This window comes from Neoarius graeffei, chromosome 3 (assembly GCF_027579695.1).
Source record: "Neoarius graeffei isolate fNeoGra1 chromosome 3, fNeoGra1.pri, whole genome shotgun sequence".
Classification (NCBI taxonomy): domain Eukaryota; kingdom Metazoa; phylum Chordata; class Actinopteri; order Siluriformes; family Ariidae; genus Neoarius; species Neoarius graeffei.
In genome coordinates this window covers 49,816,078-49,888,166 of record NC_083571.1, presented here as the reverse complement: position 1 = coordinate 49,888,166, position 72,089 = coordinate 49,816,078, and the positions used below count along the sequence as shown (strand labels likewise).

The 72,089-nt window shown below is 42.1% G+C and overlaps 1 protein-coding gene across 4 annotated transcripts; it reads left to right on the top strand.

Annotated features, from left to right (window-relative positions):
• The first annotated feature begins 45,248 nt into the window (after positions 1 to 45,248).
• Positions 45,249 to 69,278, top strand: sb:cb1081 (sterile alpha motif domain-containing protein 9). Of its 4 annotated transcripts, none has more exons than XM_060915933.1 (4): positions 45,249 to 45,273; positions 46,343 to 46,447; positions 51,351 to 51,456; positions 65,034 to 69,278. In XM_060915933.1, the coding sequence occupies exon 4, from the start codon at positions 65,086 to 65,088 to the stop codon at positions 67,771 to 67,773; it is 2,688 nt and encodes an 895-aa protein (XP_060771916.1). In that variant the 5' UTR covers positions 45,249 to 45,273; positions 46,343 to 46,447; positions 51,351 to 51,456; positions 65,034 to 65,085; the 3' UTR covers positions 67,774 to 69,278. The 4 variants fall into 4 exon arrangements, with proteins under 4 accessions (XP_060771916.1, XP_060771917.1, XP_060771919.1 ...); XM_060915934.1 differs by having other exon boundaries at positions 46,343 to 46,456; XM_060915936.1 differs by lacking the exon at positions 51,351 to 51,456.
• Positions 69,279 to 72,089: the final 2,811 nt, after the last annotated feature.

Here is a 72,089-nt window from a genome sequence, read left to right as displayed (position 1 = left end):
AGTGAGGTCGGTTAGCGGGCTGGTGACGTCCGAATAGTTAGGTATAAACCTACGATAATAGCCAGCCAGCCCCAAGAACCGCCTCACCTCCTTTTTGGTCTTGGGCCTCGGGCAGGCCGCAATCACTGCAGTCTTGTTAATTTGGGGACGCACCTGCCCATGACCCAAGTGGAACCCCAGATACCGTCCTTCCACCTGCCCAATTGCACACTTTTTCGGGTTGGCTGTGAGGCCCGCTCGCCCCAGCGACTTTAGAACAGCCCTCAGGTGTTCCAAGTGCCGCGGCCAATCATGACTGTAGATTATTATGTCATCTAGATAGGTGGCCGCGTAGGCAGCATGAGGGCAGAGGACCCTGTCCATAAGCTTAGCGGGTGCCCCAAATAACCCAAAGGGGAGCATGACAAATTGGTGTAAACCAAACGGTGTGGAAAAGGCCATTTTCTCTCTGGATAGAGGAGTCAAGGGGATCTGCCAATGTCCCTTGGTTAGATCCAGTGTCGAATAAAAGCAAGCAGCGCCTAACCGATCAAGCAACTCATCAATGCGAGGCATTGGGTACGCGTCAAATTTAGACACCGCGTTGACCTTTCTATAGTCCACACAGAACCGGACCGACCCATCAGTCTTGGGAACCAGGACCACTGGGCTGCTCCAGTCACTGTGGGACTCCTCGATTATGCCCATTTTGAGCATGGTCTTGAGTTCATCCCGAACCACCTTTTTCTTGTGTTCGGGCAAGCGGTAAGGGCGGCTACGCACTACTAGTCTGGTTAACACCAGACCATATCACAAGTGAAATATGGTCTGGAATCCGCCTATTGAATTTCTCGTAGGGGAGATGTGGTTTACGATTGTCAACGGCCGTTTATTGGACATTGCGAATGTCTATCATTTGGCGTATACGTAGCCCATGGCCAATCATGGCAGTTGTACCTGGTGACGTAGTTAGAGCGATGAAGAAGACGAAGAGGCAACTCTTGATAGCATTTTCCTGCTCTGGACCAAGCTGTGCCGCAGAAATCCCGAGATCGCCTGCCTCCTTTACCTGGTCTTCCACCAAGGCAGTCAGTGGCGAGACTACCGCAACGACCGGGGTTTGGCTAAACCCCATCTGCTTAGCCACTAAGGGGGCTAGTTGGTAAATGAGACTTTTACCAAACCCTGTCGGGAGCAAGGCAAAGGCATCTGTCTTCGTGTCAATGAAAGACTGTAACGCCAAATGCTGTTCTTTTTTTAAAACAAACTTTCGCTCTAAACTATTCAGAACAGTGTCTAAAGCTTGATCAAAAGTTTGGTTCGTATCGCTTGCCGCCATGTTAAATGTGATCCGTAAACAGTCCCAAATAAACTACAAGCTTCCGTTTGTCGAGTAGTATGCGTCACAATCTTTCCACCCCTCCCCACTCTCTGATTGGCTCCCTAACTCAGGCGAGCCTTTAGACCATAGTTTCCATGCTGTCTTTTCAGATCGGAACGATTGTGCAAAGCAGCATGGGATTTCCCAGGCTAATGCGCTACCACCCCCGGGGGCGTTTCGATGTGGTGTTCTATGAGGTGGGTACGACCCGGAAGGGGCGAGAACACGTCAGAAAATTCCTTCTGCAACTTGGCTACCTCCGTGAGCTGGGTCGGCGAGAGGTGGTCTCCACAAGGGACCAGAGTGGTCTGAGATGTTATCTTTTTTACCTCTGGCCCCAGCTCCGCCTTCTCTGGGACTACCGACGCCAATGCCACGGGGACCCCCTCATTCCAGCATTTTAAAAGGTTGAGGTGGTAGACTTGCAGTGCCCCGCCCCTATCCATTCGCTTTACCTCATAGTCAACGTCCCCTACTTGCCGTGTGACCTCGAAGGACCCTTGCCACTTGGTGACTAATTTAGAACTCGATGTGGGCAATAATACGAGTACTTTTTCTCCCAGCGTGAATTCTCTAAGGCATGTACCCCGTCATACAGCCGGCTTTGACGTTCTTGTGCCTGCCGTAAATTCTCCTGGGTTAATTGTGTGAGGGTGTGGAGTTTTGCACACAGGTCAAGAACGTACTGGATTTCATTTTTACTCGGTGAAGGTCCCTCCTCCCAATTTTCCCACAGCACATCCAGAATGCCACATGGCTTACGCCCATATAATAATTCAAAGGGAGAAAACCCTGTGGAGGCTTGCGGGACCTCTCGTACTGCGAACAACAGGGGTTCGAGCCACTTATCCCAATTACGCGCATCTTCACTAACGAATTTCCGGATTATGTTTTTGAGTGTCTGGTTGAATCGCTCTACTAATCCATCCGTTTGTGGGTGATATACACTGGTGCGGATGGACTTAATCCCCAGTAACCCATACAGCTCGCGCAGTGTGCATGACATAAACGAGGTGCCTTGGTCTGTCAGGATTTCTTTCGGAATCCCGACCCGGGAGATAACGCTGAAGAGCGCTTCCGCAATACTGCGTGCTGAGATATTGCGGAGAGGCACTGCCTCCGGATATCGCGTTGCATAGTCCACTAGAACTAAAATAAAGCAATATCCCCGTGCTGACCGATCTAATGGCCCGATGAGATCCATCCCAATTCGCTCAAACGGGGTCTCGATTAGAGGAAGAGGGCGCAACGGCGCTTTTGGAGAGGCCGCGGGATTTACTAATTGGCATTCACGGCATGCCGCACACTACCGACGGACATCCCCGTGAATCCCTGGCCAATAGAACCGGGCCATTATTTGGGCTAGTGTTTTGTCTTGCCCCAAGTGTCCAGCCATGGGATTAAAGTGAGCCACATGGAATACGAGTTCCCTGCGGCTCTTTGGGATTAACAACTGGGTGACTCGTTCCTTAGTTTGAGTGTCCTGCGTCACTCGGTACAATCTATCTTTAATAATGGCAAAATAGGGGAAGGTTAGTGCCATGCTTGGCTGAAGAGTTTGACCATCGATTACTCGCACTTGGACAAACGCATGCTGCAGTCTCGTCTTGCAACTGCTCTAACGGGAAATCCCCAAGGGACTCCCTGAGAGATGGAGGAGGAGTGGGGTGCTCCTCACTCTGATGCGGTGTTGACGCAGACGGCTCTGTGACAGCTTCTCCAGCCAATGCCACACCAGGATCTTCCCGTGACCTACTAGGGCAGGACCCACTACGTGTTAAATACTCCATTAATTCTTTAAATCCCAGCCAATCAGTACCCAAGATCAATGAGTGAGTAACCGCCGCCTTCATTTTATGCGTTTGTAGAATATGGACCGACACTAGAGGGTAATGGTGAACATCCCCGTGCACACACAACACCTTCACTGCTTGTGCTCCCCCCAATGCCTCACCTTGCACCAGGCATTGGTGAATTGAGGTCTGATTGCAACCGGAATCCACCAAAGCGTGATATGTATCCCCTTGAATACTCACCGGTACGCAATATGTTCCGGCCCGATCGGGGGCAGTTTCTGGTGTCTCGGGGATCCAGATGACAGCCCCACCTCCCTTGCGTGGCTCTGACTCTGGAGACGCTCCGATTCCCCGCCGCGCCAGCACACCGGCCCAGGCTTTCCCTCTGCACTGGTGTTATGGGTGTCACTCACCTGCGGGGGAGACAACACAGACACAGAAGAGGGAGATGGGAGGACACCACGGGTGCAACTGGCTGGCTGGGAAGGAGCCAGCCGCCGCCTCCGTGGCAGGGGAACAGGGTGGGGAGGGGGGACAAGAGACGGGGGGGAGAGAGAGAAGAGAATCGAGGGGAGACGCCTCGTCTGCCTGCCATTGGAGCCGCCTCCAGATGGTCCTACGCCAGCTCGATGACTCATTCCAGCGATGCCGGGTGGTGACACTGGACCCATTCTGCCGTTCCTTCCGGAAGTTGTGAGATAAACTGCTCCAGTGCCACCAGATCGATGATCTCCTCGGCGTCGTGGTCTTCTGCCCTCAGCCATCACCGGCAGGCGTCCCGGAGTTGCTGGCTGAATGCAAACGGCCGGCTGACTTCCTCCAGTGTCAGCGTCCGGAAGCGCTGACGGTGTTGCTCCGGGGAGCGGCCGAGCCGCTGCAGGATGGCTTTCCTCAGGTTCGCATAGACCAGCCGGCTGTCAGCAGGGAGCTGCTGCACTGCGAGCTGCGCCTTGCCAGTCAGGAACGGGAGGAGGCGCGCCGCGCGCTGCTCCAGCGGCCACCCCCACGCCTCGGCTATTTGCTCAAAGAGAGCAAGGAATGCTTCTGGACTGTCCTGGGGTCCCATCTTCGTGAGGGTGGCGGCAGCGGTGGCCAGCGGCCCTGCTGATGTGAGCTGGTGCCGGAACGCCTGGCGATCTTCCTGCTGGGCCAGCATCAAGGCTTCGAAGTGCTGCTGCTGCTGCTTCCGGAGGGTGATCAGCTCTTGATGCTGGTTCTGCTGGGTGGTAGCGAGGGCAAGGATGAGCTCTTTGAATGGGGAGGACTCCATGGGGCGGTTCCCTTCTGTGCGTCCCGGGTTTCAGCACCACTGTAATAATCCCCGATGTGGGTGGAGCACAGAAGCACGGCAGACGAGAGTTCGTGTTCACACACATGCACTTTATTGAGCTTTTCAGCTTTCTTTCTTTCTTTCACTCACTCACGCACGCACACATGTGTTGTGGTCGGGGAGCGAAATCCCTCTTCTCTCCTCTCCCCCTTCCTTTATACTCCATCCCTGCAACAAACACACACACACAAATTGACATCAGGTGTAATGACCTAGCCACTTACCTTCCCCGACCCCGCCCTCCATTCACAGACTGCTGCTTGGCCATGCCCCCGCTGCCACAGAATGTTAACCCATTCTTGTCTAATTTCGGATTCTAGTTGCTCGACTGTCTTAGGTCTTTTTTGTCGTATCTTCCGTTTTATGATGCGCCAAATGTTTTCTATGGGTGAAAGATCTAGACTGCAGGCTGGCCAGTTCAGTACCCAGACCCTTCTTCTACACCGCCATGATGCTGTAATTGATGCAGTATATGGTTTGGCATTGTCATGTTGGAAAATGCAAGGTCTTCCCTGAAAGAGACGTCGTCTGGATGGGAGCATATCTTGCTCTAGAACCTGGATATATCTTTCAGTATTGATGGTGTCTTTCCAGATGTGTAAGCTGCCCATGCCACATGCACGAATGCAACCCCATACCATCAGAGATGCAGGCTTCTGAACTGAGTGCTGATAACAACTTGGGTCGTCCTTCTCCTCTTTAGTCCGAATAACATGGCGTCCCTGATTTCCATAAAGAACTTCAAATTTTGATTCATCTGACCACAGAACAGTTTTCCACTTTGACACAGTCCATTTTAAATGAGCCTTGGCCCAGAGAAGATGTCTGCGCTTCTGGATCATGTTTAGATATGGCTTCTTCTTTGAACTATAGAGTTTTAGGTGGCAACGGCGGATGGCACGGTGAATTGTGTTCACAGATAATGTTCTCTGGAAATATTCCTGAGCCCATTTTGTGATTTCCAATACAGAAGCATGCCTGTATGTGATGCAGTGCCTTCTAAGGGCCCAAAGATCACGGGCACCCAGTATGGTTTTCCAGCCTTGACCCTTATGCACAGAGATTCTTCCAGATTCTCTGAATCTTTTGATGATATTATGCACTGTAGATGATATGTTCAAACTCTTTGCAATTTTACACTGTCGAACTCCTTTCTGATATTGCTCCACTATTTGTCAGCGCAGAATTAGGGGGATTGGTGAGCCTCTTCCCATCTTTACTTCTGAGAGCCGCTGCCACTCCAAGATGCTCTTTTTATACCCAGTCATGTTAATGACCTATTGCCAATTGACCTAATGAGTTGCAATTTGGTCCTCCAACTTTTCCTTTTTTGTACCTTTAACTTTTCCAGCCTCTTATTGCCCCTGTCCCAACTTTTTTCAGATGTGTTGCTGTCATGAAATTTCAAATGAGCCAATATTTGGCATAAAATTTCAAAATGTCTCACTTTCGACATTTGATATGTTGTCTATGTTCTATTGTGAATACAATATCAGTTTTTGAGATTTGTAAATTATTGCATTCCGCTTTTATTTACAATTTGTACTTTGTCCCAACTTTTTTGGAATCAGGGTTGTACAGGATCCCTCAGGATTATTGACTTGTCAATTGCAAGCAAAAGTAAAAATGTTTACTTCCAATCTTCTCCTTTTTGCTTGAGTGTTGCTGCTCCGTTTCTTCTTTGACTGCTTGATTTTGTTTCACGCGCACAATCCACTCGCTCCGCCTCATCTCCTCTTCCGGAAAAAGCTAACCCTCTGGCTTCATGCGCACAATCCACTCTCTCCGCCTCTTCTCCTCTTCCGGAAAAAAACAACCTTCTGGCTTCACGCACACAATCCACTCTCTCTGCCTCTTCTCCTTTTTCAGAAAAAGCCAACCCTCTCGCTCCACCTCTTCTCCTTTTTCGGAAAAAGCCAACCCACTAACTCCGCCTCTTCTCCTCTTTTGGAAAAAGCCAACCCTCTCGCTCCGCCTCTTCTCCTTTTTCAGAAAAAGCCAACTCACTCACTCCACCTCTTCTCCTTTTTTGGAAAAAGCCAACCCTCTCGCCCCGCCTCTTCTTTTTCGGAAAAAGCCAACCCACTCACTCTGCCTCTTCTCCTTTTTCAGAAAAAGCCAACCCACTCGCTCCGCCTCTTCTCCTTTTTCAGAAAAAGTCAACCCACTCGCTCCACCTCTTCTCCTTTTTCAGAAAAAGCCAACCCTCTCGCTCCGACTCTTCTCTTCTCTCGGTAAAAGGTAAAAACTTCTTCCTGAACCGGTCCCGTTGTTACAGTTCACTGCACAACAATAAGGCATGATTTTTCTTTGGAAATTCCCGAATGCACGTCTGCACTCAAGCCGAACGGCAATGTAAGTAAACGGAAGTGGACTCAACTCAAGCGGTTTGTTTGTCTTAAATGACGTCACGCGCCGAGTGGTCACGAAAATAGCCGAATAGAAATTCGCCGCGATCCGCACTAACTTATTTTAATTATTACTTATTAACAATACTTATTGGGACCAGAAGAAAATTACAGAGGGTTTTTTAACATATAAAGTTTCAAATGTGCATAAAATTAAAACCGTTGCCTATGACCTTTATGGATTTAGGAGTTTAAACATGATGCTACTACAGGAAAATGATCCGCATGTGGGTGGTTTATTATTTTCTCCTGACAGCACATTTTTTTATTCCTCTTATAACACAGCATTTCCCCCCATTTATAACATTTTTTGTCCATTAATTAAAGAAAAAATCATCAGTCCTTTTGTGCATTTATCATGAATACTCCATGACATGCATTACTTTGAGAACTCGGATTCAAAAAGGGAAGACCTGAACACCAAAATGATCTGCCTGACCATTTTCCTCATCACTGGGCTGTGTGTGTGTGTGTGTGTGTCTGTGTCTTTGTGTTTTTTCCAGCTCTATTTCGGGCTCTCAGTAGGGGTGGAAAGAGTGCTGAAAATCTGTATTCAAGTAGAAGTCTTGTTACATTACTGAAACATTACTCAATTACAAGTAAAAGTATTGGTGTTAAAAAATGCTTAATTTAACGTTTAAAGTATTATTCTTAAAAACTACCCAGAGTATTCATTACTTTTTTAACTGATGATATTTAATACATTAGCAATAGCAGGCATTCTACTTTCAATAAAGCACTTTTCTCTGATAAATGATAAATGTTATGAACGGATCAAATCAAGACAATTTGTTGACAAAACAAATATACAGATCAAAGGATTTCTGTCTTAAAATCATCCTAAAACTGATTTTGAACCTGCGTAGAACACATGTAATATGTATAATCTCCAAATCCACTGCAAACAAACAGCCAGACAAAAGCCTAATGGAAGTGTTAAAACTCTTGGACATGTTCGCATACAACAATCAGCTATAACATTATGACCACTGACAGGTGAAGTGAATAACAGTGATTATCTGATTACAGTGGCACTTGTCAAGGGGTGGGATATATGAGGCAGCAAGAGAACAGTTGGAAGCAGGAAAAATGAGCAAGTGTAAGGATCTGAGTGACTTTGACAAGGGCCAAATTGCGATGGCTAGATGGCTGGGTCTGAGCATCTCCAAAATGGCACATGTTGTGGGGTGTTCCCGGTATGCAGTGGTCAGTAGAAGAAGAAGCCTTTATTTGCCACATGCACACTCAAGCAGAGTGAAATTCATCCTCTGCATTTAACCCATCTGAAGCAGTGAACACACACAAGTGAGCAATGAGCGCACACACACACCCAGAGCAGTGGGTAGCTATGCTACACCACCCAGGGAGCAGTTGGGGGTTAGGTGCCTTGCTCAAGGGTGCTTCAGCCCAAGGCCACCCCATGTTAATCTAATCACATGTCTTTGGACTATGGGGGAAAACAGAGCACACCCTCGCAGACAAGAGGAGAACATGCAAACTCCATACAGAAAGCCTCCTGTCAGCCACTGGGCTCAAACCCAGAACCTTCTTGCTGTGAGGCAACAGTGCTAACCACTAAACCACTGTGCCGCCCTACCCTAGTGCCTACCAAAAGTGGTCCAAGGAAGGACAACCTGTCAACCGGCAACAGGGTTATGGGTGTCAAAGGCTCACTGAGTAGCATGGGGCATGAAGGCTAGCCCATATGGTCCAATCCCACAGAAGAGCTACTGTAGCAAAAACGGCTGAAAAAGTACCTGTCCCCTCTGTCTCCAGTACAGAATATGTGGTGAATTTTGAAATGAAAAACATGACAACGAGGACCCTGTACTGTTGCGCACCTGAAGACCTGTTTGCAGGAAGAATGGGACAAAATAACACCTGAAACACTTAATTATTTGGTGTCTTCATTCCCTAAACAGCTTTTAAGTGTTGTGAGAAGGAATGGCAATGTTCTAAAGTGGTAAGTGCTTTGTTGTCCCATTTTTTTTAATGTGTTGCAAGAATCAAAATTGTGTTTATTAAAAAAAAATCAAATTCATGAGGTAAAACATCAAATAATGTGCTGTATTGTTCTGAGTGCAATACAGGTCAAAGATTTACAAATTATTGTTTTCAGATTTAATTTCAATTTCAACACACCAATCCAACTTTTTCTGATTTGGGCTTGTACATATCAACTGAAGCCAACACCTGAAAACATCATACCTAACAGACAATCACAAAATAAAACAAAACTGGCTGCAGAAAATAAGCTGATAAACTATTTATCCTGCTGTATTTTAGTATAAGTGCTTTTGATATTTTCGTAAACCAACGATAATTTTATTTCCTACAGGTGACAATAATAGCCATCTAATAACATCTTACCAGAAGTACTTTAGTTTTTAGGTTTGTTACATTCCAGAAAAGTCATTTTACAGGTAATATCATTAATATAAACCTGTTATTCCAATTACAGCTGCTGCCACTGTCAGAGCTGCTGTTAAAGAAATTAATCAACACTTTCTGACCAATCAGATTAGAGATTTCAGCAGTGCTGTGGTATGAGACACATCATACCCTCGTTCACCTTCTTCCTCTTTGTTTTCACCTCATGCTTCTACAGGTTTTCATTTGCAGATAAAACCTTCTGTTGGAGTAAATATCATGTTCTACTGAGAATTTATTCAAGTCCAATCCAGCATACTAGAATTCTGCACAAAGCTGTGAGTTATTTCAGAAATTAAGCAACTTTGAATTAATATATATTTGGATGCAGTTTATGAAATCCGGATTCATTATTTTATGAAATATGTTGTAATGAGTAAATTGCACTATGTTGCTCATTTTAATTCAGTTTATTTTGAAACATTTTTAAAACAACAATTGTGAAAAAATAACTTAAATTTAAAACATTTGTTTTGTTCACAAACCACACTGTTAATTTGCTTTATGAAAACTTGATGAAAGTGTCATTGCTATCCTTGTACAGTGCTGTCTGAACATACTGAGCTATAGTATATTATATTGAGTGTATGTGATGAAAGTAAATCTGACAGTTTATTTTGATTTGAAAACAAAATACAATTTATTTTGAAATAAATATTTAGATTTAAATTTATTACGAAAGACTAGACTGAGAATTTATTCATGTTTTTATGCAGGTATTTGTTTTATGTGACTACACTGGTTTGTGTTCAGTTTCCTCTGAGTTTTCTGTGGTTTTGGTTTTGGTGGCTATTGCTAAAATGTTTCACTTGCAAAATGTAAGGAAAAAATTAATTCCCAGTTTTCCTTAATCAAGCTTTTTGCATAATAACTGTGAAGAAATCTAAAAGTAATAAAAGAGACATACCATTCTGCCTACACCTGTGATACACTACACTTCATCTTATATTAATGAACAGTTATTCGCTGAAGGCAAAGTGAACATCGGTGAATAATAACTGAGATGAAGTCTGTTAGAACCTGTGTCTGTCTCAGTTCAGATGCGTTGACGTAAGAGCGCTCTGGAGCAGGGTTGAAACAAACCACACGAGTTAAATCAATCTGGTTTATTCAGGCACTGCTCAGCGATACACACAGAGAGCAGGGTTTATATACATCAGAAGCTTGCGTGACAAGATAAGTAAGGGGCTCGGGGGCACAAGGTCAACTCGCCAGATAAGGAGTCGTTTTTATTATACATGAAAGAGCAGACCATACACCCCCTAGAACAGGAGGAACCAGGAATGTGGTTTCAGCGAAACTAGAAGGTACAGAGAAAATAAAAGAGTATGTTCTCGCGATTATGCACGTTTACCAGGGTGTGAAAGGGTCATAAGTTCAGTACAGCTATGCACGAGAACACACATACAATCTTACAATCCCCTCTTTTATACTTTGTTTACAGAGTATAACTACAGTTTAGACTCTAACGTATTGACAGACATAACAAGACTGATTAGTATGTTGTTTAGCAGTCCAATTGGCAAATTGCCAAAAAACGTTGTCCTCGTGGCTGGCTTGAGCGGGATTCCCTGCTCCAAGCACTAAGACCAATACCAGAAGGAAAGTCATACTGGTCACTGACTTTGTTCTTTCTGTGTCCACAGGATGTAGATAGTTGAAGGTAGCCCAGGCTCACGTGTCTTCCAGATTCCTCAGTTCAGAAGTCTGCGGGACGCACCGACCATCCCCTCTTTGTAGATCAGCCGAAACCGGATCACTCCGGATGCTGGAAAGGGGATCCCTGAAAAGGCCGTCAGCTATTGTCACAGCAACTTTCTGAAACACAAAAACCTGTTAAGCATCAACAATATAGATTTCTATTACATTGGAGCCTTCTTTATTCGACTGGCATGAATCCACTGTGGAAAAAGGTCAGTTAGTACAGCCGTTCGAGTTACAGCGAGCACATCCGTGGGTTCACTGTAGGGCGGTTCCTCCAAAGGAGCGCCTAATTTCGCAAATTTCTTTACCAACACTTTATCCCCTACCTCAAAGGGGTGAGTGGGTGCCTCAGGAATGGGAGGCTTTTTGGAATTTAGTCTCGTCCAGTACTCATCCAACACCCGCATGAGACCCACGGCGTACTCACTGAGATGTACATCAAGATCACTCGTTCCTATAGCCTGCATACCTCTGCGCCAGGGTGTAGGAAAAGGCCGGCCCATCACGAGCTCATACGGAGACAGGTTGTCGAGGGCCACTTGAGCGGTCATTCGCATGTCAGCGAGGACTAAGGGTAAAATTTGTACCCAGTTTTTAGTGCCGGTTTCTTGCATTGCCTTGCGCAGCTTACCCTTGATTGTTCTATTTGCGCGCTCCACAATGCCGGAGGATTGTGGATGGTACGGGATGTGGAATCGCCAAAGGATTTTTAAGTCTTTACACAGTTCTTGTGTCACCTTAGAGGTGAACGGCGTACCTTTGTCAGAGTCTATCCCTACCGGGAGGCCATAACGCGGAATGATTTCTTGCGTCAATTTGTTTACCGCCGTGCGAGCGTCTTCTTTCCCGCAAGGGAAAGCCTCCACCCATCGTGAAAATTTGTCGACCATGACCAAAAGATACTTAAAGGGGCCCTGCTTTGGCATGTGAGTGAAGTCAATCTGCCATTCCTGGAACGGCGTGTCAGGTATGGGAAGGTGCTGATGTACCGCGCCTGGTTTAGATGGATTATTCTGGGCGCACGTTAAACATCTGTCTAGAATGTGATGTACATCGGTGTGTATTTTGTCGATGCAAAATATTTTGGATAAATCCTCCACTACCCCCCTTCGTCCGCGGTGAGTGGGACCATGAAACTCGCGGACGAGAAATGGAGTGCAATGTCTAGGCAAACAAAGGCGGCCCTGAGCATCGATCCGAACGCCGTCAGACGGCTGCGCGCCGCATGAGTCCCAGAAATGGTTGTCTGAGGCCGAAGCGGAGGCCTGGAGGGAGATCAAGTCAATGTCCGGAAGAACGGCACTAATCATGCGACTGGATGAGACCAGGGAGAGAGTAAGCGAAGGCGGAAAAACACCGGAGGCAGCCGCGGCTTTGGCAATGCGATCGGCGAGAGAGTTTCCCCTGATCTCAAAAGAGTCCCCAATACAATGAGCACGAGTCTTAACAATGGCTAAAGAGCGCGGGAGAAGACACGCTGTAATAAGATCAGTAACAAGCGAAGAATGAGAAATGGGCTTACCGTCTGCAGTGGTGAACCCACGCGAAGCCCAAATCCGACCAAAGTCGTGAGCAACGCCGAAAGCGTAACGTGAATCAGTGTAGATAGTGACGTCTGTGTCCTGGGCAATAACACATGCACGAGTTAGAGCGTATAGTTCGGCAGCCTGAGCCGAGGAGAAAGGAAGAGAAAAAGCTTCAACAGTTTCATCAGGAAGGCGGCACACAGAATAACCACACACGAAAACGCCGTCAGAGGGGCGTGAGCACGAGCCGTCCACAAACAGCGAATCACCTGAAAGTAACGGGGTGGAGCGTAAGTCGGGGCGGATACTTGTCTCGAAAAGAATGCTAGAAATGCAGTCGTGTGTTTCAGAAGGAAGAAAATCATCCTGTGAATTGAGGAGGCGCTGAAGCGCGTGCGCGAGAGAATCAAAGGAGGAGGAGGGTTTGACAGTAAGATTCTCGGTGGCCAAAAGAATAGACTCGTATCCAGAGCGACGCTGCGCAGATAAATGCTGGGTACTGAGGTTCTTTAAAACGTGCACTACATCATGTGAGGTGTGGAGAACGAGCGGGTGAGACAAAACCAGCCGTTCAGCGTCCGTGACCATGACAGCACATGCAGCCACCGCCCTGAGGCAAGCAGGGAGGCCCTGTGCCACAGAATCAAGAGTTTTAGAGAGGAACGCACAAGGCCGCATACCCCCCCCGTGCTCCTGCGCCAAAACCCCAGACGCAGTTCCCTGCTGGTTGCACACATATAAATGAAACGGCAAACGGTAATTCGGAAGTCCGAGAGCAGGGGCCGAGCATAAAGCCTGTTTCAAGGCCCTGAAGGCCGTCAGCATCTCGTCAGACCATACCAAGGGCTGAGTCAAAGGGTCCGAGTGCAGAATTGCAGAGCGCAGACACTTGTCATAGGTGGAACAGTCAGGAATCCACTGGCGGCAGTAATTGATAAGTCCCAGAAAAGCCATGAGGGCGTGTTTGGTGGCAGGCACCTGAGTGTCTAGGATGACCTGCACACGCTCGGGGCTGAGCCTGCGGGAGCCCTGGGAGAGATCGTGACCCAGATATCGAACAGTGGGGAGGCAGAACTGAAGCTTAGTTCGTGAGACCTTGAAACCTTCTTGCGCCAGAAGAGAGAGGAGAGCGAGTGTGGCTTTAGCGCAAAGGTCCTCGTCCTCCGCCGTTACCAGAAGATCATCCGCGTATTGGAGCACGGAGGAGCCCGAGGGGAGGCACAAATCGGCCAAGGCGTCCCTCACTACGGCTGTAAAAACCGCGGGGGAATCGACATATCCTTGGGGTAACCTGGTCCATGTGTACTGCTTTCCCCTGTGCGTAAAAGCGAACAGGGGCTGCGTGTCGTGGCCCACAGGGACGCTGAAAAAGGCAGAACAGAGATCAATTACAGAGAAAAACGCATGTTCACACGGAATCGAGGCCATAAGAGAGGGAACGTCTGGAACTAATGGGGCGACTGGGATAATTAACTCATTAATCTTACGCAAATCCTGGGTGAAACGCCACGTGCCGTTGGGCTTCTGCACCGGGTTCACTGGAGTGTTATAAGGGCTGACACAGGGAACAACCACACCTTGCTCTAGGAGAGAACACAGAACATCATCAATGCCAGACAGTTTAGCTGGGGAAAGGGGGTACTGTTTTACATATACTGGCGAAGAGTGTTTAATGACCGCCTCGTAAGGGGTACAGTTAACAAAGCCCACCTCGTCCTTATGTTCCGCCCAAAGAGAAGCTGGGAGATCAGAAAGAGAGGGTGTGAGGCAGGTAACGGCACAAGCAGCATTGAGAAGGTTATGGGGGAGAGAAAGAGAGGTGAGGGCAAGAGCAGCCGACGAGGTTTCGTCTGGTATGTCAACAACCATGTGTGAGCCACTAAAGGAGATCGAGAGTCCGAGAAGACTCATGAGGTCGCGACCTAAAAGATTAAAAGGGCAATCAGGCATGCAAACAAAGGAGTGAGAAAACTTCAGTAAAGGATCAAGGGCACAAGTAACAGAAAGGGGGGGCGTGCAACTGGAATGGAAAGGAACCCCTTCTATTCCCACAGAGCTTACAGACCGTGTAGATAAAGGACCCGCATATTTCCTCCCCACTGAGGACATGGTAGCCCCGGTGTCGAGTAAAAAAGGATATTCAGTCCCTGCCAGGCATAAAACAATAGTGGGAAGATCTTCGTTAAGAGGGGAGCTGAATAAAAGATTTAACATAGCAACGGTCGGGGTTTCATCGCTCTGAGGGCAGCCCTATGGGCGGGCAGGATCTCTCTGCCCAGAAGGGCTCGGGGCAGCGTGAATGACAGGTTTTTTCACGTTCCCGTTCATCACGCTGTCTCGCATGGCACTCTCTTATCCAATGTCCCTCTTTTCCACAATAGTGGCACTTTCCATTTCTCCTCCCTCCCCCGCCGCGCGGCCCCGTTCGGCGACCCCTCTCCTGTCGGCCATCCACCCGTCCGCCCGGCACGACGGATAAACATGCTTTATTCGTTTTACAGTCTAAAAGACCATCGCTCTCCAGCGTGCGCACCCGCTCCCCGGCCTGACGGAGGACCAGATTATTCCGGTCACTCCAGTGATGTTTTAAAACGCTCTGTATTTCGGGGCGACAATTAGACAGAAAGGTGGACAAGAACATTGGGTTCGGGTTTGCCAAATCAAGTTCAAGACCTCCCAAATGTTGCCAAACTTCCCCAAAGCGTTTCCAAAAGGCCGACGTCAGCTCAGAACGCTCCTGTTTGCAGTTAGTGACCTGTGACAGGTCTCTATTTGCTTGTTTTAAGGCGAGCAGGTATCGCGTCAACTGCTCACGAAGCTGCTGCAGCGCGTCCGGCGTGTCTTTCCAAAAGAAGGTAGACACGGTGCGCCGACGCGGGCGACCGTCATCCCCTTCATACTCTTCCTTAATATTTTCAGCTTGATCATTGACGGGGGCGAGAACCTGAACGTTTTCTAACAGGGCTGTCTCATCATATGCGCCTCCTAATTTATTTTGCAGAATAAACCGGTAATCAGCTCCCGTTAGCTGACAGTTACGAGAAACATTAATTAACTGATCAACAAAAAGCAGAGGCTTGTCGGGTGACGGAAGAAGTGAGATGATGTCCTTAAGAGCCGACGGGGACGGAGGAGTTATATCAATACCACTGCGCTTTGCAACCCATACACAAGCAGCGTTTTGTGGCGGATAAGGACGCGAGCCGGCGTCTGGTCCCACATCGTCGGGATTATCCCAATCGTCATCATCAGTGTCATCATCGGTATCGTCACTACTTTCTTCGTCTTTGCCGTTCTTGGCTGATGCAGGCGCACCCTTTATCCCTCCGGGACGCTGCCCTCTGTCAACCGTGGGGGGGGGGGCACGCAGACACAGCAGCCAGGGACGGATAAATTTTAGGAATCGTTTTTACAGATGACGACGATTTACCAGTAATTTTTCCAGCCTTACTATAAGGTGGAGGTTTACTGTCTAACGAGGCTGGAGGAGCAGAATGAGATTTGGATTTTCCTAGCGCCGCCTCCTCCGTTTCCTTGGTGACGGGTGCAGCCCGAGGCTTCGGGATGGATTTCAGGACTGAACGGGGAGTATAAGCCTGTTTAAAATTATCCCAAATCTTCTTCATATCATACCATTTGGCATATCCTTCCCGCATATACGGGCGATCCCATCCGGGGTCCCCTAATCCCTCATAAATCATGCGATAGGCTGATGCAAGATAACCAGGATCGAAAGTACCTCGGCGAGGATATGAAGGAATTTGAGGGTTGGCCTCGGTCCAACCTGCCAAATTATCGAGCCAAGGAGAAACATAATAAGCGAAACCGCACCTAGTCATCCATTCGGCCGGGGTTTCCCCTGGCGCAGGCTTAGGGAACGAGCTTCCCATCGTACAATGACAACAAACGGATCTGAAGAGGAACAGACAACAAATATAGTACAAATTTGTATAGCGCGCTCTTCCTGGACTCGAACCAGGGAAAACTGTCCTCCGTAGGACACTACGAAACTACTGCCAACCAGGTAGTCAATCAAACATGTCTTACCTGATTGAGAGTATCACGTCGGGGTCACCAAATTGTTAGAACCTGTGTCTGTCTCAGTTCAGATGCGTTGACGTAAGAGCGCTCTGGAGCAGGGTTGAAACAAACCACACGAGTTAAATCAATCTGGTTTATTCAGGCACTGCTCAGCGATACACACAGAGAGCAGGGTTTATATACATCAGAAGCTTGCGTGACAAGATAAGTAAGGGGCTCGGGGGCACAAGGTCAACTCGCCAGATAAGGAGTCGTTTTTATTATACATGAAAGAGCAGACCATACACCCCCTAGAACAGGAGGAACCAGGAATGTGGTTTCAGCGAAACTAGAAGGTACAGAGAAAATAAAAGAGTATGTTCTCGCGATTATGCACGTTTACCAGGGTGTGAAAGGGTCATAAGTTCAGTACAGCTATGCACGAGAACACACATACAATCTTACAAAGTCGATGTTATTATTCACCCATGTTCAGTGAGACTGAGTTGGATCATTGTTTCAGTATAAATATACAGGTGATTATTTAAAAAAAATCAAATAAAAATAATTTATTTCAAGCTTCAAAAGCAGCATGCAAATGTACGGTAATGCACGCAGGCTAGTGTCACTTATCTACTGTATATGAGTCACATAAAATACATTGTTTTGAAATAGATCAAATAAATCACAATTCCACCTTACCTTTGAATAGTTTTAGACCAAACTTCACAGCATGTTTTGTTTTTAGGAAAAGCATTTTCGTTCTTATTTTGTAATTCTTCCTCAGTTACAGTGACAAAGTGATTGGCCGCCATTTTGCCGAGTCATTCGAGGTGATTATCGAGAAATGGTCCAAATCTCTCGACCAATCAGCACATGCACAATTTTCTATAATTACCTCTGTATTTTATACTAGTATATATTATTATTATTTGAAGGTATGTGGCGAGTGTTAATAAATTCTAGTACACTACCGTTCAAAAATTTGGGGTCACTTTGAAATTTCCTTATTTTTGAAAGAAAAGCACTGTTCTTTTCAATGAAGATCACTTTAAACTAATCAGAAATACACTCTATACATTGCTAAGGTAGTAAATGACTATTCTAGCTGCAAATGTCTGGTTTTTGGTGCAATATCTACATAGGTGTATAGAGGCCCATTTCCAGCAACTCTCACTCCAGTGTTCTAATGGTACAATGTGTTCGGTCATTGCCTCAGAAGGCTAATGGATGATTAGAAAACCCTTGTACAATCATGTTAGCACAGCTGAAAACAGTTTAGCTCTTTAGAGAAGCTATAAAACTAACCTTCCTTTGAGCAGATTGAGTTTCTGGAGCATCACATTTGTGGGGTCGATTAAATGCTCAAAATGGCCAGAAAAATGTCTTGACTATATTTTCTATTCATTTTACAACTTACAGTGGTAAATAAAAGTGTGACTTTTCATGGAAAACACAAAATTGTCTGGGTGACCCCAAACTTTTGAACGGTAGTGTACATGACTGATCCACTCAGGCAATGTACACTATAGATTATAGGCAATGGAAATACATAGGTCCTGTTTGATTATAAAATGAATGCACCATATTTTATGACAGCACATCTGAAGAAGCTGAAGAAAGAACAAGCCATGTCACTTCCCCACTGCTTCAAGTTTGACCTTCTGGTCTGGGTCGATGCAGACACCAACATCATCCGCCTGTCCATTTTCCTCATCACTGGTGTGTGTGCAGGATTTCTAGCTCTGCTTTGGGCTCTCAGGCTTCTGTGCTATCATCATAAGTGTGGAGGGCAAATCTCAGGCTTTACCATAGGCCTCCTCTATAGTGATGTACTGGAGTTGATTCTGAGTCTTGTCATTTTGGTATACATAATCAAAGAAAACTCAGGACCTTGTATAATTTTTAGACTTTTATTTGGAATCAGGCTCTGTGGGCATCAGTTGCACCAACTGGTGGTAGTAGAGAGCATTCTTACTCAAAAATATCCATCACTTGCTTTTCTGTTCTCTCCAGCCTGCTCTTTTTTCCTCTATTTTGTTATATGGCTGATAACAATTTTGTGCCAGCTCATCCCAAATAACTTTATTCATGAGATAAATATGTGTTTGTGTGTGTTACCTGTAATTCTGTGTGCCATCACATATTTAGTGACTTGCAAAGCTTCTTCTGACACCAACCAGACCACAGACAGAAAACCAGGCATGTTGGTGCGAAGTGTTTCCTTGTTTACACTATTCATTTTACATGTGCCATATTTAATGACTGTTTTTATTAAATTTCCTTTAATATTGGACCCTCTAGCGAGCATGAGGTTGATTTCAGAGCCCCTCCTGTGTGTTCTCATCTGGAGGGAGAATTACATGGTTGAAACAGCATACACAAACAGATCACACACAATAAATTAGCAGCTTTGTTTAGCTATTTTTGCTCAATGACAGTGCATATACTGCTTTGTCATTATTGCAGTCAAAATGTTTAGATATGTATCATTGTGAAGTCTTACGTGACCAAGGCTGTCCTCATTCCTATGTTTCTAGGTCTTGTTTCCTTGACAGTCTATTTTGGGTTCATATTAATTCAATTTATTTTTATTATTATGGACTGATGTTTGTCTTCCTGTTCACTGAGATATGTATGTTGTGAACCTTTGTTATATTCTGGCTCCTTGTGATTTTCTTTTAACTGCTTATTGGCTTACTGTATTATCCAAAATATTTATTTCCATTAAAATGAAATAATTGTAATTATAGTTATATTTTTCTCACTGTTCATGGAATAGATTATAAATAATAATATTAAAACGTATAACCTTATTGCCATTAAATGAAATGTTGCATTTTTAAGGGGTTGTGGTTTGTTGGTTCCAAATTAAACTATTCTTTCCCCAAAACAATATGGAATATGTATTCTGACATTCAGCTGTCTGTCTCATATTATCACAATAAACTTAATAACCTGTGTGTTATTCTCAGTGCCAGTTGGTTGTGATATAAGATTTAGACAGGAGACAGATCCACAAAGGCACATACAGAGTTGAAATCTTGATTTCTCTTTTTAAATTCTTTTTTAAAGTGTTTAAAGTCTAAAATGACCTACATGCTGTGTTAAATGCATGGTGGCCATTTTAGACTTTAACATTAACATGCTGTGTTAAATTTTAATACCAAAAATGTGCAATAGAAATGTAGCCCTTTCCTTTCATCAGTACTCCATGTGCAGGATATTTTAACTCAAAAATTTGAGTGGTTCGTTCACAAGATGTGCTTTGAAAAGACAGTGTGTTCTTAGTTTATCGACATTTAGTTTCTTCTTCAGATATTATGCAGACATATCATTGATTTGCCTTCCAGTTGTACAGCCGACAATGGTACCTTTACAATTTCCTTTGCTGCTTGCGGGCTGAGCATTTTGTTTATGATGGCTGTGCATGCTGGCAGTATGACTGTCTCAGCAATCGTGTGTGGTTTCTTAGACTTAGCTACTATCTCGGCCACTATAGGTAGCTTTCAGTGCTTTTTCTGACACTTTTGCACACTTCATCATCACTTGCTCTTGTTGGCTGTGTTGATTTTTCAAACGAACGAAATACTCTGCACTACTGCTGGCCTGTGACAAATAATTTGTTGTCAGGTGTCTTTTTAATTTGCTTGGAACTATTGCTTGGTTGGACAATTTCATACCACATACCAGACACATAGGGAAAGGGCATGATGGATCCCCAGTAAAGATGAACCTATATGACAAGTAGCTGTCATCATACTGTCTTTTCTTTGTCTTGCTGGTGGTCTCTACCTCCCTCGCTGCTGAACTACCACAAGATGATGATGTTGATGGCTTAAGGCCAATTTATGCTGACAACGCAGTCCTCGCAGATGGTGTCTGCGTAGCCCCCCCCCTTTGCAGACGCTCTGCGCGCACCTCCCAAAAATTGTGACCACAGCAGAAGCCTCGCAGGCAGTGTCGCAGACAAGAGGGCTCTGATTGGTCCACTCTAAATCCGCTGTACACGCACTTCCACTTCCCTACTTTCCCGGTTTGGTTTGTTTTCACTACCGCTATTTTTATAAACACGAGCGAAGATGGAACAGCACGAAGAGCGGTTGATTGAGGAAGTGAGGAAGTACGTACATCGATACGACTCCAGTTCTAGTCATTATAAGTAACCGGAGGATAAACACTCCACTAACCACACCCACCAACTACTCCTAGCGATTTCGCGACTTTGCGCCCCCTTGTGTTGTGGCAGTGAATAACATCGCACACGCCTATTACTCCCCGCTCAACGATAAATTACTACTGTCTGCGAAAAGCTATCTGCGAAAGCCTTGTTGCAAGAGCATGCAGAGGCCCTTAGGCTACATCCACACGACAATGGCAACTAGATTTTATTAAAAAAAATATCGCGTCCACATGGGCAACGGATCAGTAAAATATCAGGTGCATATGGCAACGCAATGCTTGCTGAAAATGATGCAATATACATGCCACACCTCTAGGGGCGCTGTAAGACGGTCCCATCGGAGACACCAGAACAATAGAAGAAGTAGACGCATGCGCATAAACCCCTTCTTCTACCTGGTGTGAAGCACTCTCAGGAACAAACACACAACAAGAAGAAGATGGCTGCGACTACGCGAGGAAATCGTGCCTTCTGTGTGTACAAATTAGTTTTATTAGTGTGCATAGTTTTATATAACCTAATTTTCTTATTGTGTGTGAACATTTTGAAAAGCATTTTTATATAATTTATATAACTTTTTATATTGTGTGTGAACATTTTGAAAAGCAGTCTTATCCAATAAAAAAAGAAATTCAAGAAATGGTTGTTACTTGTTTATTTAAAAGAAAAGCTGTATACAAAAGTGAATGCAATGCAGTAGTTCATACAAAACAGCGAGAGTGCTGCTTGTTCTAATCATGTGGTTGTGACGTCATCGTAAACAAATCCGTTCTACTCATCCAGACGACTTCGCAACGGCGCCGTTGCCAGATTTTTCCACTCTGGAACCCGTTCTCAAAAAATATCGTTGTGGGGCACCCAAAACGCCGGTGCCGCGTGGACGCCAGGCCAAAACGATAAACAATTTTATCAGATTCACCTGAATCCGTTGCCGTGTGGACAGGGCCTTAGATTCAGAGTTATCTGAGTCTGGAACCTTTCTTTTTAAAAACCATTCCATACTGCTAACATTATGCACCTTCACACAGTAACACTCTGGCAATGTATCACGTGGTAAATAAAACTATTTTCATGAGATGTTCATACTGACCCTGGGGTTGACATGGGGAAGGAATGTGAACCATTTTCTATTATACAGTGGTGCTTGAAAGTTTGTTAACCCTTTAGAATTTTCTATATTTCTGCATAAATATGACCTAAAACATCATCAGATTTTCACACAAGTCCTAAAAGTAGATAAAGAGAACCCAGTTAAACAAATGAGACAAAAATATTATACTTGGTCATTTATTTATTGAGGAAAATGATCCAATATTACGTACAGTATTTGTGAGTGGCTAAAGTATGTGAACCTCTAGGATTAGCAGTTAATTTGAAGGTGAAATTAGAGTCAGGTGTTTTCAATCAATGGGATGACAATCAGGTGTGAGTGGGCACCCTGCTTTATTTAAAGAACAGGGATCTATCAAAGTCTGATCTTAACACATGTTTGTGGAAGTGTATCAGGACACGAACAAAGGAGATTTCTGAGGACCTCAGAAAAAGCGTTGTTGATGCTCATCAGGATGGAAAAGGTTACAAAACCATCTCTAAAGAGTTTGGACTCCACCAATCCACAGTCAGACAGATTGTGTACAAATGGAGGAAATGCAAGACCATTGTTATCCTCCCCAGGAGTGCTTGACCAACAAAGATCACTCCAAGAGAAAGGTGCATAATAGTCGGCGAGGTCACAAAGGACCCCAGGGTAACTTCTAAGCAACTGAAGGCCTCGCTCACATTGGCCAATGTTAATGTTCATGAATCCACCATCAGAAGAACACTGAACAACAATGGTGTGCATGGCAGGGTTGCAAGGAGAAAGACACTGCTCTCCAAAAAGAACATTGCTGCTCATCTGCAGTTTGCTAAAGATCATGTGGACAAGCCAGAAGGCTATTGGAAAAATGTTTTGTGGTCAGATGAGACCAAAGTAGAACTTTTTGGTTTAAATGAGAAGCGTTATGTTTGGAGAAAGGAAAACACTGCATTCCAACATAAGAACCTTATCCCATCTGTGAAACATGGTGGTGGTAGTATCATGGTTTGGGCCTGTTTTGCTGCATCTGGGTCAGGACGGCTTGCCATCATTGATGGAACAATGAATTCTGAATTATACCAGCAAATTCTAAAGGAAAATGTCAGGACATCTGTCCATGAACTGAATCTCTAGAGAAGGTGGGTCATGCAGCAAGACAATGACCCTAAGCACACAAGTCGTTCTCCCAAAGAATGGTTAAAGAAGAACAAAGTTAATGTTTTGGAATGGCCAAGTCAAAGTCCTGACCTTAATCCACAGGAAATATTGCGGAAGGACCTGAAGCGAGCAGCTCATGTGAGGAAACCCACCAACATCCGAGAGTTGAAGCTGTTCTGTACAGAGGAATGGGCTAAAATTCCTCCAAGCCGGTGTGCAGGACTGATCAACAGTTACCGGAAACATTTAGTTGCAGTGATTGCTGCACAAGGGGGTCACACCAGATACTGAAAGCAAAGGTTCACATACTTTTGCCACTCACAAATATGTAATATTGGATCATTTTCCTCAATAAATAAATTACCAAATATAATATTTTTGCCTCATTTGTTTAACTGGGTTCTCTATCTATTTTTAGGACTTGTGTGAAAATCTGATGATGTTTTAGGTCATATTTATGCAGAAATATTGAAAATTCTAAAGGGTTCACAAACTTTCAAGCACCACTGTATATGACCTCAATTTACTTTCTGTGGATGATGCAGCTAATAAATTGCATATCTATATTATTGTTGTTGTTGTTTTATGTCAGCAACATCAGAATATTTTGATGGCATCCCTGATGCTGCCAGACGGTACCCCGGTTGAGAAACACTGGGTTATGGGACTACTTCATAACTAGTGTAACATTTCTGGATAAAATCATATGTAAGCATATGTAATCTAAAAGCTTTGTTTTTGTCAGACCAGAACAAGAGGCTATTTTTTGTTTTGTTTTTTTATTTAATCAAAGATACAATTTTTTTATGTTGCTCACATATCTCAATTGTAATCCTTACATGGTGCATAATACATCATCAGATAATCCACTACCTTTTTTCTCTATGATGTCTAACTGCGGCGGCACGGTGGTGTAGTGGTTAGCGCTGTCGCCTCACAGCAAGAAGGTCCTGGGTTCGAGCCCCGGGGCCGGCGAGGGCCTTTCTGTGTGGAGTTTGCATGTTCTCCCCGTGTCCGCGTGGGTTTCCTCTGGGTGCTCCGGTTTCCCCCACAGTCCAAAGACATGCAGGTTAGGTTAACTGGTGACTTTAAATTGACCGTAGGTGTGAATGTGAGTGTGAATGGTTGTCTGTGTCTATGTGTCAGCCCTGTGATGACCTGGCGACTTGTCCAGGGTGTACCCCGCCTTTTGCCCGTAGTCAGCTGGGATAGGCTCCAGCTTGCCTGCGACCCTGTAGAAGGATAAAGCGGCTAGAGATGATGAGATGAGATGTCTAACTGCATCTGGGCAATCTGTAATGTAAAAAAAAAGCAATACAGCTTCCATCTTCCATCATTGCTAGTGTAAAACCAACAATCTCACCTAGAAATCATCAAATAGGTGTACTTATTCTTGTAAACAGGAAATTAATCACTGTTATAATTAAGTTACAAGATGATTTATCATCAGGCTGTGACATACAGTGGTGCTTGAAAGTTTGTGAACCCTTTAGAATTTTCTATATTTCTGCATAAATATGACCTAAAACATCATCAGATTTTAACACAAGTCCTAAAAGTAGATAAAGAGAACCCAGTTAAACAAATGAGACAAAAATATTATACTTGGTCATTTATTTATTGAGGAAAATGATCCAATATTACATATCTGTGAGTGGCAAAAGTATGTGAACCTCTAGGATTAGCAGTTAATTTGAAGGTGAAATTAGAGTCAGGTGTTTTCAATCAATGGGATGACAATCAGGTGTGAGTGGGCACCCTGTTTTATTTAAAGAACAGGGATCTATCAAAGTCTGATCTTCACAACACATGTTTCTGGAAGTGTATCATGGCACAAACAAAGGAGATTTCTGAAGACCTCAGAAAAAGCGTTGTTGATGCTCATCAGGCTGGAAAAGGTTACAAAACCATCTCTAAAGAGTTTGGACTCCACCAATCCACAGTCAGACAGATTGTGTACAAATGGAGGAAATTCAAGACCATTGTTACCCTCCCCAGGAGTGGCCGACCAACAAAGATCACTCCAAGAGCAAGGTGTGTAATAGTCGGTGAGGTCACAAAGGACCCCAGGGTAACTTTTAAGCAACTGAAGGTCTCTCTCACATTGGCTAATGTTAATGTTCACGAGTCCACCATCAGGAGAACACTGAACAACAATGGTGTGCATGGCAGGGTTGCAAGGAGAAAGCCACTGCTCTCCAAAAAGAACATTGCTGCTCATTTGCAGTTTTCTAAAGATCACGTGGACAAGCCAGAAGGCTATTGGAAAAATGTTTTGTGGACGGATGAGACCAAAATAGAACTTTTTGGTTTAAATGAGAAGCATTATGTTTGGAGAAAAGAAAACACTGCATTCCAGCATAAGAACCTTATCCCATCTGTGAAACATGGTGGTGGTAGTATCATGGTTTGGGCCTGTTTTGCTGCATCTAAGCCAGGACGGCTTGCCATCACTGATGGAACAATGAATTCTGAATTATACCAGTGAATTCTAAAGGAAAATGTCAGGACATCTGTCCATGAACTGAATCTCAAGAGAAGGTGGGTCATGCAGCAAGACAACGACCCTAAGCACACAAGTTGTTCTATCAAAGAATAGTTAAAGAAGAATAAAGTTAATGTTTTGGAATGGCCAAGCCAAAGTCCTGACCTTAATCCAATGGAAATGTTGTGGAAGGACCTGAAGCGAGCAGTTCATGTGAGGAAACTCACCAACATCCCAGAGTTGAAGCTGTTATGTACAGAGGAATGGGCTAAAATTCCTCCAAGCCGATGTGCAGGACTGATTAACAGTTACCGGAAACATTTAGTTGCAGTGATTGCTGCACAAGGGGGTCACACCAGATACTGAAAGCAAAGGTTCACATACTTTTGCCACTCACAGATATGTAATATTGGATCATTTTCCTCAATAAATAAATGACCAAGTATAATATTTTTGTCTCATTTGTTTAACTGGGTTCTCTTTACTTTTCGGACTTGGGTGAAAATCTGATGATGTTTTAGGTCATATTTATGCAGAAATATAGAAAATTCTAAAGGGTTCACAAACTTTCAAGCACCACTGTAAAAGGGAAATGAGAACACAATTAAATGGACAGGATAAATAACCAAAACAAATATGTCTCATCAGCCTGTGATATCACACCTTCTAGTCAGCAGAGGTCACTCTCACCTTAGTATGAAGTGAGATTAGTATGAATGATGGCCTGCACTCATCCCTCCACCTGTCCTGCAGCTACAGGGTTCTTCTTTGTGGGGGGAAAAAAAAGGACAGAGACTGCAGTACCAGTGAAGTACAGGTATCGATGGCCAATGGTGCCATCAGCTCCCAAACAAATGAGAAGTGCTATCTTTGCAAAGTTACACATGGGAGTTGCATATAACACATCACAGAGAGGAATGAGTAGCTTTCATTACTACTTTCAGGCACTATGAATGTTGAGCAATGTCTCATGTTTTGACCAATGCCCCTTCCGTCATCCAGGCGTTTGTGAATTCCTTAACCACTTTGGCATTGTATATGATTATACGATCATCTTTTGCACTGAGCAGAAATACACAAAATGTATCAAAGTGTGAATTTTTGAGGACTTGGGGAGTGGAGATTGACCAAACAAATGTAGAAGCTGTATTTTCATAGGCACAACCTTAAAAATTTATTTGTTTTGCTCATCACTGTTCATAGAAACCTTGAATGCATAAAATTATGAATCAGAACTTCTTCACAACCTCAGGCTGGGATCCAAGAACACCAAAACTGATGCCTTGTTGAGACTCCATGCTGGGCCTCAAGGATACAGACCTGAATAAACAATTTAGCTCTGTCCAAAAAAAAAAAAAAAAAAAAGTCTTTTGCACGTCAAGAAATGCTGTAGACCAAAAATGGCTAAAAAAATTATGAAATGAAATGTTTCAACATGAAAAAAATACTAGAAACAGCAGTAAGCCATAATAAAGGAAACAAAGTCCATATTTGGTGTGAGACGACCCTTTACTTAAAAAATATTTAATTAAAAAAAACCAGTCTGAGGTACAATGAGTGCAGTTTTATAAGGAAATGAGCTATAGGTTTTAATGAGCATCTTGTAGAATCAGCCACAGTTCTTCTGGACATTTTGACTGTCCTAATTGCTTCTTAATTTGCAGAAAAACCCAGTAACCTTCATTATGTTTTCTTTTTTAATCTGAAACCTGGTCTCTTATGTAATATACTGCTCGGGTACAAACTTTTTTTCTGTAACATTTAATTTTGTGCTGGAAAACGAACGTTTGGAACTCTAAAAAATTTTGTACTGGCTCAATAATGTAGAAGTCATAAAATAGATATCTACAGTATAACAAAGTTTTATGAAAAAATATATATGCAGTGTCTTGCAAAAGTATGCATCCCCCTTGGTGTTTGTCCTGTTTTGCTGCATTACAAGATGGAATTAAAATGGATTTTGGGGGGGTTAGCACCATTTGATTTACACAACATGCCTTCAACTTTAATTGTTGTTTTATTGTGACACAAACATTAATTAAGATGAAAAAAAAACCAGAAATCTGGAGTATGCCTAGGTATTCACCCCCCCCAAGTCAATACTTTGTAGGGCCACCTTTTGCTGAAATTACAGCTGCAAGTCTCTTGGGATATGTCTCTATTAGCTTACTCCATCTAGCCACTGGGATTTTTGACCATTCCTCAAGACAAAACTAGTCCAAACCCTTCAAGTTAGATGGGTTGTGCTGGTGTACAGCAATCTTCAAATTATGCCACAGATTCTCAAATGGATTGAGGTCTGGGCTTTGACTAGGCCATTCCAAGACATTTAAATGTATTCCTTTAAACCACTCGAGTGTAGCTTTAGCAGTATGTTTAGGGTCATTGTCCTCCTGGAACGTGAACCTTCATCCCAGTCTCAAACCTCCAGCTGACTGAAACAGGTTTTCCTCCAGAATTGCCCTGTATTTAGTGGCATCCATCTTTACTTCAGTCCCTTTCCAACTTTCCTGTCCCTGCAGATGAAAAATATCCCCACAGCATGATGCTGTCACCACCATGCTTCACTGTAGGAATGGTGTTCTCAGGGTGTTGGGTTTGCACCACACATGGCATTTCCCATAATGGCCAAAATGATCAAATTTAGTTTCATTTGACCAGAGAATCTTCTTCCATGTGTTTGGGGAGTCTGCCACATGCTGTTGGGCAAACTCCAAATGTGTTTTCTTATTTTTCTTATTTTCCGGCCACTCTTCCATCAAGCACCACTCTGTGAAGTGTACCGCATAAAGTGGTCCTATGGACAGATACTCCCATCTCCGCTGTGGATCTTTGCAGCTCCTTCAGTGTTATCTTTGGTGCCATCCATCTTTACTTCAGTCCTGACCAGCTTTCTTGTCCCTGCAGATGAAAAATATCCCCACAGCATGATGCTGCCACCACCATGCTTCACTCTCGGAATGGTGCTCTCAGGGTGTTGGCTTTGTGCCATGCATGGCGTTTCTCATGATGGCCAAAAAGTTCCATTTTAGTTTCATCTGACCAGAGACTCTTCTTCCATGTGTTTGGGAAGTCTGCCACACACTGCTGGGCAAACTCCAAACATGTTTTTTTTTTTCTTTAAGCAATGGCTTTTTTTCTGGCCACTCTTCCATAAAGCCCCACTCTGTGGAGTGTATGGCTTAAAGTGGTCCTATGGACAGATACTCCCATCTCCGCTGTGGATCTTTGCAGCTCCTTCAGTGTTATCTTTGGTGTCTTTGTTGCATCTCTGATTAATGCCCTCCTTGCCCGGTCTGTGAGTTTTGGTGGACGGCCTTCTCTTGTCAGGTTTGTAGTGGTGCTATATTCTTTCCATTTTGCTATAATGGATTTAATGGTGCTCCCTGGGATATTCAAAGTGTGGGATATTTTTCTAAACCCAACCCTGATCTATACTTCTCCACAACGTTGTCTCTGACCTGTTTGGAGCACTCCTTGGTTTTCATTTTGCTCACATAGTAGTGTTGCAGAGTCAGGGTTCTTCCAGAACAGGTTGATTTATACAAACAGCATGTGACAGATCATGTGACACTTTGATTGCACACAGGTGGATCTTAAATGACGGCAGCATACCTGTGTCTGATACACTCATACCAGCACAACACATACTACCAGTTCACTGTCACGGCTGTGTTAAGAATAGTCCATCACAAGGGTTAAATTGGGAGCTCTGGCAGTTAGTTTATATGAATAGCAAGCAGAATAAGATTATGTGAATAAGGTGTGGCCAACCAATTGTAGTTAACTGAAGTTAATTAAAGAAACAAAAACAGACATATTAAACTTACTTTATTCAAAGTTTCATGACAGCAATGTTGACAACACCATAAAACATACAAACTTGATGCGACTGTACACCCATTCTTGACACAAGTAACTAAACATATCTGAAACATCCCCAAAATCCCAACATCAACTATTGCACCATCCTATGATTAAATACAAAACTTAAAATGTACCGTGGTATTTGATAGTTTGGGAACCCTTTCAAATTTTCTATATTTCTGCATAAATATAACCTAAAACATCATCAGATTTTCACCCAAGTCCTAAAAATAGGCAAAGAAACCCATTTGAACAATTGAGACAAAAATATTATCCTTGGCCATTTATTGATTGAGGAAAATGATCCATTATCACTGTGGATGGCAAAAGTATGTGAGCCTTTGCTCTCAGTATCTGGTGTGATGCCCTATGGGGAATTTCCGAATGTCATCATGATTTCCCAGCATGTAGGAGCTACTATGCAGGGTTTCAGAAGAATGGTTTGTTCAGGTCAGTGTCCTTCGGGACATCATGCAGTTTTGAGAAGGCATTAGTGTTGGTGTTCTTGTACCCTGGCATGAGTGTAAAGGGGCATACACACAGGGAGCGATTCAAGGTAATGTGGCAACCAACAACCATGTATTCTTGCTCTGAGGATAAGAAAATCAGAAAAATCATATACAGTGCCAAAATGATTAAGGAAATCACAAAGGCTTGGAAAAACTAAGGGGCATTGACCAGACTATGGGATATTGCCAGGTATTTGGAATGCCTGAAAGTAGTAATGAAGGCGGTCGCTTATCCTGGAAGTGTATTGCCTGTGAGAGTGAGTGTGTGTATTATATGCATTTCTTATGTCTAAATTTGCAAAGATTTTTGTTTGATAATTGAGTTAATTTAATTATCATATTTTATTTAACCTTTTTCATTATTCTTTCTTTTCTCTCATTCAGTGAAGTTAATCTCATGTAATGAGACTTGATGTAACCCCTGGTTGTAAGAAAGGTATGTCTGACTTTGTAGACTCTCTTATTTTGAGTGGGTGCAGCTGTGTGGAGGGGATTTTACTTCTAGGGACCATGACTTTACGTCTGTTATGTTTGGAAGATACTAAAAGAAGTTGTCATGTAGTTGGGACTGATAGTGATGTTTTCACCTCTAATTGGGCTGAAAATTCATGTGTAATCATATCTCTCAGTGTTAAGACGACATCACTTGTTGACCAACTATAGGTTGCTTCCTGCTTCTCTCTGACAATTTGGTCTCATTTTATGGTAAACCATGTAAATCTAATGTTTATTCTACCAATGTGTATTAAGTTCTTTGTCTCTTTGTAACCAATCACCTGAACATTATTATAAATTTTAACCAATATAATGGAATGTAAAACTAAAGTGATTGCTCTCTGGCTGTTATTGGAAATAAACCTCTTGTATGTTGGAGTAGAACTGTGTAGACGTGAGGTACTCTGATTGTCTACAGAAGGTATTTTCTTCCACATTATCACTTCTTATCTGTTCAAGAGCTGATGGAACCATAGGTCATCAATACCTGTACTTCACTGTTACTGCAATCTCTGTCCTTTTTTTCCCCACAAAGAAGAACCCTGCAGCTGCAGGACAGGTGGAGGGATGAGTGTAGTAGACCATCACCAAGACTAATCTCACTTAATACTAAGGTGAGAGTGACCTCTGCTGACTCGAAGGTGTAATATCCCAGGCTGATAAGACACTTCAATTTGTTTAGGTTGTTTATCCTGTCCATTTAATTTTGTTCTCATTTCACTTTTATGTCACAGCCTGATGATAAATCATCTTGAAACACTGAGTTATGACAGTGATTCATCTCTTGTTCACGTGAATAAGTACAGTAAATAAAAAAATATCCTATAACTTCTAGGTTACATTGCTGTTTTTGTACCTGAGATGGACGTTTTTTTGTTTTTTTTTTAGTTTTTAAGTACAAATTGCACAGGTGAAATTAAACAACTTGGAGAAGAAAGCAGTGGATTATCTAATTATGTATGACACACCATATAATGATTTCTATTGAGTTATCTGAGCAATATTAAAAGTTGCATCTTTGATTAAATTAAAAAAAATAAAAACAGCAAATTGTTCGGGATTATACATATTTACAATAGCTTATTTGCCAGATGCTTTTATCCCAAAATGCTACATTAGCTACAAAGTAGTCCCCTAACCACTTATATATTTATGAAACTTTTTTTTTTACATACAACAGTGCTACAATTTTAAATACACCTTGTTTATCAGCAGGTTCTACTAACATAGCAGTAGAAACATTTTAACAATGTTTGGAAGATGTGGCCACTTGAGTTGTAAAAACAAATCTTACCACTCTGCGTCCCGCTCTGCGCGTCTGCGCCTGGCTGCCTGCGTCACTGCGTGTGGCGCTGTCACGGTTGCCTAGAGACAGACAACACACACCGGCGCTCTATGCCGGCGCTGCTCAAAAACCCCGGGCCTTTTAAAAATGTCTGCTGCACCCGGGACTCCACCACGTCCTCAAAAGCGTAAACGCTTATGTAGCAGGTGGAATTGAGTTTTACTCCGCAATTCCCCTGGGATCTGCCTGGATTGGAGGAACAGGTTCATTTAAATCACGGGGCGGGCTTTTATTTGGTTATAATTAGACTAGATTGAGGCCTTGGTAGCCCTGTTGCTTCCTTCTGCGTCACTTCCGACAGTCCGGGGGTTGAGCTGGTGGCGTGGGGTACGCACTAGCTGGTGCTCCTTGCTACAAACGAGTGTTTATGCTCATGTTGTCTTTCCTGCCGTGATTGCTCGTAGTTTAACTTGTTGCTGTTGTTGGGGCATTTAAGTCATTGCGGGTTGAAGCATTTGCGAGGTAGGTTAATTGATTTTATTATCATGTACCATCAGTATTTTTATATTTGTAGGCTTGGGTTAAACTGTTTATTTTAGTTTTACTACGGAGATTTTCTTGTGCCATCATAAGGGGTGTTCACACGGCAACTTTTACTCCGGTGTAGCACCGGGGCTGCCCCGGTAGAGCGTTCACACGGTACAAAGTTATACCGGTGTAGCCCCTGAAAGCTGCTTAAACCGGTGCAAATCTAACCCTGCTCGGGAGGTGGTTTAAGAAATTTACTCCGGAGTAAATGCTAGTTTGCGGGGCAGCACCGATATAAAATGGGACGTCTGAACGCTACAGGGGTAGACTCGCTACGCGTGAGGAGAGTTGATTACATACGGGCATTGCATAATTTTGCATCCTGGTATTTTGCGCTTCCAAAATGGCGAATATCAACAACAACAGAACTGCGTGTCTTCCAGTGTTGCCAGATTGTCAGTTTTAAGTGCATTTTGGTGGATTTGAACATATTTTGGGATGGAAAAAGTCAGCAATATCTGGCAACACTGGTGTCTTCATCCACGTTGTTTTCCCGGCGCTTGATGATGCCATGACAACCGGGAAAAGGAAGTACATTTTCACGCATGCGCATATTTCATTTCCGCATTATTACTATCGGAAATGATAGTAATAATGATAGGAAATGATGATAATAATAAAAGGAAATTATATCAACTTTATTACTATCAAAGGAAATGATAGTAATAAAGTTTTTGCTACTATAACACGGTCGCAGAAACTGCCGTGTGACCGCAAGTGGGGCTGCACCGGTGCTAACACGCTTCTCTCTAGTAAGCAGGGTTGTGACGTGTGAACGCTCCACAAAATTTACACCGGTGTAAGATATATCGCAACAAAATACATCGGTGCAGCATCGATGCAAATATGTGCCGTGTGAACAGGGCTATTGGTTCAGAGCAAGATCAAATATGCAGCATTTAATCACTCGGTAACATACGGATGTTTGTAACATTCCGTGTCAGTACAGTAGTCTTAGTAATAATTGGTTTGTACTCGGTGGTGTAGTGGGGGTACGCGATTCGTGACGTCATCGATTTGATATCATGTCAGAAGCGGTAGCCTTTGTTTGGTCGCCTATGTTTGGTATGAATGATTTGTATAAATCTTACGTTCTTTTAACAACACAAGAGGGCACAAGAAGACATTTTTTTTTTCCAGACATTTGTGTGCAATTTTCATTCGTGTTTGTCAGTACAGCCCAACTGTTATGGCGAAAAGCCGCGGTTTATTTTGTCTCCAATAAATATGCCGAAATGGCTAAAGAGGAACAAATTCGCCTTCTCCTTCCGAATGCATCGTCGTAGACAGCACCACTCTGCTGCTGGAACTCAACATAAACCTTGCAGAGGTTTAATGGACTATCAGGCGTGAAGCCAAAATATTGGAAGTTATGATACACGAACACCTTTGTTCATGTTCATTTGAGCCGAGCTGCATTCGGAATTCGATATTTTTACTAGCCTACTTACTGCCGTGGCTACAGCTACAGCATGTGTCCAGAAGTTCAAAAAAAGTCACGTCACTCACTCACATCGCATACAAACCAGCAATGGGCTGAAATTTATTATAAAAGGCACCAGTTGAATAAATCAAGCATTTAGTCTGGCGCGATTGAGGCACCTGCGTATACAAAATACATGACATGCAGCCATTGGGTTAAGCCCTACCATGCACTCCTTCTTAAAGACTTTATTTCTTTAAATTTATTGTCATTTCACGTTTTTGGATGTACAACTAAAACAGGAAGGCCACAAAGATTATGAATTTCAAATCATTCATTAAATATTAAAAATGAGAGAATGTGGTGAAATTATCCGCGTAAGGATGACCAGGCAGGCGATTATATCAGTTCTGTTGCCCTCTCGGTGCTGCTACCACGAACGCCCGGAAATCACACACGCGCACACAGAGAGACCCTACTGTTATTATTAGGCTATTCAAAATCATAGGCCTATACTGAGCAAAAATCGCATTAGAACTTCAAAGATCATGAAGCATTAAACCGTCAGATGGCGGAGTCAACCGTTTACATAATTCTAATATCTCGGCTGCGTTTAGAATGCATTCTACTTTACGTCGCTACGTTTTACGTAACGTTCGATTGGGGGGGGGGGCATTAATGATGAGCACAAAGGCACGTGTCACTTACTGGAGAGCGTATAAACTCAGGCCATTGAATGACATTTTTTTTTTTTTTTTAATCTCACCTCGGGAGAAGTGGGTGGACGGCGTACCCCCGCGTACCACGCCCACTATACCCCTGTTTGTACTCAATGTTTATAGGGCGGGCAGTGGCCAGCGTCTAGGGCAATTCCACGCCACCCCAGGCTGCTGTTTTGTTGGGGTTGGATTGTAGCCTCATTTTGTTTGCTGCCGTTCACTGATGTGGATGGGTTGTATTGCCCCTTGAGGTCTACTGATGCCAGAAGACTGTCACTTGCGCATGTTTTGATTTAATGGCTGTATGAGATTGTATGTAATGTGTGTGGGTTTTTTTTTTTTAAATAAGGTCGTCTGCACCCCTACGGCTGGCTGGAGTGTCTTTGCAAGCAGCTTCGCCATAGTTAAGCTAAGTAGTTTGTACTGTGCCAGTTGGTTTTGTATTGACATTGTATGCACTGTGTTTAAATCCTGTGTTTTAAGCTCTCTTCTTTTTTTAAAATATTTTTTGGACAGGTGTGGTTGGGCCTAGGCAACCGGCAGGCAGATCTTGTGGTGGTGGACCCCTTTTCACTTTTCTTGCTGTGCCGCATGATAGGTGTTTATTTTATTTTTGTTTTTCTTTTGCAAGTGGTGTGTATTCTGGGATTCCTTTTTCTTTTGTTCTGATTGCCGTGGTAGACTAAGCCTCAGCCCCGCCCTCAATTACCTTCTAATCTTTGCATAGGCTTTCGATAAGCAGTGTAGCTACAGGTTTTGGATGTATGTGGGTGTTGCAGCCACCCTGAGTAATGTTCTTTTTCTTTTTTTTGTATTGTACTTGGTAAAGGAGTAGAGAACCCTAACTATGTTTGTGTATTACCACAGTCCCAAGATTAAGTGCATGTGTTTGAATTTAAAAACTGATTGAAAAGAATTAATAAATTGGTTTTTGTGGAACTCTCGTCTCTTCCTTGAAGTGTGAACGAACCTGGGTGTCTATAGAAGTAAAAGGGAAAGGGGTTAGTAGTTGGCCTGTGGTGAACCTCCTTCTGGTGGCGTAGTCGACTAATGAGAATGCCCATGGCCTCTGCTACACTTACAAAAATACAGATGTGAGTGGGAAGAGGCACATCCTTGGCTGGACAGCGTGAGTGGAGACGACTACAGAGCAAACTGTAAAGTCTGTCAGCAAGTGTGTTCAGTGGTGGACAGTGGGCTGTTTGTCATTAGACAGCATTCGTCAGGAGAGCAACACTGCAGATATGTACACTACTGTTTGGCCATTTTGAGCATTTAATTGACCCCACAAATGTGATGCTCCAGAAACTCAATCTGCTCAAAGGAAGGTCAGTTTTATAGCTTCTCTAAAGAGCTAAACTGTTTCCAGCTGTGCTAACATGATTGTACAAGGGTTTTCTAATCATCCATTAGCCTTCTGAGGCAATGAGCAAACACATTGTACCATTAGAACACTGGAGTGATAGGTGCTGGAAATGGGCCTCTATACACCGATGTAGATATTGCACCAAAAAACAGACATGTGCAGCTAGAATAGTCATTTACCACATTAGCAATGTATAGTGTGTTTCTGATTAGTTTAAAGTGATCTTCATTGAAAAGAACAGTGCTTTTCTTTCAAAAATAAGGAAATTTCAAAGTGACCCCAAACTTGAATGGTAGTGTAAGAGCACAGAAGACACAAGTGTCAGTGTCGCAGCTCTTTATACCCCAATCATCTCCTGAGAGTGATACAGTATGGGACATTATGATTGTCATTTGTTTGAATTAATGATCATTCATCCGTCTGACCGACTGGACGTGTTAAAAAGGATGACAGAGTTGATCCACAAATCAAGCTCTCACTAAATCTCAGCACTTCACTCACTCACACACAGGACCCCTGTCTTCCACACTCACCCCGCCCCCTCGCTTTCTCATCCAACCACGTACTTGCCCGTACTATACACATTCACTGACGATCAGAAAACACACATTATTCATCTCATTATCTCTAGCCGCTTTATTCTGTTCTACAGGGTCGCAGGCAAGCTGGAGCCTATCCCAGCTGACTATAGGTGAGAGGTGGGGCACACCCTGGACAAGTCACCAGGTCATCACAGGGCTGACAGACACAGACAACCATTCACACTCACACCTACGGTCAATTTAGAATCACCAGTTAACCTAAAATGCATGTCTTTGGACTGTGGGGGAAACCGGAGCACCCGGAGGAAACCCACGGGGAGAACATACAAACTCCACACAGAAAGGCCCTCGCTGGCCACGGGGCTCGAACCTGGACCTTCTTGCTGTGAGGCGACAGCGCTAACCACTTTACCACCGTGCCACCCCATTATTATTATCACACAGCATTCACATTAATAGTAACAAACACATTTCCTAGATTAAAAATTTTATTTTATTAGTGTGGTTTACTTTAACTGTTGTTTTTTGTTCTCTTTTTTCCTCTCTAAGTAAAAATGTCCCCAAGGTTCACAGAGTCCCCACACCAAGAACAGTTATGCACTTACATTTACAGTGATAAGTTCTCAGTATATTTAGATTATATTTTAAAAGTTCATTGTTGCCCACTTGTACAGTATACATTTTTACAGCATTGGCAATAAAGCATTTCAAGCTTTAAGTATGAGTAATTGCTTTCTTGATCACCCCTTTACTAAAAACACCTACAAAATAGAACATACCACTGCTGCGGGCACCCCACCCCATGGGAGTCGTGCCCGTGGTGGGCGTCCCTTGTTTTCATTTCTGAATGGTGGCAACCCTAATTGTGTCCTTCATTGCTAACAGGAAATTTAGCTCCACACAAATGACAAATCTCATTGCTGCTGTCAGGATCTAAAAGATTTTTCTTACAATATAAAAATTTTATGAGATAAACACAAACAATACGAGTGTGTGTGTATATATATATATATAAAATGTATAATTTCTCCCAATGTTGCTTGAAAACACTAACCTAGCAAGCTTGGTTCATGACTTCCTTATGATCAATTGCTATAACTTGTTCAGTTGTCAGTTGAGAGGAGTAGTACGTTTACATCATACTCACATGAACAACTTTTTTTCTCTAGAAGTGTTATACCATGCATTGCTCGATATTAGAATTAAGCTATGGGGGAAAACACTGACATCTTCATATACTTAAAGTTTCTCTGTGTAAAACCTGCACAAACATTGAACCTGATTTACTTACAGGCTTGACTTTTGCATCAAATTTGTTTTCATGAATATGACCTTTCTTCCTCAAATTTCAACGGCCCTTGGCGATACAAAAATAAATTTTGCACCTGCAGTGTGATTTACCACAGCTTGAAATGCACTTTTCTAATAGAAATTAATATATATTAATTAATATGCCAAAAACATAGGTATTACATTTGCATAAACTTGAATCTGCCATTTGAAGGCAAACTAAAATTATTTTATTTTGATTTTTCAAAATGACTCATTAATTCAAAATAATTGAGGTTTTGAGGTAATATTTCCATGGTAACACCCATGTACAGTCATTTCCAAAAGTATTACAACAGCAAGGCCAATTAATTTCATATAACAAATTCATTTTCGCTATTTGCTGAACTCGTTTGGGTTTGAGATCAAAAGGTGCATATGAGATGATAGATTTGAATTTCAGCTTTTATTTCCTGATATTTACTTCTAGCAAACTAAATCTACATCTGCAGAAACATTTTGTCTGTCAATTTACAGCGAAATACATCTTTTTGTAGCACCTGGAAAAGCACGCCAAAAGAAGAATGCAACAGTTTGGTGATTGTTCGGTGGTTGCTGACTCAATGCAATTATTGCAAATGTAACAGTGTTATTTGTTGTTGAAGTTCACCAAAATTAACATTTGAATTCATTTAGAAATGTTTATTTTGTAAACAAGGTATTGTGCTGTTTACATTTCATATTTCTTGAGGAAATATGTCAATATTATATGTTTATCTATGCAAGGCTCCTTTTATTTGTTTTACTTGAGCGCCTTGAGCGCCCTCGCTCGCCCCTTTCCCCGCATGGATCCTCCCTGCTCCAGATCTTAACACAGAATTGCTTACAGCGAAGAAAGATCACTCTAACGAACATAGCTTTGCAATACATTGTAAAACCTATTTGACTTCTACATTCTATGGTTACCTACAGATATTTACAGATGGTTCGAAAGACCCTCAAAATGGTCAGTGTAGTATAGGAATCTATATACCAGAATTCAAGAGGACCTATGGATATCGATTGAATAACTTTTTGTCCATATACTCAGTAGAACTAACTGCTATAATTACTGCTTTGAGATGGATTGAAGAAGTCAAACCTTTAAAATCAGTCATATACACAGACTCACTCTCCGTTTTGCAAAGGTTTATCTCTGGAAAAGCAGTAAGAGATGATCTAATTATTGAAATGAAACAGCTATTGGCTCAACTCAGAAATCTTGGACTCACCGTCCAATTTTGCTGGGTACCAGCTCATACGGGCCTCAAGGGTAACGAAACTGCAGATAAAACTGCCAAGGAAGCTTTAGGTCACCACTGTATCACAATTCATGTACCATTAGGAAAAGGGGAAGCTAAATCTTTTATTAAAGCAGAAATCATGAGTAGATGGCAGGACGAATGGGAGACAGACTCAAAGGGTAGGCAGTACTTTAATGTGCAACATCAGGTTGGTGGGAGAAGAATCACTTCAGTGGGGCTTGGAAGAAGGGAGGAAGTTACATACACAAGGTTGAGATTAGGGCGCACTGGTCTCAACGCCACACTACATGTCTTGGGGAAAACTGATGGGCTTTGTGCTGCGTGTTAGGTTAAGGAAGATGTAGAACACATTATTTTCTACTGCAGGAAGTACAATGATCATAGGACAAAATGGTTAGAACAAGAAGGAGATGAAGGAGATATCCATAACATTTTGAAGGAAGAGGGAATGCAGGGAAATAGGATTAAAGCCCTTATGAGGTATCTAACAGATTCAGAATTAATGGGAAGAATTTAGTTCATTTTATTTTTCTACCTTTTTTTTGCCGTGCCAAAACTTGACCTGACCATCTCACATACTCCTATACAGTAGGTGGCGATATACAATCATATATTGTGAACCGCCAATCGCCAAAAGAAGAAGAAGAAGCTCGCCCCTTTTGCCGCTTTCGACTTCCAGTGTGGTATGTACGGAAAACAGCTCCGTGATTTTCTTTGAAATATTAAAGCTGTAAAACTAATTTAACTCAAATGAAAGCGTGTATCAAGTGACATGAGGTGTCTGGTCACGTTTTGTGACCGTTATTTACCGTCATGTGTTTTGATTCGGTCATGTAAAGTTTATTAGCTTCTGTTAGCTGATGCGCTCTGTACGCTCTTGTTTGAGTGCTGCGCGCTAATGTAAAATGCGGGCCGCTCCGGAGAATTTATTGTCATTGTATTCTAACGTGTAGGGGCAGAAGCTGTGCTGTATTACCACCACCAACCACAATGCTGTGTGTCTCCTGAATAGTGCTGTGACATTAAAAGCCATGAACCTGACTGAAATCTCGGAGTCATCTCTACCAGCCTGCTGAGTATTGCATGAACAAATGCCAGGGGTTACACAAACAAGGGACATTGTATTATTTACTTTAATTTTCTTTCAGGCTATGTGTTCCTTTACTTTTGCTCACCTAAAAATTGGGTAGTCTGACACCAAAGGTGCCGTGTCTTAAGCTGTTAACACATCTAGATGAAAATATCAAGAAATGACTGCTTAAATTCTGATCTGTCATCTCATATTCAACTTTTGTTCTCAAACTCAAATGTCTTCAGTGTATAACAAAAACAAAAGAATTGGTCTTGATGTTCCAATACCTGTATGCATGGCCGTAACTACCATTGAGGACACCGAGGTGATGTCCTCGGTATTTTTTTCAGAAATTTCAAATTGGTCTACGCTGAATTCGGGCAGTGATCAATGTAAAACGCAGCTTTCGCATCCACATGTCATCTGTATTTCCCCCCCAATAAAATTCACATTTGTCTAATGTCATCTGAAATCTCTCAGCCTCTATCTCTTTCGTTGCCGTGTCTAAACTAGTGTCGGCCGGGGAAGTTGGGTTTTGGATAAAACAGGCAGGGTGTAGTCTACGCTCTATCACATATGCTTACCTAACCTAACGTAGGCTAATAGTCACATCGCATTATAGGGCTTTACCTGAGTGCAAAATGAAAAAGTTGCAACAAACTAAATTAAGGTTTGGACAGCCAACAGAAGAGCAGGGAAAGAGAAGGAGGGAAGGTGAGAAAATATTGTCAGTGCAGTGGCAGACCGTTCAGCGGTGTCATGCCAACTTTCCAAGGGGAAACGTTTCATTGTCATTGCCTATTACATTTTAGTTAGCATTCCGAGAAACATTCAAAACTACGTTGTCACAGGCAGCCCTGTGCAGGGCTGAGTAAACGGGCTTGTTTGAGTAACTCTCTAGCGCCACCAACAGCTCAAACTCGCAGGTACATTTCTGCTTGTTACTTTTGAACCGTTCGCCCGCCCTTTTGCGTGTCTTCACAAAACCTGGCTAAGCGCACTGCATCACTCTCACAGTTTTCCCCCCGGGGAACTGTTCTCTCTCTTTCTCTCATAACTCTCTCTCACTCACTCACACACACACACACAAATAATACACACTCACACACTCTGTCTAATGCATAGTCTTCACACACAACTAATAGCTCTACATTCTAATGTAATTTAAGATAATGAAATGTAAATAATGCCAATACTTCAGGTAGCTGAGCAATACACTCCGTTCAGTTTTGACTTTTATGTCAGACAAAACTCCACAGTTCTGATGGCACAGTTTTAGAATTGTTAAAGTAAATGTGTTGTGAGCCAAACTTACATTACAGGCAATGGTGAGAACACTCTGTTTCAGAGAATGCATGCAAATGGATCTCAATTCAAGACAGCCAGATAAACTGATGCCTTTATATTACTGCTCAGAATGTCTCTACACATACAGACACCCACAAATAACACACAAACTCTCTCACGCTCTCTCTCTCTCTCTCTCTCACACACACACACACACACACACACACACACACACACACACACACACACACACACTATTATTATAAGATGTAATACTAAAGCTTACAATTCAGCAGTTCACACCCTTTCTGTCATGTGTATGCTGCAATGTAAATAATGCCAATACTTTAGGTAACTGGTACTTTAGGTACGTATACTCAGTTCAAGAGTTCACTACTTTTCTACTTTTATGTCAGATAAAACACGACAGTTATGGTGCCACAGTTTTAGAATCGTTAAAATAAATGTGTCCTCCACCAAATCTATCCTTATTTATTTATTTATTTAAGTTGTGCCGGGGGGCTTCGGTGCTGTCAGCCATGTTTGACCTCGGTATTTGAAAAATCCTGGGTACGGCCCTGCCTGTATGTAGCCAGTAAACACACACACACACGTTTTTATAAGATTGCACATGCAAATTAGGCTCTTTATCTGGAATCTTTGTAAATCACAGCATCTGTATACAGGTTGTGATTTACTGTGGAGGCAATGACAGTATTTCAAAATTGCACTGTGGGAATTACACTTTTCAACAGTACTTTTCTCTGAAACAATTATTTCATAACTGGATTTCTGGAAAAACCTGACTCACCTGTCTGATTGATCCATCCGGTGATACCAAGATAGTTTCTCTTTTGATTCTAGTTCTTCTCAATATTTACTCGTTGTTGCCTTTGGCTTACTCTTTAGAAAGCAACATCTAGATTTGTGTAAAGCTGCTTTCTCTCTTTGCTGTCCTTCAATCTGGATATATTTCTCATATTTATTTATCAAATTAAAATGTTTATCATAGCATAAATTTGTCTTCAAGATAATATTTACACATGCAAATCCACATGAGTTGGTGGGTGGTTTAATATGAAGTTAATTTCTCTTGTACACAAAATGGACTAGAAAGACCTGAGCAGAGTGTCAGAATGTCTCTACACATACAGACCCTGCTCAGAATGTCTCTACACATACAGACACCCACAAATAACACACAAACTCTCTCACGCTCTCTCTCTCTCTCTCACACACACACACACACACAATTATTATAAGGTGTAACACTAAAGCTTACAATTCAGCAGTTCACACCCTTTCTGTCATGTGTATGCTGCAATGTAAATAATGCCAATACTTTAGGTAACTGGTACTTTAGGTATGTATACTCAGTTCAAGAGTTCACTACTTTTCTACTTTTATGTCAGATAAAACACGACAGTTATGGTGCCACAGTTTTAGAATCGTTAAAATAAATGTGTCCTCCACCAAATCTATCCTTATTTATTTATTTATTTATTTAAGTTGTGCCGGGGGGCTTCGGTGCTGTCAGCCATGTTTGACCTCGGTATTTGAAAAATCCTGGGTACGGCCCTGCCTGTATGTAGCCAGTAAATACACACACACACACGTTTTTATAAGATTGCACATGCAAATTAGGCTCTTTATCTGGAATCTTTGTAAATCACAGCATCTGTATACAGGTTGTGATTTACTGTGGAGGCAATGACAGTATTTCAAAATTGCACTGTGGGAATTACACTTTTCAACAGTACTTTTCTCTGAAACAATTATTTCATAACTGGATTTCTGGAAAAACCTGACTCACCTGTCTGATTGATCCATCCAGTGATACCAAGATAGTTTCTCTTTTGATTCTAGTTCTTCTCAATATTTACTCGTTGTTGCCTTTGGCTTACTCTTTAGAAAGCAACATCTAGATTTGTGTAAAGCTGCTTTCTCTCTTTGCTGTCCTTCAATCTGGATATATTTCTCATATTTATTTATCAAATTAAAATGTTTATCATAGCATAAATTTGTCTTCAAGATAATATTTACACATGCAAATCCACATGAGTTGGTGGGTGGTTTAATATGAAGTTAATTTCTCTTGTACACAAAATGGACTAGAAAGACCTGAGCAGAGATAAACACGCACTCAGACCAGGGTTATTCATCTTCAATAGCAGCCTTCTTGTCAGGGTCGTGGTGGCTCCAGGGCCGATCCCAATAACACTGGGAGCAAAGTGGAATTAACCCTGGATAGGATGCCAGTCCATTGTAGGGCACTACTGCACACTTTCAATCATATGGGCAATTTAGCATAGCCATCCACCGACTTGCATGCTCATGGACAGTGGGAGGAAATTGGAGCACCCAGTGGAACCCCGTGTGAACATGGAGAACATGCAAACCTCCATACAATACCCCTGGAGTCTATAAATTTGGGAAATGTTTCCTTTAAAGAATAGACAGATAAAGGTAAGCAGCCAGGAGAGTGGTTGCAGTAATGATAAGATAGCAATGCTCAATGTTTGAATGACACCCATAACTGTGTCCTGAAGAGATCATTTTTGCTAAGAACATATATAATTGAATATAAATATATCAAATCAAGTTTATTTGTATCGCGCTTTTAACAATAAACATTGTCGTAAAGCAGCTTTACAGAATTTGAACGACTTAAAACATGAGCTAATTTTATCCCTAATCTATCCCCAATGAGCAAGCCTGTGGCGACGGTGGCAAGGAAAAACTCCCTCAGACGACATGAGGAAGAAACCTCGAGAGGAACCAGACTCAAAAGGGAACCCATCCTCATTTGGGCAACAACAGACAGCCTGACTATAATATTAACAGTTTTAACAGGTATAACCCTCAACTGTCCTCATGGGGCCGTCCTTCACAGGAGCGGTGCGATAAAACTCCGACCAGACACAGGGCACCAGGATGGATCAAGCAGGTCCGAGAGGCAGAAGAGGCCAGCATCTCAATCCCAGGATCAACATGCAACTCAGAGGGACAGATTGGGGGGGAGAGAGAGAGAGAAAGAAAACACAGGTTGTTAGGTATGCCCTAAAAATGACAAGTATTAAATCTGTGTGGTAGGCTCGCAGAGACGAGAGTCTTTACATCAGGCATAACACACAACAATGGCATGTTAATATGGTAAAAAATATATCATGACTGCTCTGGCTGGATGCTTGATTGGGTGATGGGAGCACACTCCTCAGCAATGATAAGATGCAGATGGGACCCTTAGGGCTGGCCAAGACAATTCAGTTACATTTCACCGGGTCTGGGGCATGCGACAGAATGTCTGACGGCCGATTCCCTGCAGGCTACGATAGCCAGTCAAGGTCTCCACCCTCTCCACCAAATATAAATTAACATGGACATACACTGTACATTATAAGTGAATGAATACTTCAAGGTGATCATGGAAGGAAAATCTCTACAGTGGCCTTCACTTTTATTTCACAGGAAATGCAGGATATAGAAACAATGAGGGGGTGGCACGGTGGTGTAGTGGTTAGCGCTGTCGCCTCACAGCAAGAAGGTCCGGGTTCGAGCCCCGTGGCTGGCGAGGGCCTTTCTGTGTGGAGTTTGCATGTTCTCCCCGTGTCCGTGTGGGTTTCCTCCGGGTGCTCCGGTTTCCCCCACAGTCCAAAGACATGCAGGTTAGGTTAACTGGTGACTCTAAATTGACCATAGGTGTGAATGTGAGTGTGAATGGTTGTCTGTGTCTATGTGTCAGTCCTGCGATGACCTGGCGACTTGTCCAGGGTGTACCCCGCCTTTCGCCCGTAGTCAGCTGGGATAGGCTCCAGCTTGCCTGCGACCCTGTAGAACAGGATAAAGCGGCTACGGATAATGAGATGAGATGAGAAACAATGAGCCTTGTCTGTGCTAGTCTTAACTTTCATTTCAGTGTAAATGAGAATTCAACTGGGTGGAGCTAAACAAATCTCATACAAATTATTGGATGAAAAAGTGGGACTGTATTCTGCTGTATTATTTAAAAGGCACCTTTGAGCACATTCAAACCATGTTCAGAGGGAGCATGCTACCTCCTAGCACACAGGTAAGAAATATGCATAGATAATTTATCTATTAATAAAAGGTACATTGAATATTTAAGAGTTTTTGCTTCCTGAAGGTATTTTGTTTAAAAAAAACAACAACGGGTAACTGACTTTAAGATTGATAAAATAATTTTGAAGTTCACTAAATTTCTAGGCTTTAACCAGACATGTCATTTTGGCAACATACATGGAAGTAACAAGATACTCCATCTGACAGGTCACACGTATTACCCTTTCAAACCTGTGTAGCCTGTTGTATAAGTGAAAGGTTGTTAGTTGTCAGACTTCAGCCATAATTAGGGACTTAAGAGCTATTCAGAAATTGTGTGCATTAGCATTGACGCGATCATTCCAGTAGGATTATTCATACAGCAATATATTGGCAATATTCTAGACTCCAATTATTTCAATTCTTGCCATGTTATCATTTATATATCATTGGCTTCATTTTTAATTTTAATTAAAAAAATGTAAATTGCTTCTTGTTACATTACTGTAATGTATGATAAGAAGCAAGGTGCAAGATCATAAAATCAGTGTGTTGTTTCTTAAGAACAATCCATGACTCATCATCAAAGTCTGTAGCAGGTGTTACAACAGAGGCAAACAGGCATTATCCATAATCATTCACAAGAACAGAAACACAGGTCAAAACTACAAAATCAAACTAGAAACACTAAAAACAGGAAAAACAGCATAAGTCTCAGATATGCATGAAAATATTGATGAGAGTTGCAAATGAGACAAAAATACAGAAGTATTTAAATAGACTAAATAATTGGCAGAACAGGGTCAACACCAATCAGAAGACAAAGGCAGAGACAAGACAGAAATCCATATAAAATGCACATGATAATGTAAATAAAAGAAGCATATGGAAAATAAAAAAATCATGAACAGCATATAACATTCTGGGTAGTACACAATGCACAGAGAAAAATAATTTGTACCAATTACACTAGACAGAGAAGAAATAAAAAAGCTATTTCATTATTCTGTCTGCATTTTACATCCCTGTGGGTTTGTTTGTTTGTTTGTTTGTTTGTTTGTTTGTTTCCTGGCTTATAGGCAAGTGCTTGTGTTTAAAGGCAGTGGTCTAAAGTTTATTGAAAATCTGTCTCAGACTCTTCTGCTGAAGAAAAATCCAACAACTTTGGAGGCGTGAACTAGCAGGTAAAGCAGGTGATTTGCTTTATGTGACAAAGACAAAGTCTAAATAAACACAAATTTGCCTGTGTAAAGACTGTCATAACATTTGGCTTTCAGTCAGGAACTCTGAGTACCTTCCACTGAGTTTCACTGACTATTCCAAGACATAAATTACTTGTCATTACTGTCACAAATGCAAAAAAAGTAAAGGTATGCAATAGCAGATGCAGTGTTAGTTCTGAAACACAACCCCATTTCCAGAAAAAGTTGGGACGCCGTGTAAAATATAAATAAAAACAATGCAATGGTTTGCAAATCATGGAAACCCTATATTTTATTGAAAATAGTACAAAGACAACATATCAAATGTTTAAACTGAGAAATTCCATTGTTGTTTGAAAAATATATGCTCATTTGGAATTTGATGCCAGCAATGCCTTTCAAAAAAGTAGGGATAAGGGCATCATTGTGTCACATCACTTCTTCTTTAAACAAGATAGTGGGGGCATGGTCAAGCATCAACTGGGGACAGAGAGGAGGCAGGTAGAACCAGCAGTTAACACGTGACTTTAGTCAGGTTACGGCAATTTAGTTTTTTGTGTGCTTGCAGAGAAGCCAGGATCCAGAGAGACAGAAAGCTGAGCATGCTCGCACCATGTGTGTGCACTTAGATTAAAATAAAGATGCTGAAAAGAGTCAGTGCAGCAAAGTAAAATGTACCTTGTGTTGTTGCAAGTCTGTCTCCTGGTTCCATCCATCCATTATCTGCAGCCGTTTATCCTGTCCTACAGGGTCGCAGGCAAGCTGGAGCCTATCCCAGCTATACCCTGGACAAGTCGCCAGGTCATCACAGGGCTGACACAGAGACAAACAACCATTCACACCTACGGTCAATTAGCCTAACCTGCATGTCTTTGGACTGTGGAGGAAACCAGAGCACCCGGTGGAAACCCACGCAGACACGGGGAGAACATGCAAACTCCACGCAGAAAGGCCCTCGTCGGCTGCTGAGCTCGAACCCAAGACCTTCTTGCTGTGAGGCGACAGTGCTAACCACTACACCACTGTGCCGCCCGACTGTATAGTGAAATGAAAAAAAAACCTTTTGGACACTACTCCGCCTGCCGTTATTTACGTCACTACTGTCACACAGTTAAAACGTGCCAGATCAATCGGGTTCCAAAATAATAAATACATGCATGTATTTTTGTGAAAAATAGATATTATACTAGCCCAGCAATGACCTGCCAACTTGTCTAGGGTGTACCCCACCTCTCGCCCATAGTCAACTGGGATAGGCTCCAGCTTGCCTGCGACCCTGTACAGGATAAGCGGCTACAGATAATGGATGGATGGATGGATGGATGGATGGATGGATGGGTAGATATTATACTGAGAGTATTTCCCACATTAATAAATACAAATTACCTTGTGTCTGCTGCATCTTTCAGTTCTTTTAAATCAAGGCTGAATACTTTCTTCTTTGCCGCTGCCATTTATTAACTCAAATTTAAGGCTTTTGATTAATTCCTCACTCTGCACTGTAACTTTTATTCTTGTATTTTATCTGTCTTATTCTATTTTAGCTTTTTTCTATTCTCTTACTATTTTTAATTGTACTTGAATGTCTGTTTATAATGTATTTCTTCCTCTGTCCATTCACCCAAGCAACTTTTTTTTTCTTTCAGCGCGACTGCAGTGCATGATGGTATATATTGCTTGGTTAGTGACCATCAGTTGTACACTACTTTTCACTGTGCATTATGGGATACTATGAGTCCACTATATACGGGGTAATAATTCTCACTACACATTCGGACAGCACTATAAAATGGCAAACTCACTATATAGTCCACTATATAGTGAGTGATTTCAGATACAGGACAAGGTTTTTTAGCCGTTCAACTTTGTTGCCCCATCTCAACTTTTTTGAAATGTATTGCTAGCATTAAATTCAAAATGAGCATCTGTCTTTCAAAAACCAATTAAATTTCCCAATCTCAACATCTGGGCGGCACGGTGGTGTAGTGGTTAGCGCTGTCGCCTCACAGCAAGAAGGTCCTGGGTTCGAGCCCCGGGGCCAGCGAGGGCCTTTCTGTGCGGAGTTTGCATGTTCTCCCCGTGTCCGTGTGGGTTTCCTCCGGGTGCTCCGGTTTCCCCCACAGTCCAAAGACATGCAGGTTAGGTTAACTGGTGACTCTAAATTGACCATAGGTGTGAATGTGAGTGTGAATGGTTGTCTGTGTCTATGTGTCAGCCCTGTGATGACCTGGCGACTTGTCCAGGGTGTACCCCGCCTTTCGCCCGTAGTCAGCTGGGATAGGCTCCAGCTTGCCTGCGACCCTGTAGAAGGATAAAGCGGCTAGAGATAATGAGATGAGATGAGATGAATCTCAACATCTGATATGTTGTCTTTGTACTATTTTCAATGAAATATTGTTTCCATGATTTGCAACTCATCACGTTCTGTTTTTATTGACAGTTTACACAGCATCCCAACCTTTTTGGATACGGGGTTATAAATTAATGGGTAAAATTTGGTATTGTGTTAGTAATGTGTCACCATAAATAAAGTGATAGTAATTTTTTATGGTAAAAAAAAAAATTGGAAGTACCATGTCTGCAAGAAAAAAATGACTGAAATTACTGACAGATTTTACAAATATATTGTGGTCCCAAAAAGTGTTTGGACACTTAAGCTACACTTATAAATGCATTAATTTCAATGCATTAGAAAACATGTCAAACCAAGTCGCTTTTTAAAGAAAAATATCACAAGCACATTTTAAGCAAAGAGTTTTCAAAAAAATATTATTTAAAAAAAATAAAAATAGTACTGTAAATATATGGGTCATAATTAGAACACTCAATCATGGCTTCATTAAAAAAGTATAGTTACAGTGTTTTAGTATTCAATTTGCCTTTCTTTGTTTCTTGACAACTTTTGGGCATGGAAGCAATCTGTTTCTGTAACAGTTGTGGTTGAAGTTTCCTCCAAGTTTCAACCAACAAAACCTTTGTTATCTTGCTGACAAATCCACTTCTGTTGCTTGAATAATTTGTTCACTGATTTCAGAAATTTTGCATCCAAAATGCCTCTGTACCTCCCATCAATGTATACAAGCTTACCAACACTACTGTAGGAAAAATAGCCGCAGCCATATCTATGCTTTACACCAGGGGTTCTCAACCTTTTGCAACCTGGGCCCCACCAAAGCTGGTTCATTGCAGTTGGGGGCCCCTCTTCTCGCCCCGCCCCCATCCCCCCCAACACACTCACCCGCAGTGACGCCACCCGACCTACAGCACCTTATATTGACAGATAGATAGATAGATAGATAGATAGATAGATAGATAGATAGATAGACCTGGGCTAGATTATTATTATTATTATTATTATTATCATTATTTTTATTATTATTATTATTATTATTAGTAGTAGTAGTAGTAGCAGTAGCAGCAGTAGTAGCATTATCCATTCCATAGAAATACATAGGCCTATTATCATTATTAGGCTATTGTTATAATTGGCAGTAGCACCACATTTCTAATCTGCTTTCGGGCATTATTATTATTATTATTATTATTATTATTATTATTGCCTATTATCATTACTAAGCTGTTGGCAGTAGTACAAGACTTATGTTCTTTCAGGCATTATTATTATTATTAGGCCTATTATTATTATTATTATTATTTATTATTATTATTATTATTGCTGTTGTTGGTTGTTGATATTATTATTATTATTATTATTATTATTATTATTATTATTATTATTATTATGATATTATTATTAATAGGCATTATTATTATTATTATTATTATTATTATTAGTGTTTTTATTAGGTATTTTATTAGGCTTATCATTAGCTGGCTATTGATATCATTGGGAATTGGGACCAGGCGTGAATTTAGGTTTTACTTTTTACTGTGCCTTTGTGATCTGCATTTGCGTTAATGCGAGACCTGAGCCTGCTTTGCCTTACAAAGATCCTCGATTCTTGGCGAAATGTTTGACAAGCACAGTCTCAAGTCATCCTCAATTTGCGCACGATTGCGATATTTCGTTTTGAGCGCAGTCATTTTTGAAAATCCTGCCTCACACAAGTAGGTCGATGCGAATGGGATGAGCAGTTTCAAGGCTACGTCACACAGTTGCGGGTACTCCTGCATCAATGCTGCCCAGAATGTCGAAAGAGGGCATGAGGTGAACACTGCCTTAAGTCTACTGTCACTCTTCAGCTCAATAAGCTGTTCCTGCATGTCAACTGGAAGTTCGTCAGCAGTACACACAAATGGATCTCGAACCCACGCAAAAGAGCGATAATCCTCTGTGAAGTATGCCGCAAACTGTTTTCTCATTACCGACAGGTGCTCTGACGCTGCTTGAAAGACAGATGAGAAATCGTGGGAAGTGCCTGCATTACTGATAAAGTCTGCAAGGCTTGGGAACATATCACAGTTCCCCCGACTGATGCGGCCACACACACAAGATTTTATGATAGATTGTTGATCGATTTTATAATAGTATTGATTTGTATGTAATAGTCCAATGTCCTGCATTTTGACATGGGTAAATGTGTTGCATCTGCTTAGCTACTATAGCCTGTTAGCCCCAGATTTTTTTTTTCCTCCATACATGAAGCCTACTCGCGACCCCCCTGGAGTACCTCCGCGCCCCACCAGGGGGGCGCGCCCCCCCGGTTGAGAACCACTGCTTTACACAATCGTAGTACCCTTAGTGCACTTTGGTTGGAATTCTTCTCCTGGCTTTCTCCACACAAATGCTATATCCTCAGATCCATCCAAGTTCAATCTGGATTCATCTGAAAATAAGACTGCAGCCCTTGTTTTCTTATACTTGAGTCTGATGAATGGTTTCCACCACATTACTCTCACTCTAGTGATTGTTTTAATATTACAGTGTGCATGCAGATCTTGGCTGTGGAGGTGAGCTCAGTGCAGTGTGGAGGACCAGAGAGCCTCTGTGCCGTGTTGCAATCAGTCTGGGGTGCTGTGTGTCCGTGGAGGTGAGTGAATTCCATCTGATATGGAGTCTGCTAGCAGAGATATGGAGCAAGTCAGAATCAGCAATTTACTTGGTGGCAGACACAACACCCTTTTATACTCTTTTAGCTCCTCATGGAAAGTAGATGAGCATGCCCCTTAGTGCACTGCAGCTGTGCCGAATTGTGTCTGTCTGCCCCCTAGCCCCGTGGGTGCTGTGGGTGCACAAATAACAGAGTGAAGAGGGCACTGTTCATTCAGCACCACTGAGGCAGCCAGGCAAGGAGTCCCTGCTGGCTTGTGTGTTAGGTCTGTTGGCCCACCATAACCACAACTACACAGAAGGGTGGCTTCCCCTTGAATTTCATTAAAATGTGGCAGTGAAATGTACCTTTCATTGCCCCTTTGGAACAATACTAGCAGGGCTAGTACTAAAGATTTACACTCAGTGGATGCCCTACACGAATGCACAGGATTTACTGGGCGTGAATTTAGTGTGGGTGGGTGCATTTTGCATAGCAAAAAATCATACTGACGTTTATTTGGCAGTGCCGTCTTTGTTTGTCGTACCTCTGGATACATGACTTTTCCATATGATGATGGTGAGAACTCTTAAAATGGTGGAACCATGTAACCAACAATAAGTGTAGTATTTTCGAATAATAATCAGAGCCATTGACAAACGTGCTTCTCTCAACTTTACTGAGAACTCTCGGCCAGTACAAGTACGGGTGCCCATAAGTGACATCCTACAGGTAGGCAAATGCAATTACTACTACATCTCCCTTTCTGCAAAGAATAAAGAGAAATATAAAACATTCCTAAACAGGAATATAGAACATTTCTATGCAACTTTCTATTGTTGACTGTAAATCATTCCCTCATCTTCAACTAATAACTTGGGTAGTGTGTAACATTTTCATAACATTGCATTTTCATGTGAAAATCAATCTGTAGTCATTTAATTTCACTGAACATAGTCTTTGAGCCATACAGGTGGCCTGCTTGATCGTCTTGTTACCTCGCGCTGTTGAGGCACCTGGTTGTTGTCTGCCTGACGTGCGGTGCTTGCAGGCAGTCCTTCACCCGAGGTGCTAGCCTCAGGGGATGCCGGAGTCTCCAGTATTGGTGTTTGTGGCTCAGGAAGAGGTTGAAGGTGGGCCCGGTTTCTCCTCATTTCCTCTGCCGTTTCTGTTTGTACAGTGTAGGATCATGGCGTGTCTGCTCTGCCGAGTACAGTAGCTGGTCGATTTGTCTTGGCAACCCACACTTTTTGTCCTGCAGTTAGCCCCACTTTGTCAGTAGTTCGGTGTCTCCTATTAAAGTTCTGTGTTTGGGCAGACTTCAACCTCTCATCCTTTTGCTTGAAAGCTTCCCTGTTGGGCCAGCGTGGAAGGAGCTGGGTTGCCGCCTGAGGGAGTGGGGAGCGTAGCTTTCGCCCCATTAACAGTTCAGCTGGTGAGGGACCATGAAGAAGTGGTGTGACCCTGTATGCCAAGAGGGCTCTGTAGGGGTCCTCATTTTTCTTCAATAAGGCCTTGGCTGTCTGAACAGCCCTCTCCGCCTCTCCATTACTTTGGCTGAAGTACGGGCTACTAGTCACGTGAGAAAAATTGTACTCTGCAGCAAATGATGCAAATTCAGTTGATGCAAATTGAGGTCCATTGTCACTAATCAGTAGCTCTGGCATTCCATTTCTGGAGAATATGGTTTTCAATGCCAGTATGACTCCTTTGGCTGTAGTAACAGGAATCTTCTCAACCTCAATCCATCTGGAATAGTAATCAACGGCGACTAGATAAGTGATGCTTTCCTTAAAGAAAAGGTCTGTACCTACTTTCTGCCAGGGACGTTCTGGTAAGATAGATGGCATCATTGGCTCTGCCCGTTGTGGCTGATTTCTCAGACAGATTTCACATTGTGAGATTACCTCTGCAATCTGGCTACTCAGGCCTAGCCACCATACTGCCTGCTGGGCTCTGGCCCTGCACTTTGATATACCCATGTGTCCTTCGTGTATACGAGCCAGCATTTCTCTTTGTAAACTTTCTGGGATTACAATCCTCTGTCCCTTCATTAAAAGCCCCTTTGCCATGTAGAGTTCCCCCTGATGAACCCAATAGGGCTTGAGCTTCTGAGGAAGTTCTTCCTGTCTGGGCCACCCCTTCTTGCATCTGTCTATCAGCTGTGCACAGCTGTTGTCTTTTTTTTGTTCTTCTGCAATCTGCCCTAATTTTGATTTTGATGCTGGCAATATGTCGTGTACTGTGTCCACGAATACTTGTGCTTCAATTTCAAACTCCTTCTCCTCTTTGGAAAGGCTGCGCATAATTGGAGCTCTTGATAGCGCATCAGCTGTGATTAATGCCTTTCCAGGAACATGTATAATGTGGTAGCTGAACCTCAACATCTTGAGACGGAACCTTTGGATCCTCGGTGGCAGATCGTCTAAGCCTTTATTACCTAGCAGAGCCAACAACTGCTTGTGGTCTGTCTCTAATGTAAAATGGAGACCAATGAGGTATGAGCTGAGATGCTCGCAGGCCCACGTTAGTGCTAAAGCCTCTTTCTCCACTTGAGCATATCTTTGCTCTGTATCTGATAAAGAGCGTGAGATAAAGGCTATTGGACGCCACTCCTTGTTCTCTTGAAGCTGGCATAGTACTCCACCTATACCAAAAGCACTAGCATCTGCAGACACCTTAGTCTTTGCATTTGGTTTGTATTGTGCCAGTACTCTCTCTGAAGTTAAGTCCACCTTTAGCTTTTCAAAAGCTGCTTGCTGTACAGTTCCCCACATCCATTCTGACTCTTTAGCCAGTAAGTCACGCAGAGGTTTTGTTGTGTCAGTGAAATGTGGCAGGAATCTGCCCATGTAAGTGGCCATCCCAACGAAACGTCTTACATCAGCCACATTCTGAGGTATTGGCATCTCTCTGACAGCCCTTATCTTTTCTGGATCCAGTGCTATTCCCGCAGCGCTCACTTTATGGCCCACAAATATCAACTCTGACTGTGCGAATGAACACTTCTCATCTAGAGTCAGGCCAGCTTTCTGGAAACAGGACAAAACTTTTGTAAGTTGCTCGTCATGTTGGGCTTTGTCTGTGCCACATATGAGCACGTCATCAGCATGACAAATCACTCCTTCGATGCCATCTAGAAGCTGAGACATACGCCTCTGAAAATGTTCGGGCCCGGAATTTACTCCAAATGGTAATATATTAAAGCAGAACCGGCCCAGAGGTGTGATAAAAGTGGTGAGCTCTCTACATTTTGGTGCGAGTGGGATCTGCCAAAATCCTGAGCGGGCATCTAATTTTGTGAAGACAGTGGCCCCATTCAGTTGTGCGAGTGACTGTTCTACCGATGGCAATATATGTTGCTCCCTCTGTACTGCTTCATTAAGCCTAGTGAGGTCCACACAAATCCTTATTTTCCCATTGGGCTTGACAACAGGCACCATCCCCGCACACCATTCTGTAGGACGCTCTACTCTCGAGATAACCCCGATCTCTTCCATTCGCTGTAATTCTTCTTTCACTTTCTCTACCAAGGGAATGGGAATTCTCCGGGGTGTTGTGAGAGCATAGGGCAGGGGTGTCAAACCTGATCCATAAAGGGCCTTGTGGCTGCAGGTTTTCATTCCAGCCATGCAGCAGCACACTTGACTTGGCTCATTCAATCAACTGAACTGTCTTCACACAGTCAAATACTTGCAGCCACACCCACCCTTGATTAAAGGGTGGGTGTGTCAGTTGATTGAATAAGCCAAATCAGGGTGCTGCTGCATGGCTGGAATGAAAACCTGCAGCCACACGGCCCTTTATGGATCAGGTTTGACACCCCTGGCATAGGGTGTGGCATCTTCTCTGATACGTATTTTGTAGTCTCCCTCCAGCCTACCTAACCCTGTGAACACCTTCGGGAATTTTTCTTTGAAATTCATCTCTTCCACTACATTTAAACGCTCCACAAGGTGCAATGCCTCAATAGCTGGCAGGCCTAGTAGTGGTCTAACGAGTGAGTCTACCACATAGACAGGTTGTGTGGTTGTGCTCTTTTCACTTTTTAGCTGACAGCTAAACTCTCCTGCTACCTGTAGCAATGTATTACTAGGGCCATAAAGTTTTTTGTTGTTGTTATCAAAGGCCCATCCCTACTGTATCTGTACATTTTGGTTGGGATGGCAGTGACGGCAGCCCCAGTGTCAATTTTGAAGGAGATAGTGTCTCCATTTAGCAAAATATCTGTACACCATTCTGCTTTGTGCCCCTTTACCTCCCCCAGATAAAGGGTGTCTTGTCCATAATCCTCCTCCCCCATGAGTTCATGCACGGGCCTCCTGCTCCGGCATACTGCTGCATAATGTCCACGTTTATGGCAATTCCTGCACTCTGCGTCTTTTGCTGGGCATTCTCTCCAGTTGTGTGGGGATGTCCTCCCACACTTATGGCATGCTTTGACGTTTGCAACTGGCTCTGTCCGATTTGACGTTTTCCCTGTGTGTTTGAATCCCTGAGCGCCACGTCTTTCAGTTTGACTTGAAACAGCATCTAACTCGGGTTTGCTGATCTGTGGTGATGTTCCACGCATCAGGCCTTGTTGTTGTTTTACTGTCTCTTTCTGTTTTACTTGTTGTATGGCTGTGGCGAGTGTTAAATTGGGGTCAAGTTGCAGCTTTTCTGATAGAGTCAAATCCTGTATCCCCACAACTATACGGTCCCGTATTAGTTCCTCTCTTAATGTTCCAAATTCATAGTGCTCCGCTAGTTTGTGAACAGCGGTTATAAAACTGTCTGCGTTTTCCCCTGGCTCTTGCTTGCGAGAATTAAATCTGGCCCTCTCAAAAATCACATTATGTCTTCCTACGAAATGCCCATCGAAGCACTTTTTTACCTTGTTATATTTCAGTTTGTCCGCTTCTCCGAGGCTCGATGCGTTTAGAATGTCCTCCGCATCATCTCCCATAAAGTAGATCAGACTGTTCACTTGGAAATCTTCGCCTTTTTGGTTTAGACCTGACGCTATACGGTATCTCTCGAAGTGTCTACTCCATTTCGGCCAACTTTTGCTGTCTGTGCAGTCAAATTTCTCAGGGGCGCTGATGTGAAAATGTTCACTGGGCGCGCGATCTGGCGCTGCAGCACCTCCAGGCATGCTAACGTTATTCTTCTCGAATCGACTTGTCTACTGTGGCCTATAATCACTCCAAGGTTTTGGGTCTACTCACTCCACGAATTCACGTCTCTCTTTATTAGATCCCACTTCTGACACCATGTAGTATTTTCGAATAATAATCAGAGCCATTGACAACCGTGCTTCTCTCAACTTTACTGAGAACTCTCTGCCAGTACAAGTACGGGTGCCCATAAGTGACATCCTACAGGTAGGCGAATGCAATTACGACTACATCTCCCTTTGACATCCTACAGGTAGGCGAATGCAATTACTACTACAAAAAGCTAATCTGCTTTTTTGCACAAAATGGCAAAAACTGCTCATGTTGACCAAATGTTATAAAAGTATTTTGATACTCATACATATAAGGATAGACTAAAAAATAAACAAAAAGGCAGACCAATGCCCAAGATTTTAATACAAAATGAGAGAGCAAAAAAGGTCCTTTTAGATGTCTTGCAGTGGCGGCTGGTGGGCTTTGAAATAGGGGAAGCTCAGTTTTAGGTCTACGTAATACAATTTTTCAATTATTTGTTATTTGTCATGAGTCAATTTGTTGTTATGTGGGTCTGTCTCAAAAACTGGTCTCTCATTTGGGATATTATGGTCAAAAAATAAATTTTCTAATTTTACTTTTTTTTTTTTTTGCATTTACCTAACACTCAATGTTTCTTTTATCATGTTTAATAAGAATAAAGATAGCGTCTTGCTTTATCTGGCCCCTGCTGTGGATTTTTTTTTTTATTACAATTCAAATGTTTTTGTAAAATTTTTTGAAAATATTGAAAAAATTTCCTCTTTTTGATTGCTTGGGTTAAAAATGCCAAGTTATGATGACTGAATTGATTTTTCACTTAAATATGAATAATATGATACCATTTTGGGTCTTGATATGGCAAAATAGGATGCAATGGAAAAATCAAGAACGCACCGGAAAGATGAGAATAACGGCGGTGGTAAAAGAACAGCGACTGTACCGGCTGAAGGTCGCGCGGGTCTCTGCTGTGGCGCGCGAGCAACGGGACATCACTACCGCACTGGACGGAGCGCGAGGCGGGGGCGGGGCAAAATGACTGGCCGTATTTTGCCATTATAGCACATAGATACCAGCTGTTAGCAGCTAGCACTGCAGATCCCAATAAGGCTCAAGCTAGCCTACAACCACGTTGATTGAACTACAAATGAAATAAACGAGTGAATTCACGAATGATCAAACTGATAGAATGGATGAAAGTTAACGGAGCACAACGAGTAATATTTACATTTATTTACAGAGTAATGTACAGAGACATCAATGAGAAGAAACGTTTATAATAGAAATTCAGACAGCACTTTGGCACACGACTACACTTTCTCGACATCCGCTAGGGACTGACTGATCATGCACTTACCGTGTTCCTCGCCGAAGTACAGCAACCGCCCTCCTCATGTCTTTCAAACACCACCTCCAATAATCCTTTATCAGCCTGGCTTCTTGGCCCGCCCATGTCTCGTTTATCCCCAGAGATACCCGGCTTCCCTGGAAGTGACGATTTTGTCAATTTTAACCAATAACAACTAGCCAAAATTGGCTGTTCAGAGCCGTCTCGTAGACTGCAACGGATACCCGCCTGCAGTGGCGATCCTAGAGTGATTTACTCCCCGGGCGAAACCCCCTGCCGGCGTTTTTTTTTTTCGGGGTTTTTTTTGGGGGGACCTTTTTTTTGGGGGGGGACCGTTTTTTGTTTTTTCGCGCCCACGCTCGTTCCTGCAGCATAGGTCATAGTCTCAGAACAGGCCTAGTTAATTTCTGACAATCCAGAGCCAAGGTCAGGGAGCAGACGAACAGGCTAAACTGACTGTCTGCTAGCTGCACAGAGTCGTCACTCAGGGTCCACTACATCGAGACTGTGTCTGTTCCCTGAGCTAAACAAAAAAGTAGAAATACTCAGAGAGTTTGTTCCAGTAACCTAATCAATATAAAATTAGATCATACTGACTGTACAGCTGCTGCCAGCACCTTTGATCTAAAGGTGGGGCTATTAAATATTAGATCTCTTACATCTAAAGTGCTAATGGTTAATGAACTCATTACTGATCAGGAGTTTACTGTACTTTGTTTAACTGAAACATGGATTAAGCCAAATGAATATATAGCATTAAATGAAGCTAGTCCTCCTGGATACAATTATATACACCAGCCTCGTCTAACTGGTAGAGGAGGAGGTGTTGCAGTTATTTATAACGATTATCTAGGTGTAACACAAAAACCTGGTTATAAATTTAATACATTTGAAGTTCTTCATACTAATATAATGTATGTAGCCTTGAAAAATAGGTCTACCCAGTTAATTCCGTTACTTATTATTTACAGGCCCACGGGGCCATATTCCAAGTTTCTTTCTGAATTTGCTGATTTTATCTCAGATCTGGTTATTTCCTTAGACAAAGCTTTAGTTGTCTGATATTTTAATATTCACTTTGATAACCCAGAAGACCCTTTGAAAACAGTGTTTGTGTCCATTTTAGATTCAGTAGGGATTAATCAGAATGTCATAGGACCAACCCATAATGGTGGTCACACCCTCGATCTAATACTAACATTCGGGTTAAACATAGAAAATATAGTCGTACTTCTACAGTCTGAAATGATTTCAGATCATTATCTCATCTCATTCAAAATATGTCTGAGTAATAATATATGCACCTCATCATGCTACTGTATTAAACATACATTCATGTCAACTACTGCACAGAGCTTTATTAATGATCTCCCATGAGATAAATGAGGTCTTGTACTGATCGCTATCAGTATGTTGATGTAAATGGTCATTTTTCTAGACATACCGAGGTAAAGTTTGGTGTTCCACAAGGTTCTGTCTTGGGTCCACTGCTTTTTTCTTTATATATGTTACCTCTGAGTGATATTATTCATAAACATTGTATTAGTTTCCACTGTTATGCTGATGACACACAGTTGTATGTTTCTGCAAAACCTGATGAGAGACACCAGCTTAATAGAATTGAGGAATGTGTAAAGGACATTAGACACTGGATGCTTATTAACTTCCTTCTGCTTAACTCTGACAAGACTGAAGTACTTGTACTAGGACCACATGCAGCTAGAAGTAAGTTTTCTGATTACACAGTAACTCTGGATGGCCATTCTGTTTCTTCACGTGCAGCAGTAAAAGACCTTAGAGTGATGATTGACCCCAGTCTTTCATTCGAAATTCACATTGATAACATCACCCGGATAGCTTTCTTTCATCTCAGAAATATTGCTAAGATAAGAAATTTAATGTCACTACATGACGTGGAAAAACTAGTTCATGCTTTTGTTACCTCCAGGTTGGATTATTGTAATGCCTTACTGTCTGGATGTTCCAATAAGTGCATAAACAAGCTCCAGTTAGTTCAAAATGCAGCAGCAAGAGTCCTTACTAGAACTAGAAAATATGACCACATCACCCCTGTCTTATCCACACTGCATTGGCTCTCAGTCAAATTTCGTGTTGATTATAAAATACGACTATTGACCTTTAAAGCACTGAATGGTCTTGCACCACAGTACCTGAGTGAACTTCTGGTCCTCTATGACCCGCCACGCCTACTTAGATCAAAATCTGTCCCTCTGAGTTACATGTCGGTCCTGGGATCGAGATGCTGACCTCTTCTGCTCCTCAGACCTGCCTGATCCATCCTGGTGCCCTGTGTCTGGTTGGAGTCTTATCGCATTGCTCCTGTGGAGGACGGCCTCATGTGGATAGTTGAAAGTCACACCTGGAGGATGCTCTGGACTCTTACAGTAACGCTTTTATGGCTGAGGACTACAGTTGACTTGCTAACCTTAGGACTGCAGTTGTCATGAACAGTTTTGCACTCAAGTTTCCATCAATGAAGAGTTTATAACATCAACAAAACTGACTTCATGTTAAAACTGTTAATGTTATAGTCATGTTGTCTGTTGTTGCCCAAATGAGGATGGGTTCCCTTTTGAGTCTGGCTCCTCTCGAGGTTTCTTCCTCATGTCATCTGAGGGAGTTTCTCCTTGCCACCATCACCACAGGCTTGCTCATTGGGGATAGATGAGGGATAAAATTAGCTCATGTTTTAAGTCGTTCAAATTCTGTAAAGCTGCTTTGCGACAATGCTTGTTAAAAGCGCTATACAAATAAACTTGACTTGACATCGTGTTGGTGAGCATGTTTAATTTTCCATCTTGCTCAACCAGATGTTGGTGTTCTCCTACCTGCTTTTCATGGTGCTATGTCAATTTGATTCTCCTACTGGGTAATCTGTCATGTGACTGAGTTGGAGACAGACACAAGTGCAGTTTAGAATTTATTAAAATGAAAACCGGCTAAAAACTGGCAAACAAATTCAAACCATGAAGCCAAATCATAAACAGGCAAGAGGTCAGGCGATCAGAATACCAGACATAGTCAGAAGGTTTGGTAAGCTCAGGTAAATATACACTGAGCATTACTTTGCAATGAGGCAGCCTTCAGAGTCTGTTTCAATAGGCAGTGCATGTAATTGGAAACAGGTGTACATGATTAGTACAGATGAGTGTGAACGTGCTGGTGGAATGAGGTGCTGGGGTTTGAAGTCCATAACAGCCATGTTTGTAGGCCATGATGCATTCTGGGAAGTGAAGTTTCTGGGGGATTCTGGAAACATTGCACTGGCATGAGAATAACCACCAGTCACCACTGCTCTGTAGCCATGCTTGTTGATCCTGTTTTTAATAGCTTGTACCCTAGTTATTTCTAGTCATTTTTATTGATTCCTGAATCAATCCTTTCTGATGTTTCTTGCCTGTTTTTCTTAGTTTTATTCATAATTATCCTGCCCAGTCTGTCAGTGATCTTTTGGGAGTTGACTGTACATTGTCTGTTTTTATTCTCTCTTTAAACCTTTTTACAAGTTGTGCTGATCTGTTAAATAGGGCAGCCTTCTTTGTGCAAACAGTTGAACATTTCTCAAAATTTACTTCCCTCTTATTAGACATTTTTGCAAATACTTTTAATTAGCTGGTCACAAGGTAATTTATAGTGGATGTACATGTAGTACCAGTCAAAAGTTTGAACGCACGTGTTTATTCATAGGTTTTTCTGTATTTTGACTATTTTCTACATTGTATAACAATACTGAAGACATGAAAACTATAAAATAACACATGGAACATGTATGGAATTATGTGGTAAACAAAAAGGTGTTGAAAAAAACCCCAAAATGTTTTATATTTCAGATTCTTCAAAATAGCTCCCATTTACTTTGATGACGCTTTGCACACTAAACTAAGTGTGCACATTCTCTTAACCAGCTTCATGAGGTAGTCACCTGGAATGTTCTTCAATTAACAGGTGTGCCTTGTTAAAAGTTAATTAGTGGAATGTCTTGCCTTTTTAATGTGCTTGAGATGAAACTGTAAACAGTAAATAATAAAAATACAGTAAATAGCTCTATTCGACAACTGTGGTAATCCATATTATGTCAAGAACCGCTCAACTAAGTAAAGAGAAACAACATCCATCATTACTTTAAGATGAAGTGTCTTTTAATTCATAAAAATAAAGAAAAAACATCAAATTAGAAGGTGTGTCCAAAATTCTAAATGGTACTGTAGTCAATTACCTCTATCATACAGGTACCCCATAACATTAATTATAGATTAACTGTGACAACCAGAATAATCTTAAGTGTCCAAATACTTTTTTATTGCCTAATTAATACACATGTAGACATGGGGAAAATAAACTACACCCTCCTTCATTTCTTAAACTTCAATTTTTATTGATCAGTGCCTAAATAACAATTGTGTGGTTCTACCAACTTCAACAAACAAATTAAAAAAAAAAAAAATCCCACAACAGGTTTCAATCTGTAGATTTTTTTCCACCAAAAAAGAAAATACTCAGAAACGAAGTGGGAAAATAAATGTGTAATTCAGTAACAGGTAAAACCCCTTCTAGCAATATTGCTTCAGTTCATTGATGTTTGAGGGCCTTTGTTTATGCATAACTCTTGTAAGATCCCACCACAACATTTCAATGGGGTTGAGGTCTGACAATTCCAACACCTTGATTATCTTCTGCTTTTGCCATTCATATGTAGACTTGTTGGTATGCTCGTGATCATTGTCCTGGTGCATCACCCAATATTGGCCCAGCTTAAACTGCTGGACAGATGGCCTCATGTTTGTCTTTTTGTGCATTTCATTAGTAATAACTGACTGCTAATTACTCTTGTAATGACTGCGGAAGTAGGCAGGGTGTACTCCCCCATGGAGAAAAATGACTACATGTTGAAATGTTGTGTTCGGTCTGATGTGTTATATATATATATATATATATATATATATATATATATATATATATATATATATATATATATATATATATTTTTTTTTTTTTCTGCAGTCACCTGCAGTTGTTTGTTTATAGAAGTTTGTGAGGACCACTCAATTGTTATTTAGGCCCTGTGTGGAGTCTATGGAGAGTGTGGCGAGGATAATTATAGTCTCTGGCATAGTCTGTGATGAGATGCAATTGTACCTGATCAGTAAGGAGGAGAGTTGAAGCTGTGAGGGTTTGCAACGCATGCTGGGAGCTGGAGTTTGTGTCGACTTTGATTGTACACTTTGAGTGTTCTTAGGAAATGGAGTCTGTGATGGACTCTGGAGCAGACGTGACAATATGTATGTAGCAGTTCGTAGGAGGGGGAGGAGCACAGAAAGATGGCAGGCCCGAATAAAGTTCCAAAACTGTTTTATTTTTGCTCTTTTCAGACGCAAAAATCCACTCTCCCAGCCATGCACGCGCGCGCGCACACACACACACACACAAGTCGTCTGGTTGGGGAGAGAGTTCACTTCCTCTGCTCTCTCTCTCCTTATATAGGGCGTGATCGCTGGGAAGACACACAAACACAGGTTAATTGACATCAGGTGTAGTGATTCTGCCACTTACCTTCCCTGACTCCGCCCTCTGATCACAGACCGCTGCTTGACCACGCCCCCACCGCCCGACTCAGGCCGGGCAGCCGTCCGGTCTGCAGCCGACTCCCCCCTTGACAGGAGAGGAAGTCCGCCACGACCATCTGCGCCCCCGGCCTGTGGACCACCTTGAAATTAAAGGGCTGGAGTGCCAGATACCAACGGGTGATCCGCGCATTGGCATCCTTCATGCGGTGGAGCCACTGGAGGGGCGCGTGGTCCGAACAGAGGGTGAAAGGGCGCCCCAGGAGGTAGTAGCGGAGGGTAAGGACCGCCCACTTGATCGCCAGGCACTCCTTTTCAATGGTGCTGTAGCGCCCCTCACGCACCGACAGCTTCCTACTTATGTACAGGACGGGGCGGTCCTCCCTCTCCACCTCCTGGGACAGAACGGCCCCCAGCCCTCTGTCCGACACGTCCGTCTGCAACGTAAAGGGGAGAGAAAAGTCAGGGGAGTGTAACAGTGCAGAATCACTGTTACCAGAATAAAGTTCCAAAACTGTTTTATTTTTGCTCTTTTCAGATGCAAAAATCCACTCTCCCAGCCATGCACGCACACACAAGTCATCTGGTTGGGGAGAGAGTTCACTTCCTCTGCTCTCTCCCTCTCCTTATATAGGGCGTGGTCGCTGGGAAGACACACAAACACAGGTTAATTGACATCAGGTGTAGTGATTCTGCCACTTACCTTCCCTGACTCCGCCCTCCGGTCACAGACTGACGCTTGACCATGCCTCCGCTGCCACAATGTAAAAGCTACAAAAGGCCATAATTACTTTTTGGAGTGTAATAATGCAAAATAGGCTCACCAGTGATGTTCCATGCATTCAATTTAACTTTTATTTTTGACTTGATTAATTATACTGACTTTTTAACAGTAGTGGCTATTATAACTGTGATGACAAACAATGGCTAGCCACATGCTCACCAAAGGAAGACTGCTCAGAGAAGTACATACCTTTACCCGACAGTAACATGATGATATTTCGAATATATTGAACAATGCTACCATTGTCATATGTAATATATATATGTATGTATGTATGTATGTATGTGTAAAACTTGTTACACTGAATTAATGATCAGGTCCTGCTGCACCGGTCCACAACATGAGGTGAGGCTAGGTGCCACTAGCCCCTAATGTAGAGATGCCTCTGTTGGTTACTGTCTTCCAACCACAATGTTCCACAATCTCAATCTTGTGTCCTGATACATTTTAACATGTGTTGCTCTTGAATAGTTCCTAGGTTACTAGTGAACCATATTGTGAAGTGTTACCAAACTGTCCAACTTTTATCTATCTATCTATCTATCTATCTATCTATCTATCTATCTATCTATCTATCTATCTATCTATCTATCTATCTATCCTAAAGAATCAATTTTACAACCAACCAAATCCAACTGAAGATTTCTTTTTTTTGTTTGTTTCCCCTCCAGGAAGGCAGTTTGGAAGACTGAGAATTAAAGTCAAACTCAGAACTCAGGCCTAATGGCAAATTATACTGTTCCTTCTCAACATGGTGGGCAAATTCCACTACAGACTCAGGACAGAGACCATCTATCAGCCCTCGATGTTGTGTGGGCCAATAAGTATGAGGGTGAAATGATCAGTACTAAAGATGCCATGCTGATGGAGTTTTACAGAGGTGCACCACCACAATGGCTGAACTTCTGTCAGGCTGAAAGACAGAACTCCCCTTTTGTCAAAAGGGATATATATCAAGTACTAGAAAAAAAGATCAATGAAACTAAAAGAGAAAGACGGTGCATTGCTCATATTAACTTGTTCCATGATCCAGGCAGTGGAGGGTCCACCCTGGCCATGCAGATACTATGGGACCTGAGAAAAAAACTTAGGTGTGCCAAATTATTAGATTCCACAACAGACACGAAAGCAATTGCACAGCAAGTACTGCAATTATTTAGAGCAGGTGGTTCAGAAAACCAAAACACTGTTCTCCTTCTTCTGGACAACAAGTACACAAGTGAGGATACTTCATTTCAAGACAACCTTGAAAAAAACCTCTGCGATGAAATTAAAGCAAACAATATCACTACTAGAATCCCTGTGGTCATCGTTTTAAATTGTCTCCGCCAGACAAACTTGACAGAAAGATCAGAATGTTTGAAACTGTCCTCAAGCCTTTCAAACAATGAGCAAGGGAATTTTACGAGAAAACAGCTTGACATCACAACAATATATGAAAAAAATCATACTCAACTTCATGCCTTTAACATTATGCTGAGAAATTACGATCCAGCTTATGTTACAGAGGTCTGCACAGCTCTTCACCCATTAAAGAGAAACAAGAGGTCCCGTAAGCAACAACTTCTGGCATTTTTGGCACTGATTAACTCATATGTCCCTGGCTCTTATCTCCCCTATGATCTTTGTCAGGGGTTCATTGATGAGGAAGGTAATAATCTTCCTTCTTTCTCTTTGAAGGAATATATGCAGCCCTTCTCAGACTTTCTGGTTATATACTCAACAAAGGAAGGAGGGGCCAGACATGTACGAATGGTACATCCCATGATTGCTCATGAATGTCTAAGATTGTTAACTGAAGCTGGTGTAACCAGAGGTGACACTACATTGAAGTTACTGCAAGAATTGTGCAGAGATGACATGCCTCTATTTTTAGTGAAAATGATTAAAAAATTACTCACCAAGCGAGAATCTAAGCTGCAAGAACCGGACCAAGAGGACAACAACAGAGGCAGCCCAGAAAAATTCTCCAAACTGATCCTAGATATAAACACCGAAGAAGGCTCATCCATGTGCGTTGCAGTGTTGAAAATGGCCGTGAAGAAATTTACAACGGATCCATTTTATCCACAAGCTCTTGCCCGTTTCTATTACATTGAAAAGGAGGATTATGTAAGAGCTAAACATTGGGCTGAAATGGCAATTATGAGGGATGAAAGAAACTCTTTTATCAGAGACACCCTTGGACAAGTGCATAAAAACTGGTTAAGAAAAATTATCCAGAAAGAAAACTCATCCTCTAAAAACCCAGAAGAACATGCTAGAAACATCTTGTGGCATGGAAAAAAAACAACTGCAGTTTTTAAAGCTGAAGAAGAAGTTGCTATGGAAGAGGAGGCACCAGAGATGCAAGAGCATGGCATGGCAAGCACTTCTACCATCTTCAACAACCGGGGCATCTTTGGATACATGCAAGTGGCAAACATAATTTTTGACCATCTCATAAACCTCAACAGTGAATGGTCCAAGGTACTTACAAAGGAAATATCCCCGCACCATCTTCTCAACTCTTATGGAAATGGCAAATTTGAAAGGTATAGGAGTTTCATTACAAGTCTAAGAGGTGAAGTTGAGGACAAGTTTGAATTTTTTGAACAGTATCTCCTTTACTCGAAGCCAAAGGTAGACAAAAGTGAACCCGATTACTTTTGGCCAGAAGTTGATAAATGCTACAGCAAATTTGTAACACAAAGCCAACATAACAAATCACCATTTCAGATCCTCAAGCAACAAAAGGCCAGCACATGTGCAGGATTACTGTCCACAGAGGCCCGAGACACTGCACTGGAACTGATCGTTGAACAATGGAAAGAAATTTATTTGCATTCACCGCGTGATTCCCAGATTATCCAAAACTACATTGTTGCAAATGTCATGTTAAATCAGAGAAATGGCAGATCTACAGCACTCAGACCACTGGAAGAACTTCAGACAATGCTATACAATCTCTGGACAGAACAAAAAGATAAAAGACGTCCAGAGTTCTACCTCTTGGTCCTTCTGCTCTTTTGGCCTGATGCACAACAGGGCAGACACAACAGTCTGGACATATCTGAATGTGTTAGATATATGCATCAATCCTTTGAAAGAACATACAAACATTACCTACGAGCTCGTTACCTGGTGCCTCTCTTCTTCCTCACTGCAGGCCATGGACTACAGAGATTTGTCCATAAATCATGTCTAGATGAAAATTCAAGTTTTTGTCTTACTAAAGGATATGAAATTCCACAACTACTGCGTGTGAGAGGGGAGGTGAGAAATTATAAAGTTTTTGCTGTAGAAGGGTCTGAGAACATTGAGGTTTCTCCCTATCAGTCAGCCAGCCTGCGTGATCAAGGAAAGGTTTCTTTCTATCTTGGCTTTAACATCAAGGGACCTGTAGCTTACAACATTAGATATGAGCAGTGAAGCTGAAGATGCCTGTAAATACATTAGATATAAACTTGAGCTCAAATTAAACAGTTGGGTTCAGTGAATACACAGAGATTGAACAAATGCAAACTTTATGTAACCTCCATTAAGCAGACCCTCCAGGATTTCGTGATGTTGCGATTTGCAACTTCAACACAAATTCAACCAATCCCCGTGAACTCAGGGCGGTGTTGCAATTATATCCAATCACCGCAACTTTCCCGCAAATTTGACCAATCGTTAGTGTCGTCTTGAGGAGAGACTGCCTGCACACAGTACTCGTATTAATAGTTTTTTTTCTTACATGAAAGCTGAGGCATTTATATTATATTTTAAGGTAACTTCATGTTGTGCTGTGAGGTTCTATGCACTTTAACTTTTGAACCAACAGGTGCATTTGGATAAGTAAAGCCTATTTTTCTGCATTTTTGTAATATTTTATATTGGTAAAGTTGTTTATAGGACCATTTCTCAGTGCCTTTGTTTTTTTTAATCAATAGTTTTTCAGTAATAACTTAATATTTAACATATCACTCAATTTTAATCACAAAAAGAGAAAATCGCAACAATTTCTCGCAACTTTCACTTCCTCCCGCAATGTAATCGCAACAAAAACCTAAAAAACACCGCAACTTTCATCGCAATTTTTTGGAGAACCCCCCCAACAACATCAGACATTTTAGCCCGCAACAATCACAAAAAAGGCCTGCGAAATCCTGGGGGGACTGAGGATGAAAGTAAACAGGGATCCTAAACTTCCAATAACTATATAATTACTGGTGTAGGGTCAATTTAATCAATTGTACATGATATTATTATTAATTTCCTTAATTTCCTTTTCTTTTTTTGGATGACCATGAAATATTTTTAATCTACACATGATTTGAGACACTGCATTTATTTAAATAGATAAGAGATAACATAGAAAAATAGATAACATTCCCAAGTTTTTGAGTGGATTTACAGCCTAAAACATGCAGTACATTATGGTTATGTCACACTCTCCAGATGATTCCAGGTCAGACTCAATGGAAACTGAGACCCTTTCAGTTTTTGGCAAACTTTGCCTTGGTATGCAGCTGAAGTTTGTAGCACGTTTAACTCAACTCTGAATATTTCCCTCATTATGTCACTGCACACTCTGTCGTTCATCTCCTGCACATTCATAACATCAGTGTAATTTCTTCTTTTATGTTAATACAATAATAGTAAAAGCAATGACAGCTTTAGCCAGCACATGTTGTGTCCACACAATCATAAATGGTTTGGCATCAATAACTTGGATGTACCTGTAAACAGACATTTCGGAAGTTAGTCATTTTGTAACCAGATGTCACTATTCTAAGCTAATCAGCTTGGCAGACCAGCAAAAATGTCTCTGGATAATGAGATAATAATCAGGTTTGCTGCACATAAGGTGATTGTATGTACTACATATTCTTTCTTGTTGTTGTTGTGCTTTTGCACTGTCATCTGAAATATGTGAAGCTTATTTGTATTTCAACAGATAATTATGTACTATTAGCTTATTAAAGAGTTGGTAAAGGGTCTTATGTGGATGTTTTATTTTATTATTATTATTATTATTTTCCTTTCATTTTCAGATTCTGCTTTGTGTTTAGGTAAATTACGATATTCTTTGAAACAGTACATGCTATTAAATATAATATTGTAATGGTGCATTGCTATGAACAAACAAAAGCATCGAAAGCATCAAATGTCCTCTTAATATATTTATTTTTCTAGTTAATTCCTGGCTGAGACATTAGTAGTCTGAGGGAAAATGTTTATACTGACAAACTGAAAACTGGAGCTTTGCTGATTAAAGATGATGACAGTAATTGTTTCTTGACACTATCGCAGGCCTTCTTAGTCTCATTGTTAACCTTAACCATAAAAAAGTAAGACATTTTAGTGCAAAGAAACATCTGCCTAAAAATGAACCAGACTCTTTCTAATCTGAAGTGACTGTTTCCACAGGTGAACACGAGCATAAATACAGAAAAACACATGACTGATCAGGAGTGAGTGTAGATTTTGTTTGGGCAGGATGACATTAATAATAACATGGCCTCCAAAAAAATTAAGGTGAGAGCCTATCACACTGATTAAACTAGTACACTTTTCGACTAACCCCATAGTAGACAGTTGAGAGCTGAGAGACAAGATATGAATAAGCTTGTACAGTACATGTAACAATATTCAATGAGAGAACACATTTAGTCTGTTATAAAAACCAGTGTCTCAGCACATTACATTTCACTACATAACATTACATTACATGGTATTTAGCAGATGCTCTTATCCAGAGTGATGTGCAATGAGTGCAAAAGTCAGGTGCATGGAGTGCTGAACTTCTAGACAAGAAAGTTCTAGTGCCAACTGAACAAGTGACAAAATAATACTTTGTGTAATATTCTGTTGAAGTAACAATACTCAGCAAACGGTCAAGGAAACAAGCCAACCATACAAAGTACAACTAAATACAGAACTCAAATGGCTACCCCAGGCTAGACAGTACAGCCTGGGTTGGTCTAGACTGATAAGCAGTTACACAGTGGGCAGGGAAGCAGGGCAGAGGTGCAGCATGAAGAGGTGAGTCTTCAGTCTGTGCTTGAAGGTGGTCAGGGAATTGGCACTTCTGACCTCAATGGGAAGGTCATTCCACCAACGGGGAGCCAGGAAAGACAGTAGTCTTGAGTAGACTGGGCAGGAGCGGAGAGGAGGCAGGGCCAGGTGACCAGTAGTAGCAGTACAGACAGACTGCATTGGAAAATGTCAACCTAAACATCTCTCACATAACATTGCCACCTCACTATTTAATTTGCCTCATCTGTAAAGAGCTTGAACTCATTCATGATTCAGATGTGCACCTTTTTGGATCATGCCTTTATTGAAATCAGAGATTACAACAATTTTATAGGCAATTGGTAAAATTAGAATGCTTTGTGGTTGCTGACAATTGCCCTCCAAAAATACTTTAATAGCCAGGCTAGTTATCTAGATAACAATTAAGAATAATTTGCTGATTAGATTTGTTCTAATCAAAGACTAAAACTAATGGTACCATATAGAAATGATAAAGATGGCAGTGGTTGTTCTATCTTGGATAGCCTGAGGACTACAGTTGCAGCAAACAGTTTTGCACTCAAGTCTCCATCATTGAACAGTTGATAACTTCAATGCAATAGACTTCAAACTAAAACTATAATTAATTCAGAAATGACTCTGATGCTGGGGCGGCACGGTGTTGTAGTGGTTAGCGCTGTCGCCTCACAGCAAGAAGGTCCTGGGTTCGAGCCCCGGGGCCGGCGAGGGCCTTTCTGTGTGGAGTTTGCATGTTGTCCGCGTGGGTTTCCTCCGGGTGCTCCGGTTTCCCCCACAGTCCAAAGACATGCAGGTTAGGTTAACTGGTGACTCTAAATTGACCGTAGGTGTGAATGTGAGTGTGAATGGTTGTCTGTGTCTATGTGTCAGCCCTGTGATGACCTGGCGACTTGTCCAGGGTGTACCCCGCCTTTCGCCCGTAGTCAGCTGGGATAGGCTCCAGCTTGCCTGCGACCCTGTAGAAAGATAAAGCGGCTAGAGATGATGAGATGAGATGAGACTCTGATGCTTATACCTATAAGTTGCTCATATGGTAAGCTCATAAGTTCCTGTTTACACAATTGCTCTTTTTGACTCTGCAGTATACAGTTATAGAAGGGAAATCATTTGCATTATCCACCACCATGTAGGTGGTGAAGTGGTTAGCAGGGGCGGTTCTAGCCATTTTGGGGCCCTCAAAAGTCAGTCTTGAAACACACATACAGAATAATGGTCATCCCTACTTGGCACATGCCATATCTCCTTGCTGTAAATTCAGAAAAAAAGATAGCAAACTGCTACTAACAATGTGCCCCAAGTAAGCTCCACAGTGAAACAGGTTTGAGATTACTCCAGCATTTGCCAAAATTCTGTCAGTGTTTATTGCTCAGATCAAGCCAGAAAGAGAGACAGCGACAAGGCAAACAACAGAAGAAGAGACAGTAGAGAGAGAGAGAGCCAATTTTAAGAGTCAATCTCCATATTTTAATAAAACAAGGATATCTGAAATCCAATTATTATTTTTACTCCACAGATACATATTACCAGATATAAAATGATCTTATTCTTATCAGAAGTAGAACACAAATGGATACATGTTACCAGATACACATTACCAGAGATACAAAATGATCTTACTGTTATCAGAACTACAACACAAATGGATATTACTCTATCGAAACCATTACATTTCAATGGGATAAGACTGATGCCAAGATAAATGTATG

Excerpts from the sequence above, each read along its gene's own strand:
- sb:cb1081 (XM_060915936.1), top strand. The coding sequence starts at position 65,086 with ATGGCAAATTATACTGTTCCTTCTCAACATGGTGGGCAAATTCCACTA.